Source organism: Diceros bicornis, chromosome 28 (genome assembly GCF_020826845.1).
Source record: "Diceros bicornis minor isolate mBicDic1 chromosome 28, mDicBic1.mat.cur, whole genome shotgun sequence".
NCBI classification, from domain to species: domain Eukaryota; kingdom Metazoa; phylum Chordata; class Mammalia; order Perissodactyla; family Rhinocerotidae; genus Diceros; species Diceros bicornis.
The window spans coordinates 42,575,493-42,644,850 of record NC_080767.1 but is presented as its reverse complement, the minus strand read 5'-3'; the positions used below and the strand labels follow the sequence as shown (position 1 = coordinate 42,644,850).

Here is a 69,358-nt window from a genome sequence, read left to right as displayed (position 1 = left end):
AGCGGGCCTGGGCTGGGTTTAAAGTCCCAGATGATTTTGTGAATCGCTTTCGTGACAATGTGGCCCCGGATGAACCTCCCGGGGTCAGAGGCTCGTCTCTCCCTTGTGGTCCGAGAGGGCGCCGGCCACCTTCCAGGGCCGGGGTGTCCTTGGTCCCGACCTCCAACGTTGACTCAGAGTGGGCTGGCAGGAATACTGCTTTCCTCGCTGGTTCTAGAAGTTGCCACGCCGGAGTTTGGCATCCGTAGTCTAGCCTTTTCTGTTCTAAAGAAATGAGGGCCATCTCAAATCCTAGCTTAACGGCAGGTTGACTTGAGGGAAGGCTCACTCCATGTGTGGCCCATGCCAGCTCTCTCGGGAGGTCGTGTCTTCACAGATTAGGAGCAGGGGCTCAGAGAGCCACCAGCGGAGGCCGTGGGATGGTGGAGGCCGGCCCCAGCCCGTTGGGCCAACCTCGATGCCTCTGCCAGCCCCAGACGGCCCACTAGTGGCAGAGGTCACCCGGAAGGTCACATTCAGCAGGATCCTAAGGCCACCCCACAGCGCAGGGCCTGGATATTGCTACAAGGGGCTCACCTGCACAGACCCTGTCCGCCCACAACCCTGCCCCTGAGAAGGACAAGAATGGCTTTGTTCTTTATTACTACAGAGACTTCTAGAAATAGACCAAGAGCCAAAATGTCCATTGTTGGTGAAGGATCTGAAGGGAACAGCCGCACGTCTGGGAGCAAGTCAGTGCAGAGGGCCTCGCTCCCGGTTATGGGAAGGCAGCTGGCGGGGGTGGGCAGCGGTGAGCCTGGCCCCGGCGCCTTCTTCTCAGCCACTTGCTTTGGACAAACAGTGACCTCGAGCAGAGCCGGGAGCACCAAGCTTTTCATCAAGAAAGATTTAATTTATTGGGAGTGCGGAGTCACAAATCACAGGCCTGGAGATTTATCGCCTCCAGGAGTGGAATTGACCACAGAGAAGGCAGCATTCTCAAGCTCGACTCCCTCCTTTAATAAAGTTGAAAATGTAAAGTGTGCCCGTCCCGCTCTGGGCCCCGTGGCCAAGCAATGAGTTTATGGGGGGACGTATGATCGCTTGTCATCTCATTCCTGAGAAAGATGCGGGGGGACCTCCCGGGCAACGTTGGTGTTTATGATTTAGGTGGTAAAGCCTGTGCTCGGGGGGGAGGGGAGCAGTCCTGATGGGGCCAGGGGAGGCGCAGGGCACGGGGCCAGGGTTCCCCAGGCCTCACCCAAACTCTGCCCTCACCACAGGCTGCCTCTGCTCTGTCCCCGAAAGTAACCTGCCCCGGTCCTCAGCGAAGAGCCCCAGCCCTGGAGGTCCTCCTCGGGCCTGTCCCCTTCCTTGGCTCTCCCGTCTGGGGAAGACAACACCCCTTAGAAGAAGAGCTAATCCCTCCCTCGTCCGGCCTTAATCCCCAGGAGATGCCGGTTCCCCAACACCAGGTCTCCCGGAGAGCCTGCATGTTCCAGCTGGTTCCCAGGGCCAGCCACGGCCGCTCAGCTGTGTTTCTGGCAGGGACTGTGCAGGATCAGACCAGGGTCATGACCTGACTCCTCGGGGAGGGCTCTGGAATCAAAGACTGGGGCCTGGAACCGAGGACTCTCAAACTGTCAGGCGAGGAACCTCTCCAGGTACAGCTGGGGAAACCGAGGCCCAGGGGGAAAGGGATTCACTCAGCAACAGGGGAAGGTGGGAGCCTGCAGGCGACCCCAGCTGTGTCCAACAGACACACAGCCCCTTGGAGAGGACTTGCCGGCTGGGATGGGCCAAGTGTCACCCAGAGACACGCTGAGGCCCTGGCCCTGGCCTCCTGGTCCCCCCCCACACACAGGGCCTGCCCCTGCCTGGCCTTCAGGCTGCCGAGGGAGGGCGTCTGGCCCGTCTGCTGTCCAGGCGGCACCTTTGCTTCTTGCCGTGGTGTCAGACCCGATGGTGAGGCTCTGGCCCTGGCCTGAGCCCAACTCCACCAAACAGTGTCCCCGCCACCGGCCCCCAGTCCCCCAGCAGTGCCTTCTTGCGAGTTTATCTGAACGACAATGTTTAGGGAGTCCCCTTGACCTCCACCCTGCCCAGGACACGTGGTCTTTGAGCCCCTCTAGGATGGGACACTCGGGGCCAAGAACTTTCTTCAGCAGGGAAATAGAAGTGGCTTTGAAGTCGGATGTCAAAGAAAGGCTATCGAGGAGCAGGCATGTGCACGTGTGTGTGCAATGTGTGCGCATGTGGGTCTATTCACGTGTGCACATGTATACAGTGTGTGCATGAGTGGGTACAATGTGGCCGTGTGCACGTTTGCCTGCACGGGGGCGGGCAGCACCGCGTGCAAGTGAGTGTGTGTGTACACACTCTCCCAGCCTCGCCTGGGGTGTGCGTGGATACTGTGGGAAGCTCTCCTTCTTGGGACGTTCCTTCCTCTGTCAGGCCTGACGCCCTGGGATTGGGTCCTGAGACCCTGGATGGAGATAACTCGGACCCCCACGCTGGCTCGCCAGCCAGACTCTGGCCCAAACTAATCCTCTCAAGCCTGCTGTCTCTCTCAGATGCCCAGCTGTCCAGGCCCTGGCAGAGCCGTGCCCTAGTCCCCCCAGACCGCCGGGCGCCCTCTCTCCTGTGCCTTCCCACCCCTCACCAGAGGCTTCTCTCCCTCAGCTCTGGGACCACCCACTTGTCCAGCCTCGGCCTCCCCCACCCCAAGCACTCTACTTAATGTCTTTCTCATAAGGAGTTTTAAATTATAAGCCTAAATGAGGTCTATAAATTTGACTTCATAAAATTCCACGCACATCATTTTCCAGCAGAAAAGGCTCTCTAAGAAATATTTTCCTGGAGACCCCCTGCGTCCCCCTCGCTCTGCAATAGAACATTTATTCTAATATTAAAATGGCAGGTGTTCTATAAATCGTGAGTCATTAGCGCTCTTCATTGATTTTCCCGCAGCCTCCAGCCCGGGGTAGAAGCCATGTGCGAATATCAGTCTATTCGATGGAGATTCATACCCTATTTGGGGGTCAAAGAGCGAGGCCCCGTGAGCTTGAACTTCTATCAGCCTAAAGCTGATCAATATTTGGAGATATATTGGGGGCCGGCCGCTCGCACAGATTAAGTGGTCATAAATATGAGGTGCGGGGGCGGCCGGCAGAGGGGGAGGCAGGAGACGGGAGCGGGGCTGCCTGGCCAGGCAGGGTCTGGGGCTCCCCCGGGGGCCCTGACGGCAGGGAGGGCAGCAGAGGTGCTGGCCCATGTCCGGGGGACACTGGGGGGCGGGGCCAAGATGCGGATGGGGAGGCTGCTTCACTCAGCCAGATGAGAGGCCGCCTGGCCCACCTTGACCCCTCGGGGGTGGGAGGCCCAGGGAACGGCCACCAGGGCCTGGGGAGCCTAGAAAAGAGCTCGAGACCATGGTCCTGGCCCAGAGACGCCATCCGCAGAGCCAGAGGGGCCCAGCGAGCTCCCCCTCGAGGACCCTGCAGTCGAGAAGGACTCGCGGCGGGGTGTGCATACCCTTCTTTCTAATCCTAACAAAAGATGCCAATTCTGGTTGCAGCTCTTTGGGCTGGTTTTGGGGCCCCCAGGCTGTCCTGCGGTCTGCCCGGCTGCTTCCTCCCTGCACTCTGGCCGCCGCCCGTCCTCCCCAGGCTGCTCCGGCCTGGAGTCAGCCTCCTCCCGCTGACCCTTCTCAGGCCATCTGCAGCCCCCTGCCCTGCACTCCCGTGGGATGCCAGCCACCGGGGGCCTCTCCCCAGCCTGCCTGGGATTCCAGTTCATTCTGTCTGAACTCCAGTGCTCTCGAGGCAGGCCCAGGGTCTCCCCTCCTCCCTGCACCCCTACATGGCCCCTGAGCTGGGCAACATCATGCACCCCCAACGTTTCTAAGCACCTACTTTGTCCCAGGCTGGGAAAATCACTCAAGTCCGCAAAGCCAGCCCCTGACCTCACGTAGGGCGGAGGGGCAAGGAGCCCTGGGGAGCAGCCATCTCTGGGTCCCGCCCGTCATGAAGGGCGCATGGGGTCCGAGCTTACCGGGGAGGGTCAGGCTGACCCCGCCTCCCCCTGGGGGTGGGGGGATCCCGGCTCTGCGGACACTTCTAGGGCTCGTCCTTGCGGTGCCCTTGTGGCGGGGTCACCACCATAATGATCCCAGGCCTCCCCTGCCTCCTCACAGGCACCGCCCGCCCCCAGGGGCCGTTCCACATAATGCATGCGGTCTGTTAAGTTATTAGGGGGATAAATAATTTGAACTCCGGCCTTTTACCTTTTCCCCCGGCGGGCGGCCGCCCCCACAGCCCCCCGGCCCGCCTGGAGGAGTAATTTCATTAGGAGCCTCCTGGCAGCTGGCAGAGGCCACCCTGTGAGGCCGGCGAATAGAATTTCTTTATGGACATGAGAAATAGGAATATGAAAATTTAAGCCAGAGCGGATGTAATTTAACTTTGCATTATTTATCAGGGGCACAAATCCTCTCTAATATTGGCAGATTTGGGAGAGCTGGGGCAGGGTCGCTGGGGCCTTCGGGGAGAAAAGGGCTGCCCAGGTGCTTGCCCCCACTCCCTCAGCCTATAAAAAGCCGATGGAGAGTCAGGGCACCTTGGGGCAGTGGGCTGAAGCTGCAGTGGCCCACACGGGCTGTGTGGCCAAGGGGACAGCCCGGGGTGAGAAGGACAGGCCCGGCTGGTGTGGACAGGAAGGTGGGCATCGCAGCTTCGGCCAGGAGGGGAAGGAAGCACCAGGCCCCTGGAGGACGCAGGAACCCTGCAGGTGCCCCGGGCCCACCCTGCCCCAGCTGACTCGCTCATGACCCACAGGGCCCTGCTCACCCTGTGGTGAGCAGGGTCCCGGCAGAAAGCAGGGACCGCCCTGAACCGGGGTCCTGGGAGGACCCACTGGGGCCCAGTCAGCTCTGGTCCCAGCCTGGGTGGAACGCCCCTCAGGAGGTGTGTTCGTGCCCAGGGCCTGGGACAAAGTTCCAACACTGGGCGGCTGACACAACAGACACGTCCTCTCCCCCAGTTCTGGAGGCCACAGGTGGAAATCGAGGTGTGGGCAGGGCTGGTTCCACCCGGAGCTCTGAGGGAGAATCGGGTGGTGCCTGTCCCTTCACTCCTAGAAGCATCACCCGATCTCTGCCTCTGTCATCACATGGCCGTCTTCCCGTGTGTCTCCAAGTCCAAACTTCCCTCTTCTCAGGACACCAGCCCTGGATGAGGGCCCACCCGATCCTGTATGTCCTCATCTCAACTCCATCACGTCTGCAAAGACCCTATTTCCAAATAAGGTTCTGTTCACAGGTACCGGGGGTTAGGACTTGAATAGGACTTGAACGTCTCTTTTTGGGGAACACAATTCAACCCACGGCAGAAGGAGGTGGGGGATCTGTCACCTCACACCCAGAGAACAGACCACAGCCCGCCTGAGTGTGAAGCGGGGCCACAAAAATTCAATTTGTTAGGTATCAATATTCTGTGCTCTTGAATGTTCTTTGCTTGTTTTGTATAGAAAAGATTATTCAGTGTAATTACTTCAGTTTTTCGAATATTCAATTAACTCAAAACTCTAGTTGTTGGCTAGGTTTTTAAGTTTAGTTTTCAAATATGATTCTATACGAAGCTTAGCAAATTCTAAAAACGATGTTAACGAACTTTTACAACTCAATTAAATTCCCTTAAACATTTAAACTCCATTTACAACCTTGATATTTTGTGTCCTTGTTGGTCACTTCAGCTGTTGGAGATGACAAACTCCCACACGTGTAAGTCATTGTCTGTCTACATGGCACAGTAACTCACAGACACAGAGACTTCAGTCCTCTCATATTTCCCACATGGTTTACAAAGTTAACAAGAAATTGGCCTAAAAGTTTTTTTTTTATTTTATTTAATTAATTAATTTATTTATTTATTTTGTGAGGAAGACTAGCCCTGAGCGAACATCCGTTGCCAGTTCTCCTCTCTTTCCTGAGGAAGATTGGCCCTGGGCTAACATCCGTGCCCATCTTCCTCTACTTTATATGTGGGACACCGCCACAGTATGGCTTGATAAGTGGTGCATATGTCCGCACCCGGGATCCGAACCTGCGAACCCCAGGCCGCCGAAGCAGAACGCATGCACTTAATCGCTATGCCACCAGGCTGGCTCCTAAAAGTTTAAATAGGTTGTTTAATTAAACATTTTAGTTGGAGTCATAAGCTGGCCAATTACTAACAGGCCAAGTTGTTTTAACTAGGACAAAACCAGAAAACCGCAAATATGCAGATTCCTTAAACCCCAAACACGGAAACACTCCCAGACCGAATTCTACATTTTCCTGAGTCAAACTCTGCCTTCTCCCCAGGAAACAAACAGGTGTGGTCTGGGGGTTACTTTCCAGAACATCACGGGCAAGGGGGCTTCTCAAAGGGCCATGAGCAGCCAGCCGTGTCCTCACTCAGGCCACTGCCCGGTGTCACCATGCCCCCTGCTCCTTCCCCAGGCCCCTCCTTGCGCTGGGTGGCCCTTGGACAGGTGGACAGGTGCAGGCATGAAGAGGGGGCTCGGACAGTCCAAATTTTACCACGACCTCGCTGGGCACAGGAGGAAGTGGGCAGCAGGGCCTCTCTGGGCACGCAGCTCCCCATCCCCCACAGCTGTCCCCCTCGACCCCGGGTCCATTAACCCCTCTTGTCACCCCGTGACTAGGGGAAGTCAGAGGAGACAGTTCCATTGAAATACTCCTCGGAGGGTTTGTTAAAGATGGTGACAGGAGGCGGGCCGGCCAGCCTCTGGGGGGGTGGGGCTTGGGCCCTCCTAGACCCTTGGGAGCGCCTCCCCACCCGCCTGCCCGCCCGCCCGCCTGCCTCCCATGCACAAAGGGCCAGATGGACGAGATGGATGGCCAGATGCAGGGGTGGGGGATGCGGGCCACCGGGATGCGTGTGTGGTTGGACAGGCGTCTTCCCAGGGGCCCACCCTCCAGAGTCAGTCCCCCAGACCCACTGGGTGCCCTCCAACTCATGGGCACAGTGGGGCGGCCACACACCTGCATCCCTGCGCCAGAGGAGTGGCGAGCAGCCAGTGATGGAGAGCGCCGTCCAGGGGCTACGAGATAAGGATGGTGTGGAGGTGGGGGACCCCGCCCCCACCACCCAGGGCCCCCAAAGCCTGGAGGTGAGATGGGCCAGCAGAGGCAAGGTGGGCGCCATCTCTGAGTGAGGGCGACAATGACGATGACACCATTACAGGAACGGATAAGAATGAGAAACAGCGACTGCTGTTCCTGTGGGAGGCACCGTAGGCCCAGCCTGTACGAGGTTCTTCTCTGGGCCGCTGGGACGTGCCTCAAGGTTTTCCTCCACCTCCCCACGCGCCCTCCTCCTGCGCTCCCCCCCACCAGCTGCTCCCCAGGTGCCTTCTTCTCCAGCCTTGGTCGTCACCGTCATCGTCATCGCCCCGTGCTCCGCAGATGCCGGGCTGAAGAGTACCCAAAGCCAACATCTAACCCAGACACGAACCCTCCTCTGATGGGCCGATGTGCCTCCATATCAGCTGCCCCCCAGAGACCCCTCGCGCTCTCTCAGCTGCCCCCCAAGTCCTCCCTAAGCCCACAACCACACTCACCCACCCTGAGGCCCGAGCCACCCCCCGGCACAACACGCCACGTCAGAGACTTGCTCAGAGCACCCAGGAGCTCGGAGAGCAGCGGCCCTTCTGCTGAAGTTTGAGAAATTCCGCATTACCAAACCAGGGACCCGGGGGGAGGAGGAGAGGGCTGGGGGTGGGGTGGGAGCCATGGAGGCGACCATGGGCTCCTCAAAACTGTGCTCAGAGCCCCATCAGAGACAAGGAGGATTAGGGACGGGGGACAGGGAGTGGCCTTGGCATGGGAACATTCTAGAAAGGAAGTGGAAGTCTGTATAGGGTTGTTCCCTTTGGTCAGATGCCCATGGAGAGGGAAGATGCTGATGCTTCCTGGGTGGAAACCCTCCGGACTCTAGGGCATGGAGGAGGGGCAGGTGTGCCCATGTGGCCCCCACAGCCCGGCGAGCTGCCCTCTCCCGCCCAGGCTGGGCTTGGTCCACGCTGCCAGGAGCTGACGTCCCAGGAGCCCCGTGGACACGATGGGAGGGGCCAGGACAGCTGCCAGAACTCAGATAAGGACACCAGCAGAAAGCATCTTGGGAGGGACATCTGACGGCCCAGGAAAAGGTCGTGGTGTGACACTAAAGTGAGGAAGCATGTCACAAAGCAGTTGGGTATAAACACAACCGTGCAAGACACACCTGCGCGCAGCATATAAAAGTCTGGAATGAGCAACACCAAAATGGTGTCTGGTTAGAGGAATTAAGTGCACTGGGGGGAAGAGGTTGTTTTTTTACTTTTTCCAAATTTTCCCCAATGAGCATGTAGTACTTCCGTTTATAAACACTGAGAGTGGCCTCCCCACTCTGGTGGGGGTGACCAGGCCAGCCCCAGAGCCTGGGAGATGGGACAGAAGGGGAGAGACCTCCAGGGAGGGCCCAGGGCAGGAGGACCCAGTGGCCCCAGAAAGGATGGATGCATCACCCGCCAGCCGCAGGCCCACCTTTCAAATACACGATGGGTCCGGGCTCGGTGGTCCCCACCAGTTACATCATCCCTCTGGGCCGCGGCGTGTCCCACGCCTGCGTATTTCACCCCGACAGCCTCACTACCAGCCGGCCCAGCTCCTGCCCCAGGTTCTGCCGCCCATGTCACCTGAAGGAGAGAATTCCGCCCACCTGAGTGACGACCCACCTTGCAGCAGCCAAGGCCGCCGTAAAATTCCTGCCTCGTGATCCGTCTCTGCCCCATCAGCCGTCTAGCCAATCCCGCCCCACCTGCCTTCATTTTAACTAATAGGACACTTAGTTTAATGAGGAGAGTCTGCATAAGAGGAACTTGCTAATTAAATTTTAAACCTTGTCATTCTGAAGATTAGCTGGAGCTGCGAACAAAGCATTAGTCAGGGAGAGGGACCGCCAGCCTCACCCCGAGGAAAGGCTGTTGGGGGTCTTGGGTGCGAACTACGCAGAGGCCTCTGGCTGACGAGCTCAAAAGGAATCTTCTGGAAGGCGTGGGAGACTCGTGGCCCCAGGACGAGCCTGGCTATTCGGCCGTTGCCCTGAGGAATGGTAAGGGGAGGTCTCACACACCGCACCCCTGGATGCCCGGGGCCTGGGGGGAGGTGGCAGCCCCCTTCTCAGGAGCCCGACCACACAGGTCGCAGGTTTTCTGGAGGAATAAGTGCCACGTGAGGTGCTGGCGGATGGTGGGGGCCGAGGGGTCCGTCTCCCTGTCATCCTTTTCTTTGCCCCGCCTGCCATTGCCTGGGGGCAGGCCCCTCGCTCAGAGCTGGTGGCTGCTGGCTGGCCAGCGCCTCCCTGTCCTCCAGGGAGGCCACTGCAAGCCCCTGCGGAGTGTGGACGCCACAGCAGCCACCCCCAGTGCTGGCCGCCTGTCCTGTGTGCTGCCAGCATTGTTCCCTAAGCAAAGAAAGAAATGGAAGGGACACGTGAACCTCCAGCTGTGTCAGCCTGGAACATCACAGGTCTCGACCTCCGACCTTTCTGGAGGTCAAACGAGGCTGGTGGTCAGGGCAGGCCGGCCCAGCGACGACAGCGACAATGGCCAGGGGCCTCTTGTAGAGCTTTTAACGGGGGTCGGGGGGGGGAGGGAGGAGGTGGGACGACGGACACGGGACCACGACAGGACAGAGCCACTTTACAAATGATCACCAGGCCACAGGGGCCAGCGGGTCATGGGGACTGGATACACACTTCCTGCTGTGCCCGGGGGCCTCCGCCCCCACAGGTGGGGGTCTCCAGGTAGAACCTTCCTGTCCAGACACTAGCCCTTTCCGGGGAGGGGGCAGGTTGTTCACGTCCATTACTGTCACTCCCCAGCAGCTGACGACACCAGGCCGGCTGGACTCTGCTGCCCGCCCGCCCGCATTGCAGGTCAAGACCACGGACGCTGAGCACAGGAACACTCATGTACATGTGCCAGCGGCGCCTCAGGCCTCCGTGTGCTGGGGGGGGGGGGTGGATTGGAGGCGGGGGTCTCCCAGGAGGGGTGGCATTTGGAGTGGGTGGGACGGTGACGCTGACTCCGTGACCTGATGGTGGGGGTCCTCCCACGGGCGGGCCCCAGGCTGCTGTCGTTAATCACGGGATCCCCTGTTTGCCAGGAGCAGGGCCTGCCGCGGAGGGGTGCGTGGTACCCTCTTTTATTTTTATTTGTTTATTTATTTTTAGGAAGATGGGCCCTGAGCTAACATCCGTTGCCAATCTTCCTCTTTTTTTTTCCTTTTTTCTCCCCAAAGCCCCAGTACATAGTTGTGTATCCTAGTTGTAGGTCCTTCTAGTTGCTCTATACGGGACACTGCCTCAGCATGGCTTGATGAGCGGTGAGTAGGTCAGTGCCCAGGATCTGAACCAGCCAAACCCTGGGCCACTTAAGCGGAGCACCCGAACAAGGCCGGCACCGCCCCCTTTTTAAAATTGAGGTGAGGGCCGGCCTTGTGGCGCAGCGGTTAAGTGCGAGCGCTCCACTGCGGCGGCCCGGGGTTCGAAGGTTCAGACCCCGGACGTGCACTGACGCACCGCTTGGCAGGCCATGCTATGGTGGCGTCCCATATAAAGTAGAGGAAGATGGGCATGGATATTAGCTCAGGGCCAGTCTTCCTCAGCAAAAAATAAATAAATAAACAAAAAATAAAATAAAATTGAGGTGTGTGACCACCACCTCAGTCTAGTCCCCAAACGTTTCCATCCCCCAGAAAGAAACCCCGGCCCCATCAGTAGTCCCTCCCTCTCCCCGCCCGTGACCACTGATCTACTCATCATCTCTGTGGATTCACTTGTCCTGTACGTTCTATATAAACTGAATTATACACTGTGTGGCCTTTCGTGCCTGGCTTCTTTCACTGAGTGTGATGTTTTCAAGGTTCGTCCATGATGTAGCGTGTCAGGACTTACTTCTTTTCGTGGCTGAATGATATCCCACTGTATGGATGGAACCCATGTTTCAATTCTGTGGTTTTACTATTATTGTGGCCCCGCTGTGGGTGTGAAGTGGTATCTTTCTGTGGCTCCATTTCCCTGGTGATCTCCTGTGCTTGGTGACCAGGATCATCCCTTTTACAGATGAGGAAATCCAGGCTCACAGAGGTGCTGAGCTACTGACCGCCCGGTCCCACGGCTGGCAGGCCGTGGGGGTAAGGGGTAGGACGACAGTTTCCCTCCTGGCCCTCAGGTTCTGAGGTGGGGCCTGCTGGGACAATGTGTCTTGAGCCCTCAACCTCCTCCCACCATTCCGCACCTTCCCTCTGCCTGCCCGCCAGTGGACCAGACAGGGGCGGGAGCCGGGCAGACGGACATGAACCAGCTCCCATCTGCCTGGGTTCTCCACCCTGGCGCCCAGATTTGGAAATGCTCCATTCAGAAGCACCAAGAACACCAGCGCCCCCAGGACCTCAGGGCAGAGGCCGTGCTTCACTCACAGTGACTGGAGACCTACCTGTTAGGAAGGAAGTCATGGGGTCAGTCAGTCCATCCCCTGCCTCGGGGCAAGTCTGGTCTGGCCTGACCCGGGGCAGGAGGCCAAGGGGCATTTTGGCCTCTGTTACAATGGACAGGAGGTCCCCCTGACAAGGACACTCCAGCCACCACAGTTCACGTATCCTTGTCCTCTGAGAGTCTGGGTGGGGTGTGTGAGTGAGTGTGAGCTGCATGTGCATGTGTAACTGCATAGAGGTGGGTGACACGTGTGACAGTGCGTGTGTGTGCACACGTGCTGGCACAAAGCACTGGGTTCCGAGTCTTGAGGATGCGTGGGATCCTTGGGTCAGCGGGATTTGCCCTCAGAACCTGAGGATGGAGGCTTAGGCACTGCCCCCAGGTTTGCCAAGCACTTCATTTGTGCCTGTTCCCAGCTTCGCCTCAGTGAGTGTCACAGAAACCCTGGAAAACAGGTGTGTTTGCTGCTCTTTGCAGGCTCAGAGAGGTTGAGCCTCGCACCCAAGGTCACACAGCTGCAGTGAGCGAGTAGCATGGGTGGTAGGGTACCCGGGTCAATTCGCCCTGAGCCTGTGCTCGGGTCCCTGGCTCTACCAGGTTCTTAATGACAGACTAGAGGGACTCTTCAGGGAGCCCAGGCCAGCCCCACGCCGTGTTTCTCCGGCTCCCGGGACCTAGCTCAGCTCCAGCTCTGCAGATGTCGGGTTGACCCCCGACACGTCACATCCAAAGACCTGGCTGAGACCACACCCCTGGGCATCTCTTGGAAACACGTGGAACTGAGGGTCTGGGGGCTGCAGCCACCCCTCCAGGGATGACTCCACACCGGTGCGCTGCAACACGATCACACACATTCACGCACACTCGTGCACACCATCACACGTGTGCATCGCTGAGTCTGGGCTCTGCAGAATCTGTAGTCTTCTCCCAGGGCCTACCTTGGACCCCATCCCAGCGACGCCCCGGTGACAGCTGCTTCTTAGCCTCATATCTATTTTTGAACGCCAGGAGGGGGCTCCGCTGGTCAGGAGGGAATATTTTTATGGTAAAAAATGAGGCTTGTTGCATCAGCTTCAGGAGGGGTGGGAACCGTCACCTCGGGTCGCCCGGGCAGACTGATGAAAATTCTGCTTATGAAGTCGCTGCTCCCCCATTAATTAGGGGGGGAGGGGGGCGCTCGCAGCACCGTGCACCGCGCCCACGGCCAAAAGCTTGTCAACATTTTCCACGAAGAATGAAAATGTAAATAACTTTCAGATTATTCAATGTCACCAAGGTATGGAAAAAGGTCGCAACGCTGGGTGTCATTTATCTCGTTGCGGATTTAAAGAGCTTTTTTCTATTAAATTTCTTAAAATTAATGTTTTATGTTCCTCAGAGTAATTTGAACAATTATGGGCTTAAAGAATTGATCATTACAGCCGCTGGGATTCAGCGCTCCAGACAGACTTCTTTGAAAACCCACTGATTTATCACCGTGCTGCTCAACCAGGCCAGCCCTGGGGTTGGCACCCCAGCCCCTCCCATCCACATCTGAGGGGCCAGCACCCACGTTAAACCCCAGAGTTCTGCCATCAGATGGGGAGGAGGGAAATGAGGAGAGGAGTAGGTGGGTCCCTGATGCGGGAGGGTCCTTTGCACCATCGTGCAAATTTTATATTTAAAAGGAAAGAGGTCCTTTTATGTATTGGTCGAAACTATTTGTGTTATTTAGGTATTTGCCTTTGATAATGTAATACAATCGCTGAGTTCAAAAGTTAACAAGCTCAAGCGGGTCCGGCAAGCCCGCCAGGGGGCCCCAACCGGAGCCCGGGCGCCCCTCCGGCTCGCCCATTTGTGCCCCAGTTCGGGTCGGGGTCCTGCGCAGGGCGCGGTGCCGCCCCTCCTGCCGGCCTCCCGTCCAAACAGCGGAAGGCACGACCCCCGCCCCAGCGCTCCGCGCCCACTGGCTTCGCAGCGCCCTTCCCCACTGGGTCCCCAACCAGCCGCGCCTCCACGGGCGGACAGGACGCGCCCGCTCGGGCGTTGCGCGAGATCCACAGAGACCACCCTCCCCCACTGTGCCCGGTCTGAGGCCCCCAGATCCCAGGCCGTGGGCCAGATCTCAGACTTGGAGCTGGGCGCCCCCCGGCCGGTTCCGTGGGGAGAGGGGACGCCCCGAACCCCGCACCCTGGGCTGACACCCACGCGCGCCTGACGCTCTGCCCGGGGTTCATCGTGGAAAGTAAGTCGTCGTCTCCGGGTGACTCCTGCAGACGGCCCGGAATGATGGGGCGGAGGCCTCCTTCCCTTCACCTGCAGACGCCCGCAGCCCGAGGTCCTCCCGGCCTGAGGTCTGCCCGCCTACCACCTGCCGGCGGCGGGCTCGGAGGTCCCTGGTCCACGTGCGCCGGCTGAGCGGGCGGGACCCCAGAGGCGGAGCCGGGTCACCCCGCCCCCCTATCAGGATAATGTGAGAGCGGGCGGCTCCGCCCAGATGGGGAAACTGAGGCCAGCGGTCAGGGTAACGGCGGGTCTGACTCAGCTGAGCCCCACCACCAGGCCCAGCGGGTCACGCTGCTCCCCACGCGGGGGCCGGGCCTGGGGCCGGGCCTGGGGCCGCAGGGGGCTCGGACACCGTCCGCTCCTCCCGCCTCTCCTCTCTCCAAGTGGGCGATCGGCGATCGACGCGCGGGCAGCTGGAGCAAGCGCCGGGGGCTGCTTCCAGGCGGAGGGTCCCGCGGGGACATTTAGCACTTTATTAACCTGTCAGCGCCTAAAAGGTCCCGGGCGGCCTGGGGGAGGGGCTGGAGGCTGGGGGGCCGTGACTGGAGGATTTATACCCCCCTCCTCAGGGCTGCCAGCCCAGACAGCGCCTGCCTCACTGGGGCCACCACTTTCCCTGCCCCCACCGGGGACTCTTTGAGCTCAGAGAGGGTCCCAAATTGTCCCCTCCAGCACCCCACCCCACCTGCCACTGCCCATCCCTGACCTGAGAGCATCGTCCCCCAGGCCTGCCCAGGACACTGCTGCACACCTTTGCTCACAACAGTCATGGTCCCCAGTGCTCCACCCCCACGTCCACTCTGCTCCAGCGCACGCTCTTCCCGGGTGGCCCCAGCCGGGTAGACGGAGTGGCCCTTCTCCCACCCCTGCATCTTGTCCCAGGTGCCTCCTCTTTCCAGTCCCTGGCATCCACATCCCGAGGCCTGCCCCGAGTACCCCTGACCGTGAGACACCACGGGGACACTCGAGGACACTCGGGTCTGTGGCTGCTGGCAACATTCCTCTAGGGTGGGCCACGTGCTCCGCATCCTGGGGTGCGGCTGGCGGTGGGGCCCTGGCTATCCCTGCCCGGCAGGTGATGGTGGGGGCGACTTGACCAAGTCCCGTGGGCTGCTTAGCTGAGGGGATGTCTGGGGAGTGCCCCCTCCTCCTCCCCCACCTGGGGGACCCTCAGCCTAGCCCCCATGGGTTTCCTACCCACCTCAGTGCTCCACTGTCCAGTGGGGGGCATAACAACAGCCAGGCCATTGCTCTCTAGAGAGCACTCACTGCCGGGTTAGGGGGCCCCCATATGCATTGACCCCTCTTCAGTTTCCCTTCCAGAGGGCTGTCACCACTGGCTCCACTTCACAGGCTGACAGTGGGGCTCAGAGGGGCTAGTCATTTGCCCAGGGTCACACGAGTTAGCAGATGGCTGGGGTTGGAATCCAAGTTGGAGGGACCCCGTGACCCTGTGCCATGAATCTCCTGACCAGCTGACCCCAGTGCCCCCTCCCCCTGCTGGTGCCAGCTCCAAGTGGTGAGCAGTTGTGGTCACGTTCCCTGGCCACCCCGGCCCCTCCCCTCCATCACAATGGACGGTCTGTTCTCCCATGTCTCCTTCCAGTGCTCAGAAGTTTGGCCAAGATCCAGGGACAAAGCAGCCCCAATTCACAGGTGTCATCCCTGGCAAGGAGCCAGCAGCTACTCCAAAGGCCCCCAGCTTTCAAAGAACCATCCACCACCCCCAACTCCCTCCTCCGCCCGTGCCCCCCAGACTCACTAAAGACGGGGACCTTCCAATGACTGTAACTGACAAATTTATTGAAACTTTGGAAAGAGCCGATGGTCAGAGAATAAATAAAAGACACGGGACGTTCACAGAACCAACAGGTAGCTCGGGTGCAGGTTTGCGGAGATCACCTGGACTCACGGGGGCCAGCCTGTGTCTGGGGCAGGCGGCAGGAGAGTGTCCGGGGCAGGAGGCAGGGCAGGCTCCGAGGGGCCCAGAGCCAGCCCCCTCCAGCGGGCGTACAATCCTCGGGCAGTCAGAGCCGGCTTGGAGAGGGAGGGCCCAAGGTTGTTTGGCAACTGAAATCGGTGGGCTGGGTGTGGGCTGGGTGTAGCCTGGACGCTGAGGGCCTGGGGGTGGCTGTGAGTGGGGGGAGGGACTGAAAAGTTAGCCTAGGCTGGGAGGGAGCTCCTTATGGGCTTAGAGAGTTGATCAGGGAGAAGAAGGGCCCCCAGGTAGTGAGTCCAGAGGAACAAAAAGATCTAGAACCAGCTGCCCGAGGGAACAGGGGTGAGAAGGCTCCTGGGAAAGGTGAGAGTGGTGGCAGGGAGGCCCCCAGAGGGACCAGGAAGGACGTGGCTCCCCCACCGCCACCTCCCTCCTGGACAGATGAGGCCCATCTCTGACCCAGAGTTGGGGGTGAAGGGGCTACACCATTCAGACACAGAGCCTGGGAAAGGAACGCACGGTTAGTGTTATTTTTTAATTTTAGAAATGAAAGCATCTTCCAGCCTGAGGGCTGTGCTGGTCCGGGCTAGGGACAGGCCCCAGAGCAGAGGTCTGGCCTAGGCGGGGCGACATTTCATGTCTAGAAAGAGCAGCAAGCACTCACTTAACTCGTCGAGAAAGGGAGAAATCTGCTTACAAAACGAGGCTTGCTGGGGGGACACCAGCCGCCAGCCCTGTGTCCCAGGAGGAGCGGGCACAGACAGGAGCCAAATGAGCCCGTGGGCCCCAGGGAGGCGGCTGCGTGGCTGGGCGCTCCGCAGAAACCAGCCCTCCCTTGATGTCCTCGTCCTGTCCCCCGCCGGTGGCACCTGCTTCCCGCTGAGGTCCTGGGCTTCAGGAAAGGAAGAGAGCACAGCTCCAGGCGGCCCAGCCAGGGGCAGCGCCGCTGCCCACACCCCTCATGTCCGCTGTGGTGAAGCGGGGGGGCCTCCGTCAGAACTGAGCGTGGTCCACCTCGTCCAGCCAGGAGGCGGGGCTGGCAGGGAAGTCAGGGTAGCCCCCGCTGCTCCCGGTGGACAGATCAGAGCTGGGTCCGTTCCCTGCCAGCACCCTCATGGGCGGGGGCCCACCTGGGGCCCCCGCGGGCATGAGGCCCAAGCCGGCATCTGGGTACACCAAGCTGGAGAGGAGGGGCTGGGGGCCAGGAAGGCTCTGCAGGGCAGCTGGGGAGGGGGGGACGCCGTAGGGGCTGCTGGCGCGCAGCTCTCGGTACTGCTCCGGGCCGGCCAGGCCTCCAGGCTCCAGCGAGAAGCTGCCTGGGGCTCCCGTGGGCCGGCCCAAGGCCGGGGTGGGCTCCCCCAGGCTGCCGTAGAGGCCGTTGGCAGGGCCCATTTCGGCCATGGACGGCTCTTCTGCAACGGAAGCGGAGGGCACTGCTCAGAGCCCGCCCTCCTCCACCTCGCCCCTCAGGACCCCTCCTGCAGGGACGACCTGCCCCACGTCACACAACAGGCCAGCCCAAGTCCCTTCTGCTCTTAGAATAGACAGCTGCCTTCTGCCCCCACCCTCCCACCTCGGTGTCCAGCTCAGTCCCACACGGTGTCTAAAGAATGATGGCTGTAGTCCAGTCAAAACCCAGGGTTCCATGACCATCCCCAAGTTAAAGAGGCCCAGAGAGGCTGGGTGAGCAGCCTAAGGTCACAACGCAGCCCAAAAGAGTCTCTTGCACAAACTCTCTGAGGACGGGAATTAAGGGGTGCGATTGAAGTCTCCCTGGTATGGAGAATGAGGTCATCGGATCCCACAGAGGAGGGTGGACCCTCAACTCCAAACAGCCAGAAATTTTTAATCATTTACCCCAAAATCGTGCTGCCCGCTTTTCTAAAAATCATTGCAAGGGCGGGGAGCCAGAAAGATGGTCGCGACGCCCCCCCATGAGAAAGCCTGCTGAGGGCCGGGCCGGGTCATAGGGGTTCTGGCCCCCACCAGGGGAAGAGCAGTGGTCCTGAGAGGCCAGCCCACAGTGTTTGGGGATGGGGGACCAGGGTCCATAAATGAATTTTTTTTAAGTAAGGCTAAAGAGGCCACTGACTAGGAAATTTAGATTTCCCTGCAACCAGTCAACCCAACGTTCTTCCCGGCGCGGGGCTGCGCGCTTCCGAGGCCGCCCGCACCGGTGAAGGAGACTTCGGCGTCGCTGTCCTGCCCCTCCTCCTGGACGCTGTCCTTGTCGGACTTGGAGCCGCCGCGGGCGCGCTTCATGCTGCGGAAATACTGGCCCCAGCGCTGCCGGCCCGCATCCTTCTTGAGCCTCTTTTCCTTGGCCCGGCGGTTCTGGAACCACACCTGCGGGCGGGGGCGGGTGAGTGGCCGCAGGGCGCGCGGGGGCGGGCAGGGTGGCGGCGGGCGCGGGGCGCTGACCTGCACGACGCGCATGTCGAGGCCGGTCTCGGACGAGAGCTGCTCGCGCACGTGGCGCGCCGGCTTGGGCGACGTGTTGTAAGCGCTCTTGAGCGTCTCCAGCTGCTTGGCCGTGATGGTCGTGCGCGGCCGCTTGGCTGTGGCCTCGGCCTCTGCACCGCGGGCGGGGGGTGGTGAGGCGGAGCCTGCTCCTCCGGCACCCCAGCGCTCCACACCACACCCTCCTGGGCGCGGGGACCTCGGGGCCCCTAATACCGCCCCCCCCAGCGACCGACCGCCGTGGCCGCGGGGTCAGGGGGCTTCGCGGGCCGCGGGGCACTGGGAGCAATGGAGAAAACCCGGGTGGGGGCGTTGGGCCTGGGCGGAGGGGCGGCTCGGCTGCGGCCTTCACTGGGGACTCGCGCGGCCGGTGATCGCGGCGCTGCCACCTCCTGCCTCGGCCCCCCACTGGCAAGCGCCCCGCGCCCCCGCAGTTCCTCTTTGTTCCAAGGGTGTGGGTAATGCCAGATCTCCACCGTAAGGATTTAGGGTGATAATTCAGACCAGGGTGAGAATCCACATAATTCGACCAACTTCCCTGTGCTCCAGAGTCAGGCGGCCGCTGCGACCCCAGACCCCGGCTTCCCCAGAGCCGGGCTGTTAATTGTCCCCACCCGGCTCTGGCCCCGGCTCCGGCCTGGGGGTGGCGGTGCCCCCACCGCCCCGGCCTGTAGGGAAGGCGGGTAAATTCGCGTCCCTCAGGGAGCGCTCCGAGGCGGTCGCTGGAGGTGAGGATCCCTCCGCGCCCCGACCCCGACTGGCCTCAGTCCCACTTAGCAGGAGAGGAAGAGGGGCCCTACCCAGACCGTTGCCCGCTCCCGCTGACCTCGCTGCTTGGCAGTCTCGTAGTCCGCCTTGCACACGAGTCGGCTGTCCTCCATGAGGTAGAATTCGTCGCCCGTGGCAAGCTGCCGCTTGCACACGACGCAGGCGAAGCACTGCAGGTGGTACACGAAGTCCTGGGCGCGGCGCACCACCTGCGTGGGCGGGATGCCCAGCTGGCACGCGGCGCACTTGGTCCCGAACCGCCTGCGGGACGCACAGGGCGCGGCTCAGCACGGGGCGTGTGGCTCCTTCGCCCCGAGCGGGTCGGAGAGTGGCGAGCGCTGCGCCGCGCAGGGCGGCTCTGGGAGGAAGGCTCGCCCGGGCCCTGCCCCTGGTCACCCGCCCGCAGCGCCGGCACAGCCGCACAGACTACGGAGAGGGGGACCCGGAGGACCTGGGGAGCAGAACCGCGCGTGGTGCTCGGTCGGGAAGGTGAATGTTTTAGACCCCGGAGGCCTGTGTTCGGAAGGCGCCGGGCCCCGGCATTAAGGACAAAAACAGGACCAAAATTAAGAGGAAGTAAGTCCAATAGAGTTCCACAAACTTGGGGTTATCTTTTTTAACGATTGCTTCGATGATTCACAAAATTAATTACTCTAAAAAAAATTTGCTGATGTGCCAACCAGGCTGGGCCACCCAGGGAGAGGCCCCAGGGGCCTCAGCCGCCCTCCCCCAGAGGACCCAGGGGGCTCTGCCGTGACAGGAGGGGGCCTGGAGGTGGAGGCTTCCCGGGCTCTGGACGTGATTATTGTGAGGGGTCAGGGGAGTCCCTCCAGGGCCCACTCCGGCCTCCTTTCCCCCCGGGGCAGACAGTGCCGCTCGTCCCCCTCCAGCAGCCCTGGGCTCACTTGAAGAAGTCTTCCTTGCAGTAGACGCTCTCCCCGCGGCTGAAGCAGCGCTCGGCCAGCGGCGTGTGACAGTCGCTGCATTTGAGGCACTTGCTGTGCCAGTGGCGGTCCAGAGCCTTGAGGATGAAGCGGTCCAGGATGTGCTGGTCGCAGCCGGCACACAGCGGGATCTCTGGAGGCCGAGGAGTCGCTGCGGTCATGGGCACGGCACAGAGTGGGCGGCATCAAAGTCACTTCCCACCCCAGCCCCCAGGACCCAGGGCTGCCGAGGGAGACCCCCTTCCCTGTGCACCCTCGTCCCCAGGCGGTTTGAGCGGCTGCCTGGCACCCCGGAGCTGGCAGTGCATGGCACCAAAGTCCACAGCCTGGCTCACAGCTAAAATTCAGGTAAACTGAAAATGGATTTAGAAATGTGCCAGTGAGCAGGAAGGTGCCCAGGCGATTCCATTGGGCCAGATACCGTCAACCACAAAATGTTCCCCGCATGCATGAAGGGCGCACACTGAGTTCAAGTTAAAACTCCTCCCCAGGGGCTCTCTCAGAGGCCAGGCTGGAAAATGGGCCCTTACCATCGCCCAGAGGCTGGGCATATGTGGTCCTGGGGCACCCACCACCCAGTCATCCTCACTACTTTGCACAATTAAGCATCATAGCGGCTAGAGGCTCCTTGTGCGTGTGGCTGCCCAGCCCCGTGGCCCTGTCTGCGGGCCACCAAGGTAAAAACCGACGCCCTCTCCATCTTTGGGTGGCTTCGGGGTACTTGTGAGTGGACTGGACAAATGGATCTGCTGTCCTCACGCTCCAGGTGGGTGCCTGAGCACACAGAAGGTGGTTTGCCCTCCCCACATGGTCATAGTTACTCCAACACACGGGTTCTGGCGCGTTCTGCTCCCCCAGGACTGCAGGTCTTTGGGGGACCAGGTTGGGGAAATGCAAGGGTGGCCTGTGGGGTCCACGGGGCTTTTCGGGGTGCTTATGGGTGAGGACTCCTTGTCAATTTAGAAAAGGTCTCCCGGGGGAGGAGAGAGCCGGGAGCAGGAGGTGGAACCTACGCAAATATTGCTCCCACTTCTCCGCACTCATCTCGCTGCCCCCGGACCCATCTGGGTCCAGGCCGGCCCCACAGTGGGTGGGAAGACCAGAGAAGGACCTCCTTTGGCCCCAGACCCGGGGAACCGGATCCACCTCCCTCCTGAAGCGGCAGGAAACCTGCGAAGGACGCGACCCCGCGTCGGGCAAAACCTCAGCCCCGGGTGCTGAGCGTGGGGATCCGAGCCCTCCGGGCCCCCATCTCGGGCGCGACGGCAGGTTGGCGAGGACACCGGGCATAGAGTTGGTAGCTGCACAGGCCCGCACCGCGCGGATTCAGCACCGAGGCCCGGACAGCGCCCCGGCCTTGCCGCCCCTGGAGCCCGCGTCTGGCAAAAGCCGCTCCCGCCGCGCCCCTCGCGCTCCCCGCAGCCCCGGCGACGCGGGCCTTACGCTGCATGACGACTCCGGCCTCGGCGGGTCTCCTGCCCTCGGCGCCGGCGGGGCCCGCAGAGCCTCGCGCCCGCCCGTCCCGGCCAGCTCTCCTCAGCCGTGGCTCTCCGAGCCCGCCTCCCCTCCCTCCCTCTCCCTCAGCCCTCCCACCCTTTCCTCCCAGCCTCTGCGGCCAACCCCTCCCAGGAACCGTTGGAAAATAAATAAATAAATAGGGGACGGGTGAGACCCCACAGCCTGGAGGTAACCTCTTTCCCACCTGCTCCCTCCCTGCCGCTCCCCACTCCGCCAGGGTCGCCTGTCTCCATCCAGTGGTCCCGCCAGCCCGGAAGCCCCCCGAGAAGGGTCCCGGTTCTCCGGGAGCCAAAGCGCTGGGGGCGAGACTGGTGCCACCAGGAAGTTGGGGGTTTTCCTGTAGAAGGGTTCTGAGGACCAGCCGGGAGCAGGCCAACAAAGCAGGTGTGTGTGGGTGCAGATGCCAGACCCCAGCTGGGGGCGATCTGCGGATGGGCTTCGGCTCCACCCCGGCCCCTGCATCTGACTCTCTTCCTCTGGAAAGTGCGGCGGGTCTGGGTGGGGGCGGCCCTCTTGAGGATCCTCCTGCTCAGTGGTCACTGAACCCCACTTGCTCCCTGCACACTCTCCCGATCAGGGAGAGGACTTCCTCAACCGGTCCTGGGGCCCCGAGGGCTCCCCGGCCTGAGCGGCGCAGCTTCGGGACCACACAGCCGACAGCACAGCTGCAGGGGCCCCGACGCAAACTCGCCGCTGGGGCGCCCAGGAGGGGACGTGCTGGGACCCTCGCATACAGTCCTGCCGGGTCCCCTGGCTCCCGCCACCTCCGTGGCCAGGCCCGGAAAGGAGAGAGGACCTCCGGGTCTCGCCGGGGTCCGCCCTCCCCGGTGCAGGCCCCTTGGCGCGGGCACCCACCTCGGCGCAGGTCCTCCCTCCGCGCCAGCAGCGCCAGCAGCAGGTCGCCGCCCGCCGACTCCCGGCCCGGGCCCAGCTCCCCGCGCGCCTCCATGGGTCCCGTGGCCCGGCGACGCCGCTCTCCGACCCCGAACTTTCCCGGGGCTCGGCGAGGCCACGGCCGCAGTGGCCCCGGGCCGGCGTCTGAGCGATTCCCGCCGTTGCTGGGCGCTGCGCCCACGGGCCGCCCTGGGGCCCGGAGCCTCCGGCCGCGCGGAGGGCGGAGCGGCCGGGGGGCGGGGCCGCGGGGCGGGGCGGGGCCGGGGGCCGCTGAGGCGCGCCGGGGGCGTCCGGCGGTACTGCGCTTCTAAGCGCGGGGACCCGCGATGCCCAGACGCCAGCCGAGTGCGGGCCTGAGGGTGGGGACAGGCAGGGGAGGAGCCGGACCAGGGCTGCCCGTGGGCGCTGGCCCGGGCGCCGCAGCTTCTTGCCCCCGCGCCGGCCGCAGGCTGAGGCCTGGGCTCGGGCGTGCAGGCGCGGAGAGGCTGACGGTCCTGGGAGGAGGGTCAGGGAGGGAGCTGCGTCCTGCCGCCGCTGAGGCTCCGACTTGGGAGAGCAGAGAGCCGAGCTGGGAGGCTTGGTGACAACGTCAGGTTGGCACGAACGCGACTCAGAGACCCAGAGAGGGTGAGTGTGGCGCCCAAGGGCTCACAGTGAAGCCACCAGGCGCCGGACGGGACCTCGGACCTGCCAGCTCCGGCCAGCTTTTGGGCACCACTCTTGGAACTGCAGCCCAGAGTGGGAGCAGGAAAGAAGGGCGCTTCTTGGGAGGGAAACCCAGTGTCCTGGGCCTGGACACGCAGCCAAGACTCCAGGTCAGGAGGGACACCGGGGCTGGGAAAGCCGGGCATCCGTCTGCACATCCCTCCACTCCCAGCACCCCAGCTTGCACAGAACGCAGCCCCTGTGGCTCCTTTTCCAACATCCTGCCCCCAATCCAAGCAGGTGAGCCCGCAGGAACCCACCCATCCTTGTCTGTAGAGATGCACCCACACGAGGGTGGCTGCTGCTGCCCAGAGGGCACACAGCATCTGGACACAGGCCAGCGCCATCTCCCCCTCCCCCCGCTGTCACCCACAATCAGGACCGCAGTGTGGGCCTCTTGCAGGGAGGGGTATGACTAGGGCAGGGGCCCCAGCAAGTGTTGGGGGACTAGCAAGTTGATGCCATTCTCCAGGTCTCTCCACCTCAGAGCCCACAGCAGCGTCCCCATCCACCCTGCCTTCTCCTGGCCTCCAGCTGCCTGGTCTGTGTGCTGTAACACGGGGACCGGCCTGGAAGGACCCAGGCAGGAAGAGCACAGCCGCCTCCCAGATCCCAGCAGACCTGAGGCCTCACAGGTTTGAGCAAAGGCCCATCGGCCTCCACACCCCTTTACTTGGCCCCACACGTGTTACCCAGCAGCACAGGGAGGGGTGCACAAGCCAGGGGCCGAGTGGTGCTGGGTGCGCTGGGGTGTCGGCCGTTGAGTGTCAGCTGTTGCAGAGGCGTGCCCCAGAGGGGCCATGTGTGGTTGGACTGGGGAAGGGGTGGGCGGGCGGGCAGCCAGTCCAGGAGGTGGCGGCCCCACGCGCTCGGCATCTGGCAGGTCCGCCAACAATGCCTCCGTTATTTCCCAGCGCCTGTGGCGATCAAATGGCCCTTGAGGAGGGCGGTTCAGGCGGGAGACTCGGCCCAGGTCTCCGGGTGCTGCGCTGCTGGACCGTTGGGAGAGGTCTGGGCCGGGCTGTGGTGGGAGCTGAGGGGCGTGAGGTCTCTGGAGGAACTTGGTGCCACTTGCTCTGCCCCGTCCCTTCCCCTCAGCAGTGTCTAGGAGACCCCTTCTGTTCTCGGGCGCTCCAACAACTCGAGTCAGGGCCTCCCGAACCATCCAGGGAGCTCCAGGCCCTCCACCCACCACGGGATCTGCCAGACTCGCCTCCCCTCGCCCCACTCTGTCTCCCATGTCCTGCCCACGTTCTCTCTGGACTCTTCCTCTCTGCCGTCCGTGAACCGTGCCCCTTCCTTCCCACCTCTGCCGCCCTGGCCGTTCCTCCCCTTGGGGCCCTCCTGCCCGGGCTGGAGGCAACAGGGTGCCAGGGCTCTTACCCCGAGTCCCGCCGAAGGTGCAGATGGCAGCGGCCGCCGGGGCCCCAGGCCCATCTCGGTCACGCTGGAGCTCTGTTTTCAGCAGCATCGTGGTGCCAGGCCGGGGCTGGGGCTGAGTTTTTCCGGGCGCTCCTCCCTCTTCCTCTTGGACCCCTGGCAGGGCTTGGAGCTCCCCGAGGCCCGTCGCACCGCCCGCGTCCCTGTGCGCACCGCCTCGCCAGACTCGGGAGCCTCTGGGCTTGGTGCTGTCCACGGTGCTGAAGGCAGCACGCAGCTCCCCACCTCCCCCGACCTTAACCACCGCCCTCTGTTCCCCCAGCCCGCCACCCCCTCCCCCCTCCCCAGGTCCCCTGTCCCTCCGCCCGCCTCCTCACCTCCCCCCCACCCCCCGCTGGCTCACCAGGCGCAGCTCCACCCTGAGCTCCAGGCCGTTGGAAGGCGTGGGGATTCGCTGCAAGCGGGTGCTCCACCTTGCCATTCCTGCTCACAGCCTTCTGGAGGGGAGAGTCCAGGCCACGGGCCCAGGGTGGCCCCTCCAGCCCCATTGGCCTCCAGCCCAGGTCCCCACTGAGGCCTTGGCTCCAGGTGCAGTTCAGAGGCGTTCAACTGTTGCTGCTGGGCTGAGGAACTTTCTGGACTCACAACCTCTCCAACACTCAACCTCCCCCAGATTTCAGGCCACAGCCCCACCCCCACCCCAGGGCAGCCAGGAGGAAGGGCACCTGGGGCGTCCCCAACAGAAACTACTCAGGACTCAAGGGCCACGAGCTCCAAGACTCGGCTGTAACCTGTTACCGGATGGTGGGTCTACACCAACACCAGTACCACACAGACCCGGGCTGGCGGGCAGGGTACCTACTGGTCACTCAGTGCCCTGACAGGGTGCCAGATCAGGGGCTGCCCTGAGGGAGGGACCTGGGCAAAGCCAGGGACGGCGTAACCGTCCAGCCTGGCTGGGAAGGTGGATCCACAGGAACCACAGCCAGCAGGTCTCCCCTGAAGTCCGTACGTGGCTACTGGAGACCTTCCCACCACAGGACAAAACTGGGGACAGAAGAAATCAAATCGTTCAGAGGCTGAGGCCGCAAACAGGTGTCCGGGCAAAGCCTGCCAGCGATGCTGGGGCACTCAGGCCCGGGCAGCAGGGGGCCAGTGAGAGCCGCAGTCTGGAACTGGGTGGGTGGGCGCTCCCTTCACCAGGCGCCTCTGGGGCAGTTCCTGCCACCTGTCACCACTCCCACTCCCTCCACCGTGTGAGATGAAGGGCACTCAGTCCAGACCAGCCCCAAGAAAATAATCGACCACTGATTTCCCATCTCTCACTCCACCCGACCCCTGGGCCATCTCCAAAAAGCCTCAGTTCAATACAAGAAATTCTAGAATTTCAGGTGTCCAGTCCATGAACTCTAGAGGGGAAAGAAGGCTCCATCTGCACAGCCACCCGACACCCGGACCACCACTGGTGAGCCAGTTCACGTGTCAGAAGCATGACAATTTTTTCAAATGTCAGATTTATTTATTTTTAAAACATGTACATTATAGTTGACTTAAATACAAAACTTTCCTGGCAGGTAAGAAATTTCACTGACATCACCAAGTCAATTAGCTTCTTTTTAATCAAAGTCCTTCCATTAAAAATAAATACACATTTAAATTACCGAACTATTTATTCATTAGTCTCAATACTTACAACTTTAGAAAACAGACCTTAAACCTAGCCTAAAAGTGGGTCCACTCCTGAGCGGGCCCCGGGAGATGTGCAAGGCTGTGTTCACACCCGCACAGAGATACACTCCCTGCAGCCACCTGGGCACACCCCTCTCCCTGACCACTCTGTGTGCTGAGAACCTTGCCCCTCGGAAGTCGTAAACTGGTCCTCAAACAGTGGTGACCTCCAACGGCAGGGTCAGTGTGAACCGGGGAGCCGACCCTGTGCTTCCAAGGGGCCTGGCACAGGTCACCACACACGATGGCGCACTGCAACATCGTCCGGGTCACTCCAGCGACAGAAACTCACTGAAGGGGAGAAAAGATGTTCCACACAAACCAGAAGGCAGTTTAGTTAATGGTTCTAAGTATTTCCCTTTGGATTCCGTGTGTAAATCTGCCTGGTTTTCAAGTTGAAAAGAAACAACACGGTGTCTTCAATAACCCAGGCACACAGCGAGCTATGAGGACCAGCTCATGGGTTTTAAAACACAGAGGCTTCTGGGGGTTAAAAAAGTGTCAGACAAGAAGGAACCTCCTCTCTCGGGGCAGAGTGGGGAAGCAGTGGCTTGGAGTGGCTTCCTGGCCAGAGGCCTCCAGACCACGCCCGCAGGGCTCCGCTGCCCTCCTCCGCCGCTCCTTCCCTGAAGGCGCTAACGCCAGTTGTCCGGGGGACCAGCTATCCATTTCCCCAAACTGCAACAGTACTACAGTGGTCTTATAAACACCCCACGCCAGCCACCGTGATTAGTCAACACATGAGTATAAGATGGGCAAAGCAGAAAAAACGACTTACAACCATCACAGTGACACACACATACACGCACACACCCGCACCTGCGAGATAAACCAATGGCCGTGACGGATCTCATGGAAAGGTTCCCAGGCACTGTTAGTTTTGTTTACATCTTCAGAGGCAAATTTACCTCTGAATGTTTTGGGTTTACAAATACTGTGTTGAAATCATTAAATGGTAAAAAAATTAATCACCAAAGTCTGGAGGTCCAGGGCCCTGTGCCAGAACCCACCATAAAACAGCTCTAGGCAAACGAAGTTTGGCCTTAAAGGCACCAGCGAGACCACCCGGCTACCCCGTTCTTAACTCTGTTTAGTTCAACAGCGGGCCTTGCAGGTGCTGGACGAAGGGCTCCTTCAGAGATCCCCCTGGAGACTCCGGCCTGAAAGAGGAGACCACCCCTCACACCCCTCCCAGGACGCAGCTCTGCTTTCAGGCCTCCGAGGATAGACAGACCAGGGCGGCCCTCATTCACTTCTCTCTCTTGTCGCCAGACTTACAAACAAAGGGTGCCTATGAAGAATCAAATGGGCCACTGCCCTGTCCACTCCACAAGGCCTCTGGAGTTATTTTTGAAATGCAGCCAAGCCACAAACCTGTCAGCGCCTCCCTCCCCGTGCCCCTCCCGCTCCGCGTCTGCAGTGAAAGCTGCGGCAGGGCACGGAGACACCTGACGGGTCCCCTCCAGCTCGGAGCTGCCTCAGCACCACTGAGGTGATCTCTTGCTTCAGCAGCAACAACCAAGCAGCTGAAAAGCACAGACGCACCGCTGGGGACCAGACCAGCGTCACGGAGCAGCCCGCAGGGAGCGTCTGGAGAGGCCCTGCTCCGGGTCTGCGGCTACATTCAATCGCCCAGCAGCCTCCTGGAGGGAAGGGCTTGGTTTTTCTCCGAATCCCAAAACAAGGCCTAGTGGAACAAGACACGTGGTCCAGTAAACTCCAGATGCAAGTGGCTGGGAAGTTCTGTTCACTGGCCCGGACTGCCCACCCCACTGCTAGACCTAAAAGAATGAAAATATAGAATTCTTTCTGCCATAGGATCTGTAAAAGGCGCCCACTGCGTATGCCAGCAATGAGCAGTCCCACCACACACGCCGGCCTGCCCCTTGCAGGGAGAGCGTCTGTAAAACGAGGACTCGCCGAAGGTGCCATCTGATGTGAAACCAGGCCCAAGGTGTTTATAAAATCCCTGATGTTGAACAGTAAAGCTGCAGGCGGCCTGGGGGGCTGTTTTCCCAGAGGCGCTTCCACGGTCTTGCTAAGTTCTACACGGACGGGTGATGATGCCTGACTTTCCACCGCTTGGACCGCACTCGGAAGAAAAAGTACATCACCATGAGAAACAGGGAGGAGGCCACATAGAGCACGACGCAGAGGCTCATGTCCAGGCTGGAGAAGCCCAGCCCGAGAAAGGGCATGGCTGCCCCCGCCTCCCTGCGGCCCGCGGCCCCGTTCAGACTCTCGAGTTTCAGGTCCAGTCCTTGGTGCAACCCCTCTGACCGGCGAGGTCGGGGAGGCAGCGCGCTGGGCGGATGGAGACTCTTGGCCTGGTCTCCATGCGGCTTCTCTGAGGAAGGGTGGCCCCTCTCCCCATCCTGGCCCTCGGCCGGGGGACCTCCTTCGCTAGCATCTCCCAGGTCCGCGGAATACGTGTCTACGAGGTTGTCGCTGCCGTAGTGCCGCTTCAAGAACAGGAGCACCTGACCTTCGTTCCAGCTGTCCAGGCCCTTAATTTCCTCGTGGCAGGGTGGACAGAGGTCCGGAGTGGGCCAAGGAACCTTTGGAAACTGGGGGTCCTCACTCAGATGGCCTGGGAGGAAGAGGAGGAGGGAGAGCAACATGGAGAGGCCTTTCAGTGACAAGACAAGACAAGACAGTGGACGCACCGTGGCCCCCCGCGGCTGCTCCCAGTACTCCAGCCCGCCTACCACCTGTCCCCTCCACTCACCCCCACGGCAACCTCCCAGGGGCTCTAGACAACGCCCTGCTCCCTCTCCCCTCACTCCCACCTTTCCTGCACAGCTGCCAGCCCTTTTCCCTAAAGCACCCCACATAAATGTTGTGTCTTCCCTTCCACCTCTGGCGGGTTCCTGTGCCCCCAGCAGAGGAAGTGTCTGTACTCAGACACTGCCACTCTCCTGGCCAAACCCTGCTCCAATCCACCCAGCTACTTTGCTTCCAAAATGGGCCATGCCAGGTTCTTACCACTGTACCTTTCACCCTGAGGCCCCTGCTCAATGTGCACCCCATCCTCCTTCCCTAAAGGTGCACCTGAGGCCCACGGCCCACCAAAGCCCCCAGGGGCACCTGCCCCTGGACACTCGCCATCCAGCTGTTTCCACAGCACTTCGGGTACACAATGCCTGTGCTGGCCCCTTCCAGACCCTAAACACCCTTTAAGGGTCTCTAAGAAATATTCCGGGAGTGAGACTTGTCCACTTTAGGAAAAGCTAAGAACTACTGAGGTGCAGGACAAGCAGCCGGCTCCCCATGCTGTCCCGGAGGTCGCAGCGCTGAGCTGGGTCCGTCCCAGCCTGTCCTGCACGTGCAGACGTGTGCTCGTCTCTGTACAAAATGGAACCATACCACACGCACAGGCGTAACTGGATTTGCCCTTCCACCAGCAGTAACAGATCTGCCTCAGTATTCCTGACAACCGTACGGCACCCAACACTGGTTACCACGGTCTATCCAGTCAGTCCCCTGTGGACGGGCAGGTACACAGTTGTGCAATGGACGTCAGCTTTGCATACTGCCTGATAACTTCTAAAAGTGGAATTTGATTCAAAAAGTATCCACATTTTCAAGGCTTTTGATACTTACCGCTCACTGACTCTTTACAAAGGCAGTTCACTTCACTCCCCTCGGCCACACACAAGAGACCATAATTTACCCCTTTCCTATCCCCTCGCCCCTGTTCAATCACTCTCTCCTCTGATCCATACGTACTGATGGAGCGCTGCCCCAGGGAGCACCTGGTGCAATCGGCACCCGTCTGCGTGCAGGCCTGGGGGGCGGGCGGGGCCATACAGCCAGCCTGCACCCAAGCTTGCAGCCCTCACTTCCTGCCTTTCCCCAGTGAGCAGTGACCACCCAGCGCAGGGCCTCTGCCGAGGACACAAGGAGCACACAGGCCCGCCGCACAGGAAGTGCAGCACAGGGCCCGTCTCAGCCCCCAGATCTTCCCGACCTGACCTGGGGACATCTGGCCCTCTCAAAGTGCTTCTCAAAGAAAGCAAAAATGAAGTCACTTTGTCGGTGGGCCTCCGAGGTGCCTGAAACCAGTGGAGACGGTCTACTCCGGCCCATTCACAAGCGAGCGTCTCTCCTCTCTGCTTACTACAGGCCCGGCACTGCGCACGAAGCCGGGAGGGCGACGCGGACCAGCACTGCCCCAGCACTGCCCTCCGCTGGCATCCAGCGGGGGGTTTGGATCCTCTCACACGGAGACGAAGGAAGAGCATGGAGTCAGGAGCTGACACTGGACAGGGAGGCCCAGGTCAGGTCTCGGGGCCTCTGAGGAGTCTGGGCCTCCATCCAGAGGCTGGGGATGGGCTGGAGAACGTATGGACTCTAAGGACTGACACAATTCCATGGGCTGCAGCATAGCGACGCAGGGCCCACGCAGGCCAGGGGCAGGGGCACACAGGGCTCCAGAAAGGGGCAGGCCTGGCTGGAGTCTCATCCGGCTGCCTCCGAGCTGAGTGCGGCTGGGACAGCCAGGTAGACCTCTGTGAGGAGCGAGGGAGGTGGGGGACAGGAGGAGGGAGAAGTCTCTGGACGGGTCACAGCGAAGCATCTTAACCAAGCCGACCGAGATGGACAAGTCCCGGCAGACAGGAAAGGTGCCACTGTCACATGACCCAAGCCCCGGCAGTGGGCTCTCATGCAAAGAAAAACCAATTTCCTTTAGTGCTTCAGTGGTAATATGTTTTTATAATACAGTGGATTAAATAAAAACCAATAGTTTAGTGGCATTTTCTATTCATCTCTACTAAGATTTATTTCTCAGTGGAATTATTTTTAAGCCTAATTTTAATCTGCCACTGATTTAGGAACAGTTTGAATTACTTAACTCTGAGAAAATATATGCACCTTATTTAGTTTTTTTAAATAAAACCACTTTGAGGGGTTTGGTTTATAGTCTGAGAGCAGATTGTAATGACACTAAAATTCCTGACTGAAAATTAATTGTATTTCTAGTTTTCCAGCGTCAAATTTACTCAGGGGCCTAGTGGGCAACCTGAGGGTGTGAGGGGAGAAGGATGCACATCAATTCCCACGCAGCCCAGGAGCCCTGAAGAGACAGAACAATCTGGAAACCCAGGGACACTGCAGCTGGGAATGGCTGCTGTCTATGGCAGCCCTCCGCCAAGGTCGCCATGGTACTAAAGTCTGACCAGGGCAGAGGTCTGGCCGTGAGCCGGGTGTGTGCAAGAAGCCTGGGCACAGTGGGCAGGCAGCATGGCGGCAAAGCTCAGACACCATCGCCTAGCCCATGCCATCCCCACTGCCCGCAGGACACGGTGACGGGGCCGCCCGCCCACATGGCCTCAATCACTGTGCTGGCCCCTCAGCACCCAGGCTCCCGCCACCCAGTGTGGCTTCTGCTCACCTGCCAGGCGGTTGTTTACCAGGTTATGTTTCTTCCACAGCCAGAGAATTGCTTGGTCTGGGGTTTTCACAGAATCCATGGATTCTTTAGCCATTTCCTCAAAATGCTCACCACATTCCTTACAGCCAAAGAAGGTGTGAATGTACCTCCTGATGGTCTGCAGCACTGCCTGGGGGTCGTCTTCAAAACCTGCAGAGGGAACAAACACCTTTGCGTGAGACTGTCTCCATTAGAACCACAGGGCTTGGGTCAGCCTTGGGAGCCAGGAACGCGGTGAGTGCCTGACCTGGGACACGGGACAGCCCTGCCTGTCTGCACAGGGACATGGGAAGGAACCAACACCTCCCCAGACGCCTACTGCAACCAGAAGGTGCCCGCTCACTCTCACAATACTGTGCCAAACACGCACACCTCGAAGAGTAGGCACGTCACCTGTGTCCAGCGTAGGACGTGCCCCAGAACACGCGCTGACAGCCAGGACAAAGAGCAGTGGGCTCCAAGATGCCACAACCCCAAGGAGCCCTCAGAGGGAGGAACTGCACCTTCGCCCAGCCCTCCACCGTCTCAGCCCTCGGCCGCACAACCTAGGAAGCAGGGGCTGTGCCTGGGGGGCCGCCTCCTGGACGCAGTTTCTGGGGCCCAAGCCACCCCCACAGGCTGGTGCCGGGGCAGCAGCGGTGGCTACTCATTCTGAATTTGTAGATGTTTGGTTTTGAAATCCTTGCAAAACACAAGCCCAAGTGTGAACATGCCTTAGGAAGTGCCTCGGGCTTGCTGCCAGCCCCCCTGCTGTGGATGATCTTTCATGAGAGGGGGCAGCGTCGGGGCAGCAAGAGTCACGACCAGTCAGCTGCCAGGTGAGGGCCCGCACTCTTTTTTAAAAGGCTAAACCTCTCCATGTGGGGAGATCTCCAGCACCTACCAGCACACAGACAGTCTCCACTCCCGTACACAGACGCAGTGCTAACGGGACATGGGTGCCTGAGAAGACGCTGCGAATGAGCCCCACACCGAATTTCAAGGAGGCCATCCCCCGACAGCAGAAGGCAGCAGCCAGCGTCACACTGACACGAGGACCCCAGCGCCCCGTTCAGACAACTAATACGAGGGATTGACCGTACAGACAAGAGACCAAGAGATTAAAACAGATTAAATGTTGGCATTAAAAGAAATGCAGCAAGATAATTGGAAAAAAGAAGACGTGCTTTTGAGACTGAATCCGTCTTAATCAGCAGCAGGCCTCCCCAGTGATCTCTCTTCACACAGCATGGCCCGAGGCTTCTCGGGGTTTTCCTCCCGAGGGCAATGCTCCCTCCATAGGCCCTGGAGCCAGAGCCCTGGGCGAACTTTCCGCATCCGTCATTAACCTTGGTGGCCCTCGTTCATTTCCTCACGGAAGGCCCAGACTGAGGACCGCCAGCTTCTCCTCGGCCCTGAGTGTGTTCAAGGGCAGCCGGGCGGCGCCCAGGGTGGGAGCCAGCACACACAGCCTAAGCACACGCTGCTGGCTGGGCCCCTGGCCCCTCAACACGGCTCGTCTGCCCCCTCTCGCCAGCCGGCAGATCTTGGGCCGACATCTGCCACGCATCACTGGGTAATCCTCCTTTTCTGGTTCCCCAGCAAACCGAGGCACACTCGGGGCCACCCTAATCTTTAAAGTGGACAAGAAGCATAAACGTCTACCTGTGGGGATTAGAGGACGCGGCAGGCTTTTTAGCCGATGGGGTTTAAACACGCCGTAAGGAGAGGAAAACCTTCCAAGACATAATCCGGCGGCCTCGGCCTGACCCAATTCTTTTGGCAGGAGACGTACTCCTCGGATATTGCTTCAATTTACGCCGATAAAGGGAAAGAATGCTGAAGATCTTTGTGTGTGCTTTATCATCCTGCTGCCTTTACGACCTCAGGAGACTGGCGTCAGTTCTGTCACATCTTCATAGAACACCCTGGTCACCACCTCCTTCCCTGGCTGCCACCGTAATGCCCTTGAAGTGCTCGTCCTTCCCTCAGCAGAACCCCCCGGGAAACACCAGGTTTCCGTAACTAGGGCTCATGTTTGAGAAGTGGGTTCTGATGGCCTGGTTTGCGTTAAATCAGGCAGTGTCAATGTTCTGGTTTCACTGTCTGTTTGGGAGCTCTGACGTTTCTCCTGAAAAACACGCTGCTGTTTTTTCTGCATGATTCTTAAAGTAACTTGTGGGTCAAAGCCCCCCTCCCCCAACAGGACCCCTGGGAAGCAGAAAGCCAAGGTCCCCTTAAGGAGAGCCGGGTGGGGAGGAGTCCCAAGGACAGCCACACGCCTCTTTTGAAATGTGGCTTTGCCGCTTTGGACAGGTGGACTCTATTTCTCCACCGTGAATCTGGGCTGGACGAGACCTACATGACCAACAGGACACAGTGGGAGTGATGCCATGTGCCCCTCGCCCCAGCTGGGGCCTCGAGAGGTCCTTCCTGACTGTGGTGTTGCCCCCGGGGGGTAGGGGAGAAGAGGGCGGCCTGCAGAGTCTGACCTGGGAGTCTAGACCAATTGGCTGTGGCCACACGAGCGAGCCTCCTGGGGCAGACAGAAGAGCCGCCCAGCTGAGCCCCAGAACCGTGAGCATGTCCGGTGGCGGCTGTTCTGAGCCACAGCATTTTGGAGTAGTTTGTTACACCGTAAAAGAGAACTGTGAGAGAATTTTACAATTTTACTAGAAAGAATATTGGTGTGTGTGAGTCAAAACACTCCACTTTCGACTTAATACAAACATTAGTGACCCTGAATGAGCTAAAAACAAGTACAAGATAAGCCGTTCTTCCCGAGGCTGCAGGGGCCTGCTTCAACTGTGCACAGCCCAAGTGGATACAAACCCAACACTTTCTTAGTGTCTCGTGCAGGAAATAAAACATGACAATGCTGATTGCGCTATGTCCTGATAACTGAAATGATGAAACCCAGCTCACAGTTCTGTAGTTCTAACCTCTTGCAGCAGGCAGCCTGAGACGGCCCCGTGGTCCCCCTCCCTCTGTGAGCAGTCTGGGCTCACTGCCAACGCCAGGCCTCACACCCAGAAGGACGCCCCTCACTCGCTTGCTCCAGTGGAGCGGGCTGCTGTGGTGCGAGCCTCCCACGGCGAGGCCACAGGGTGAGGCACTGAGGCTGGCCTCTGGCCAACAGCCAACAAGGGCTGGGATCCAGCCGCCACCTTGAGAGTGAGCACGGGGGGGCGCTCTTTCCAGTCCAGCCTTCAGATGAGGCCCAGCCCTGGCCAACTCCTTGCCTGAGGCTCGCCAGAGCCCTGAAGCAGAGGACCCTGTTAAGCCACATCTGAGCTCCCAACCCACAGGCACTGTGAGACATCCATGTGCGTTGTTGTAAGCTCCTAAGTTTTAGAGTGATTTGTTACCCAACAATAGATACTAATACACCTCTCCAAATATGTTTCACTTATTCTCATGTTTTTAAAGCAAAATAAAGAAGCGCATACACTGCAGAGGAACTCTTGGCCAGTGTCCTCATTCCTCCCTATGATTTATTTCCTGCAGCTCAGCCGTGCACACTTCTCACTCAGGGAGATGGGCACTCACGCTCCAGCATCCAGCGCCCGTGCAGGGCCCACAGACTCCTGAAGAGATGCTCACTCTATGCTCCTCAGCTCCCCAGGGGCACCCTCACGACATGCTGCCTCACACACAGCAGAACAAGCCTGCACGTGTGCTTCTGACGGCACCTGGAGGCTCCCGTGTAAGCGTGTCCGGTGGACTAACGGCGCCCCACCACGCAGGATGGGTTACCTGTGTCGTCCAGCGCCTCTGGGTGGGCCCCAGCCTCCACAGTCAGAGTATGGAACAACTTCCAGAGCGAACACGTGTAACCCCTCAACTCTGGTCGGCTCCCCTGACATCCAACCCACTTTATGTGACTAGGAAGGAACAGTCCAGAAATCTAAAAAAAAAAAAAAGGGAAAAGTAAGAGACAATTGAACTGTTAAAATTAAAAACAGTTGGTGAAGGTCCTCTATCTTCACTGGGTGGTGGTGACACAGGGCGTTTATCAAATTTGCAGCTGGACAATTGATCAGTAAATTTAAACTCAGTAGCAAACAAACGAGCAGAGAACGTCTATTTTACTACCGGCGCTCTCAGAATGCGGGAGCGCAGCCTGTTCTTTCCAGTGTCTGGGGAGAAGGCAAGAGTTCGTCTGTATCTTGAGAAATTAGCACTAGGAAACACAAGAACACCCACCTTTTCTCTTAGATTAGGATCAGTTATGATGAAATTCATAGGAGAAGACCAATGAAATAGAAATAAAACTTTAAAACTTCCAACTGCAAACGCTTCTCAGCCAGAATGAGTGATGGCCTTCATTTGACAAGCAGCAAGTCAGGGCCGCACACAGTGCTCACAGCTCAGGAGACCAAGGCCCTGAGCGCTCGGGGTCACGGACACCTCGATGAGCCGTCCCGGCCGCTCTGGGATGCCCCGGCGGGCTGACCATCGAAGGGCTACCCGCAGTTGGGTCTGACGTGCTCTATCCTGGCACCCCCCCCCCCCCCCCCCCGCTCTGAGCCCAGTCCACGTGCTCCCACGTGGGCCCTGCCTGTGCTGGAGGACGCTGCGACGACCTCAAGCTCGGACTGGCGGTGGAGAAGACCAAGGCAAGAAGCCCCCACCACTCGTTTCTCCGAGGCAGACAGCAACGAGGCCGCGAGAGCACAGCACAACAGCCCGCCATGCCCCTGCGAGACGGCGAGCGCTGACCGTGCCGACGTCTCGACAAGCGTGACGCCGGTTTACTTCTGGTGAGTAAACTCGCCGGGTGGCCACAGGTGCCACCGAGCCGGCCGGAGGAAGGAGCTCCGAGGCCCTCCCCTGCCAGCACCCAGCCTGTGGCAGCCCCAGCAGGGCTCCCACACTTCTTATTGAACACATTATTAGCTTTTTAGGTGTAAAATTTAGCTGAGTTTACTAAAAAAAAATTTTTTTTTTTTTTAAAGAGCGAACTGTAGACTTTATTTTTTTATTTATTTATTTTTTAAATTTATTTTTTGTGAGGAAGATCAGCCCTGAGCTAACATCCGTTGCCAACCCTCCTCTTCTTGTTGAGGAAGACCGGCCCAGGGCTAACATCCGCGCCCATCTTCCTCTACTTTATATGGGACGCCGCCACAGCACGGCTTGACAAGTGGTGCCTTGGTCCACGACCGGGATCCGAACCTGCGAACCCAGGGCCTCCGAATGAGAACTTAACCACCACGCCCCCAGGCTGGCCCCTAAAAATTTAAATAATAAAAAAAAAGCCCTACAGTGCTAGAATGCTTGAGAAAACCACCTATTCTCTCTGTAGGACGGTTGTCACAGCTCGTTTCTGCTCAACTGTGCTGAAACTGAGGGCTTCCGTATGATGGTGACAGCACTACAGAGGAGGGACCGGATGTGAAGTCGTCATGGAAATGGGGACGCTGAAAATTGCTGGGCCATCACGTGGAGGGTAACGAGGGCCTGTGAGGCTGCGGGCATGAAGGTGTCTGCCACGCTGTTGGGCCAGGAGGCAGGTCCACACGCACTCACAGCTTCCTCTCCCCACGTGCTGCGTCGGGGCCCAGCAGGTCAGTTACAGAGAACAATGAGAGCAGGAGGGGCTGGGCTCACCCGCATTTTGTTGTTGACCAGGTCGACGACGGCATTGTAGGGGATCCTGTCCAGGGGGAGGTTGGCCAGCCACTCCTGCAGCGTCTCCAACAGCTTCCTCACTGGCGGCCGGCCGGGGAACAGCTGAGCGAGGAAGGACCACATCAGAGACCATTCAGGCCAAGTGCCACTCACGGCGCAGCCGTCCCCGGGACAGAGACCAGGCCCCGCCCTGACACTGACCACCAGGGCTGGTGGGAGGAAATGTCTCCCATTTCCCCCCATTTTCGGGGGGAGGGGGCTGTCTCTGGAGGAACTGGAATTTCTCCAGAAGACAGAGGGGTACTTGAGGTGCTGGCTGCAGGGTGGGCTTCTGGCCAACCCTTCCAGGAACTTGAGCCAGAGCCCCTTCCTCCAGCCTCTTTCTTCGGCATCTCGCCCACCCGCTCAGCACAGCGCCGATGGCTGCCTGTCCCCACGCCAGGTAGCCACTTCACAGTGACAGAGGACACGCCACACTGTGCCTTATTTATCACGCTGTCAAGGGCATTGTGGTCCTTTCTGAAATCACTGCCTACTTACTTATTCCGTATTCCTCATGGTAATTTATGCTAATCTGCCTGCTGCATACACTCTCGCCCTCCGCCTCCTGCCCGTCTCTGGCTGTGTAACTACTTGGAAAAGGTGTGCACACTACTGAGGATTTTATGCAGAAAGGGGCGACCTGCTGGCTCACTGACTGTGCACACTCGTGCTGTGCTAGCTATGCAGCTGGCCGCGCAGCAGCAGCCCGGACAAGCATCGAGCTCAGTGATCCCGAGGTACCGTGGCCCTTCTGGGAGGAACTTCAATTAGGTGTTGCCTATTAAGTGTGCAAAATGAAGGCTGCCGAAAAAGCTTCCAAAAACCTGAGCCAAAGCCTCACTAATCACGATACTAAAATAAACAGAGCAGAACCATCACGTTTTCAATCCTATAACGTCTTTTCTTCCCTACACAGATTACAAATTACCACTAAACCTACCAGCATTTATTTTTACCAGCATTTGATTTAAAGTTTAAGTAAACTTTAGACAAATTATGAAGTCATCCGGACTCACAGAGCTTTTGCAGCACGTGTGTACAACTGCATTGTTACCCTAACCGAAATGAGGGTAAAGGAGAGAGAGAGCTCCTCCGCGGAGGGCAGCTCTCATCTACTCTCAGCTGGAGACTCGAGTGCAGCCCGGGGGATCACACGAGGGACAGATTAGCAGGCACTTTCTTTCTTTTTTGTTTTTTGTGAGGAGAACAGTCCTGTGCTAATATCTGCCAATCCTCCTGTTTTTGCTGAGGAAGACTGGCCCCGGGCTAACATCCGTGCCCACCTTCCTCCACTTTATATGGGACACGGCCACAGCATGGTTTGCCAAGCAGTGCGTCAGTGCGCGCCCGGGATCCGAACCAGCGAACCCCGGGCCACCGCAGCGGAGCGCGCGCACTTAACCACTTGTGCCACCCGGCCGGCCCCTAGCAGGCACTTTCTTAAAGGAATGAGGACAGCTGGAGATTTCTGAACTCTGACAGCATGAGGGGGTAAAAACCCGTCTAGACGATTTTCATCTCTTCATTTGAAATATATCACGAGACTCATTCCTTTAAACATTAATTCTATCTCCTTCATTTTCTTAAAAAATCCTACTATATAAGTAAACTCTGACTATCCACAGTGCTGAAAGTGAATTATTGTATGAGGGACCTTTCATCTGGCAAGAGAAATCTTTCTTTTTTTTCTGAGGAAGATTGGCCCTGAGCTAACATCTGTGCTCGTCTTCCTCTATTTTGTATATGGGACGCTGCCACAGCGTGGCTTGATGAGCAGTGCGTAGGTCTGCACCCAGGATCCAAACATGCAAACGCTGGGCCGCCGGAACAGAGTGCGTGAACTTAACCACTACACTACCGGGCTGGCCCAAGAGAAATCTTTTAATTAAGCCTCCTCATCTCTTAGATAACAAGTAATTCAGGTCTCGGCGTTATAACCGAGGCCACTAAAGCAAATATTTCTCCTGTGGCCAGCAGCAGGAGCAAAGGGCCCGGTTCCCAGGCCACTGTGACTGACAGGGTGGGGGCAGGACTGGGGGCTGGGCTATCCCAGAGGTCAGAAAGCAGAAGGGCCACGGCTGGGTCCAGACAGGCCTGCTAGGGCCAACAAGACAAGGGGTCAGGTCCATCCCCAGGGAAGCTTCCTGCTGCTCTGCCCAAGATAAGAATCCTGGGCCAAGAAAAAGACAATACGCCATGGAATATTAGCCCCGGAGCCAAGAGTTCTTGGGGGGAATGTGACCCTGACAGCCTCTCATCTCTAAACTTTAGTTAACACTCGAGCCATCCACCTGCTCCCTCTACTGCTCAGGGTGGAAGTGCCAGCCCGGCCCACCCACGAGCTCCTGTCTAACATGACAGATTCCAGTGGACAACGATGGCCATCACCCTCCCTAACACCCCCTGCACCCTCCCTGAGGGAGCTGTCTGTCCAGCATCTCTCCTCCAACCCCTCGCCCAGACGCGCCTCTCCTCCTCCACTCACAGTCACCCACGACCATTGGCACGTGCCCCCGTCACACCACGCCAAGTCAAGCTCCTTCCAACCCCGTGCCGCCCCTGGACAGTCCCTGCCCCTCACCTGAGGACAGCAGCGCCTCAGGCCTTCCCAATAGGTGCCCAGATCTCAGCCTTCTGCTCAACACCCTGCCCTCCCCACCACGCAGGGCTCAGAACAGGGTCAGGCACCCAGCAGGCATCTGTAACTGTGGCCAAATGAATCCCAGCGCAGGCCTCCAGAGCTGAGAAAGCACACCCACTAACTGAGGTCGGCGAATTCCCCACACACTGGGGGAGCAAACCTCCCGAGCATCTGCTCTGTGGAGCCGAGCCCCCAGCCCGGCCCAGAGCCCGCGCACCTTGGCAGCGACAGTCACAAAGTCCTTGAGGGTTTTCAGCTCGGCCCCGGCCAGGGACTTGTGGGCAGCCAGCTCCACTCGCAGGAGGTAGTGCAGCCCCGACTCGAGGTCTGCCGTGTACAGTTTCGACCTAAGATGAAACACTACAAAGTCAGGTGAAAATCCACCTTTCTCTTTACGTAAATACCCCTCCTCTCACTCCTACCCCAGAGGGACCCCACTCCCCACAGGGAGACAACGGCGATAATTCCTGAATGGCCAACAGTTCGGCGGTGGGTTCTGAATGAATCGACCCTGCCAACGAGCCCGGCCTGCAGCCCTCCACATCCCGCCCCATGGACGCCACACACGGTGGCTCCCCAGGGGCAGTGTGAGCCCAGGAGGAGTACTTGCCTGTCAAATTCTCTCCAAACCACAACTGCAGAACTGTCTTCGTGTGGTTTTTCAGGCAATGCAAGTGATTTTTTCCTCACATCCGGCAACGACTTCAAGTAAGAGGAAAAGAACGATCGGAGAGGCTTCCCACTGTGAGAAAGGGGAGGGCAAGGCGGGCTCAGAGCCGCTCCAGGGCCCAGGCCATCTCTGCAGGGGTCACCCCGTCACCCACGTCACCAGGCTGAGAACAGCCCCCCTCCACAATTTAGGGGAGTTACTCAGACCTCCCCCTCATTCATTCTTTGGCATTTATGACAGGTAATGTGAGCAGGGGGGCGGGGTGGCGGCAAAGCCCGGGTCTCAGGGAGCTGGCCCTCTACCTGAGAAGGTGAGACAAACCCACAAATAACACCTGAGTTACAGCTGTGGTAAGTACTATGATTCATTTTCGTCCATGGGACACTAAGATGGTTTGTAAAGCTGATCTGAGCATCCGCCAGTATCAGTTTTATTCAAACTGTGGGTTTGAACATGCCTCAGAGCCATCACCCAGCCAGCTCTGAGTGGGACATCTGGAAGTCGGGGCCGGGGGAGGAGATGGGGGCATCCTGATGGCCCCTCAACTGGATCGGGGGGCGCAGCCTGAGGGTGTGTGAGGGCCGTTACAGCGCACTCCCAGTGTAGCTCGGGGTCATCAAAAGCATCCAGAGCTCATGTTCATTCCCAAAGAGAGGACACAGCAGTGTTGTTGGTAAAGACATCAACATCGTTTTATAAGAAGTTGTACAGATGACACTTTTAACATAAAACAAGCATTTTTCTTCGAAACAAAATCGCAGTGTGTTCCGGGAAGCCCCGTTGAGTGCCATGGCCGCCTCGGCTACAGGCCTGGGGGCCCCGGTATGCTGGCCAGGTGCTTCAAGCGCCCTAACGAACTTCACCGCAGAGCGTGACACCAGGGGGCCCAGCTCCAGAAACCTCCTTGCTAACCCTGAAGTCGATTTGTTTCTTCCTTTTTTTGTGAGGAAGATCAGCCCTGAGCTAACATCCATGCCAATCCTCCTCTTTTTGCTGAGGAAGACTGGCCCTGGGCTAACATCCATGCCCATCTTCCTCTACTTTATATGTGACGCCTCCACAGCATGGCTTGACAAGCGGCGCATCAGTGCGTGCCCAGGATCCAAACCAGCGAACCCAGGGCCACCAAAGCAGAGCGCGCGTACTTAACCACTGTGCCAACCGCTGTGCCACTGGGCTGGCCCCTCAATCTGTTTGTTTTTTTTTTGGGGGGGGGGGCAGGTCAGCCCTGAGCTAACATCCAATGCCAATCCTCCTCTTTTTGCCGAGGAAGACTGGCCCTGGGCTAACATCTGTGCCCATCTTCCTCTACTTTATATGTGACGCCTCCACAATATGGCTTGACAAGCAGTGCATCGGTGCGCGCCTGGGATCTGAACCTGGGAACCCCAGGCCACCAAAGTGGAGCGCGAGCACTTAACTGCTGCCCCGCCGGGCCAGCCCCTCAATCTGTTTTTTAAGAACAGCAATATACCTAAGGAACGGGGCGTGTTTGAGGCTTCAGGGTAGGGCATCCTCAGTGCCCAGTTAAACTTTCCAGAAGCTGAAACAGAAGCCTGGGGTGGGAGGAAACTCGTCCTGTCTTCTCACTGCTGTGTCCCCAGCACACGGTGACTCCCCAGAACTGCTGAGTAAACACATGCTGTGTTGGCATGAGGCCTCCAGGCCAGTGGGCTACATGGGGACCACCTGGGCAGGGCAGGCCTTCTCCACTGTAAAGAGATGGGACCAGGGCAGACACCACAGGCTTCAGGACATCGCCTAACCTCCTCATCTGTTACGCTTCCCCCAACCTTAATCCAAGCTGTCTACTTTTTAGTCTGCGCCCCATGCAGAGGCAAATGGCATCCGGACGGTTTCTGTTGGCCTTAGCAAGGAGAGCAGAACGTGAGGGGCCTGGAGCCAGAGCCCATCCGCCCCACCTCTCATTCTGGAGCAAGGGAGGGAGCACACTGGGCTGCCCCGACACACAGACTGGACCAATATCCAGCCCGGGGGCGCCCCACACCTGGAGAGGTTTCCCAGATCCCACCAGGTGTCACAAACACTCCTTGAGCCCAACCACACTTACATGTTAATTAATCCGTGTGACCCATTTGGGTAAATCAAGTAACATGAAGGAACAGAGGTAACACCAAGTTTCTCCAGAAAGGCTTTCTCCACACTCAGTGCTCTCTTCACCACGACGTTCTCATATGGAATCAGGTCCAAAATCACCTGGACAACGAGAAATAACGTCACCTGCTCGGTGGACAGCAGTGTTCTCAGCAACTAGTGTGGTGACAAAGGAGCACGCTTACAGAAACGAGAAATACCATCATTCGGAACAAATCTACATTTGTCTTCTCTATAATCCAGGCCATCATTTATAGCTTAATTTTTATTGCACTTTAAGGCAAATGAATGAGACACAGGCCATGGGCAGAAACTACAATCTCATGTAGTAGTCGTACAGACTAGCCAAGAAAACGAGTGTCAATGAATTTGATGGTGCTTTTAAGTCAGCACATCCTCCACAAAACCGACAGTCATTAGGCAAGTGCGTTCACTGCCACGTGTCCACGTGGGGCCTCGCCCCAGCCCTGAGCTTCCCCTTGATGCATGTGTCCTGCACCAGGCGGTATGTGCCCTGAACCTGGGAGGCTAACAGCACCCTAGACAGCAGCAGGGCCCTGGTCAGCCGGCTGAAGTGCCAGCAGGCTCCAGGCTGGCCGTTCCTTCCCTCAGGACCTGCCCGTCTGGTCCTGTTTAGGCTGAAGGTGCAGTGACGGGGTCTCTGTGGCAGAGGACCCACAGGAGTGGCATCTCAGGAGCTAGACCAGAGTGAAAGACGACCCGCAAACCCCACGTGCGCCACCAAGATAATCAGGCGCAGAACCTGCTTCTCTTGACTTCTCTTAGAAGCAACGGAACCAGCCGTGTCCTGAACAGGGGTGTCTGCTGAAAGTGTGGACCAGGCACCCGGGCACAGCAGCCACTGGGACTCTTGTAAACTTAGAGCCAAGCACGCTCAAGCCCGGCTGCAGAGCAGCCTCCTGGGGCCTGTGCGCGTGAGGGCAGCACCCGAGAGCGCAAGGGAGAGAGGCAGCCTTGGGAGAGTGGGAGGGTCATGCGAGAACTCTGCGTCCCGATGCTGGTGGCTCCTCTGGCCTCCAATGAGAATCCTGGTCAGCCAGAGAAGGCGGCACGATGTCACCACCAAGCCCAGAGGGTGTGGGGCGACGCAGCGAGATGGTCAGATGGCTGACATCCACGGCCTCCTGCTCATGCACGCATCAACAAAAGGGCCCACGGGAGCACAGTGCCGCCTGCCTGCGCTCCCAGGCTCACGGGTGACGGGGCGAAAGCGGCAGCCAGTGCTGAGGACGCAGTTCCCCGAGGAGCCATCTCCTCTCGACTCGCAGACGACCGGGGAGTCAGGGAACTCCTCTCATCCGTCCCCATATCTGGTACCGGATTCTACTGAGACTCTGCCAAAGGCAAAGGCTTCAGACCCACACGTGAAATGATAGCAGGACAAAGTTTCATGATAGAAACAACATCATACAGAAGCTTGGATTCAGCAAAAAGTTGCGAGTTCAGAACAGAGCAGAGGAAAAACATTGCTAGGAATGCAGAATAGAAAGCAGCCTCGCGGAGAGCCTCCTGTGTGCTCCCTCTCGGCCCCACGCGGAGGACGAGGGCGCACTCACAGGCCCGTTTCTGCTTTACGCTTGCAGGCGCACCCCCACTCTCAGTCTCCTCTGTACACCAGTGAATTCGCTGAATAGCACAAACTACAATTCCAAGAATTAACGAGAACTAACAAAACACGTGAACACAAGTCAGGTGGAAGCAGCTGCTGCTGCCCAGGAACCTAACTGCAGACCCGACAGGGACCCCATCACGTGGTCAGCTGGGAGAAGATGCAGACACAGTACCTCACGTCCAACGTAGGAGCTGTTGCCTTCAAATAAAACCGCCACGTAACGGCCATCACGGTTGTCAAGGAGGGAAAGAACGTCACTGGGCCTTTTAAGAGGAAAAAAAGCTTTTAGTGCTTTTAAGAACGTGAGCTGGCCATCGCAGACCAGAATCCACAGCAGTTCAGGCAAATCTATATTTTACAAAACTAAATTCACCTTGTAATGTGCCACTTTTTTCGAGAACTACGCACCGAATAGGGTCCAAAGATGGGCAGGCAGGAGGCCTGTTTCTGTCAGTGTGGTTCTGCAGGAAATCGATCATCGTTCGTCTCACCGTTTGCAGCTCTCGGTCGGGCCCTGCGGGGAAGCACGCCACGATCACAGCCACATCTGCCGTGCTGAGCACCCACGCCCCGAGGGCCCCAGAGGGCCCAGCACGGGCACACGGCCCCACTCAGGGAACCCCAGCAGGGTGCGCCAACGTCGTCAACAGTGCGCGGTACAGACAGTGGTGGGTTCACACAACAGGAGACGACACGGCCAGGAGGGTGGGAACGCATGGGATTCAGGGACACACGGCAATGGGGATGAATGTCACACCCGGCGTGGAGACAAAGGGGCCAGACAAGCTTCGAGTCCATCTACACTAAGTTCAGGAACAGGCAAACGACCTCTGATGCATGAAGAACAGTTGTCACCCGCAGGCTGACGTCTGTGTACTGGCCACCGGTGGGCTCGTTCCTAAAAATTCACCGGGTGTGCCCGTGTGATGTGGGCACTTCTCCAAACGTTTTTTTCAATAAAAAACTTTACTTAAAAAAAGAAAATTCACCACTGTATTTGCCAAAGAAGGCAAAGCACAGAATAAAAAGTTCTCGGTGAAACTATGAATGCTTGAATTCTTAAAGGAAGGACAGGTAGGACGGTGCTGATGCAAACATGCTGAAGTTGGGGGTGGGGACAGACCACATTGAGTGAGTTTTCTAGTCTCCTGAAACCATTTTTACTGTAACAGGTTTATGAGGTGAATCTAAGAGCATAGAATATAATGCTTATGTCCTTACCTTTAAAATTTTCTCCAGTTGTAAAGTCCTTTGTAAATGCTTTAAAATACTAAGAGGAAAAACACAACAAATAAGAAACAGCCTTGCCTGGTGTCTGTGTAAATGTTTAATCTTTAAGCAACAAAATGACCATCATCTTAAAAACAAAGCGTCAGTCCATTTCCTCCAGAAAGGTTAGAGTAACTGATGACGAGCCACGTTTCTATGTGTGTCTGTGATATTCATGTTTCCCACCAGATTCACGAGTGGGTGGTTAGTACCAATCAGAATTCCGTAATTTACATTTTCTAACTCAACAGGGCTAGAACCACAAGGACGGTGCCCTCCCTGTGCTGGTGCTAAATGCGTCCTGATGGTCAGCTCTCACAACAGGGAGGGATTCCAGGGAGGACGACAGACCCTCTCAAGGATCTCTGAGCACAACAGGAGGATTGATGTTGAAATTAAAAACTTTCTTCATGGGGCTGGCCCCGTGGCTTAGGGGTTAGGTGTGCACGCTCTGCTGCTGGCGGCCCGGGTTCGGATCCTGGGGCGCACCGACGCACCGCTTCTCTGGCCATGCTGAGGCCGCGTCCCGCATACAGCAACTAGAAGGCTGTGCAACTATGACATACAACTATCTACTGGGACTTTGGGGGAAAAAAATAAATAAATAAAAATTAAAAAAAAAAAATCATTAAAAAATAAAAAAAAATAAAAACTTTCTTCATGAAAAGACACATTAAAGACAGTTACAAACTGGGTGAAGACTTTCCCAATACTCACGACTGAAATAAAGGTGAGAGTTGAGAACATGCAAAGGGTTCTGTAAACTATAAGAAAACACAAACAGCCCAAGAGGAAAACAGGCAAACACAAAGAGACATTTCACAGATGGGGTGACACACAGGACACAGACACAGAAGATGTGGTCACTATCACAGTCAGCAGGGATGGTTCGTGTGCCCTGCGGCCCAGCGGCTGCAGTCCAGGCCCTGCCCACGGGGAACTCCTGCCACGGACACAGGAGACACGTGTGAAAGTGCTCACGCCGCCGAAGCCTGGGGCAGCCCAGGTGCCCAGCAGGGAGAGGGGACAGGAACTCGAGCTACCGTGACACAAGGGGAGATCACTAGGCAACTAAAACCAACAAGCCACAGCCACACCCAACGGTGCTGGTGGTTCTGTGAGAGAGACGGCCCAGGCTTACACACAGCACAGCACCCTGTGCCTACAGTCAAAACAAAGTAGAACAGGAATACATTCGATGCGATAAAACTCTTGGACAAGTGACACAGGACTCAAGGGGAGGGTCCCTCTGGTGGGGCTGGGCCACCAGGCAGGTCAGAGTGCGTGGTCTGTGTAGGCGACAGATGCACAGCTGCCTTTGCGACAGTCACGGCCCAGCTCAACAGAGAGTGGGGAGCATGGATGCTGCACCACACGGAGCACAGGATTCCAGGGCTGATGGGGGGACGGGTCGCAGAGCTTCCTAAGGGATGCCTTCCAGAGGCACTGCGTTCTTTCTGAGATGGAAATGTCATCGTGAGGCGCTCGTGTGAAGGCATGTGACCCACACGTGCACAGACAGACATTCATGTGGTTCTTCCCGACCATCCACGGATCCCTGTTTACCCTCTGCCCCCTGGTGGAAGAAACGGGTACAAACCTTTCTTAGGGGCAGACCCAGCAAGCAGGCCGGTGTCACACCAGCACCGGACGGATCACCCCACGTGTGGAGCACCGAGGGGGGCCAGTCTCACACAGGCCACACGCGTGGGAGACACAGGGGCATTGAGGCCTTAGACCAGGGCCCCAACAGCACCTCCCGATCGTTCCCACACCCACTGGGTATGCAGGCTGTCACCTTGCTGGCTGTAAGTGGGGCTGTGTGCGTGCGTGTACAGTCCCACGGCGACTTACACACCCAACAGGGTGGAATGAAGAAAGTGACCCTTTGCAAACAGAAATTCCTACTAACTTTCAAGAAGCACGCCCAAAATGCTAAAAATGTAGGAATTACATATGTGGTGAATTTCAACTTAAAAGCAGCCCCTCGAGAAGAAAGGTGGGCACAGATGACAAGGCGGTCAGGGGAAGGAGCCTGCCCAGAGAGGGCAGGATGGCACTCACCCGGAAGGTGGGGTAGAAGTGGATGTCGTAGGCTCGGCACACCTCGTGGTTCTTTTCCTCCGCACAGTCCAGGGCGGCGACTCGGACGGCAGCAGCCCAGTCTGAAACGCAGGAGCACGGCCTTCAGCGTGGCAGGCGCTGGGCTGGCCCCCTGCAGCCCCACGCCCCACAGGCCCCAGCCCAGGCCCGAATCCACGTGGGCCACCAGTCCACACCCCCCTTCAGGTCATCAATTAAGCCCCTCCATGCACAGGACACCCCTGTGTCAAGGCGGAGAAGAGAACGGAACTTCAGCCAACGAGACGGATGTGTCTCCAGCGCTGATGATAACACGGGGAACTGATTTCTGCTGAACTTGCAAATCGCTCCACAGCCTCCGAGGCTGCGGTCTCCTAATGAAGCGACCTGCTGACAGATGACAGCGCTGGAACAGCAGGGCTGTCAGCGCCTGCGGCCAGCCCTCGGCAGGGACACCAGGGGAGCACGTGCAGATGAATCGGATGCAGTCTGGCTGCGCAGCCGGAACATCCCCACGCACTCATTCAAGTGAGTCCGCACTGGCAGCATCCGACCACTGGTCTCTCAAGTCAAAGACGCTGGTGTGTAACAACACGAGGAAGTGGCTTCTAACACTTTCCCAAGACGCCACCCACAAACCCTCGAACGCTGCTGCCATTCTTGCAAACAGAAAAGGAGCCATTTTAAATATCTGTTTTTTCCCATCTTGAAAGTTTTTACTTATGGAAAATTTCCAACATACAAAAAAAATAGAGATAATAATATAACACCCCCAGGTGTCCCTCATCTCAGTACCAAGAGTGCCCGGCTCACGGTGAACTGGTCTCCCCCAATCACCCCCGAAAAACTGTCCAAGCAGACCTCAGACCACGGTCACTTCTTACTCGCCAGCCTGCGCCTCCAAAGGCGCATTGCTTCTTTCCCAGCACAAGCACACCGCCACTGTCACACCAACATGCTCGCCAAGAGCAACAGATGGCCGGTCAGGACTCGAATCTCCCTAACTGTCTCATTTTCACTTAAACAGTTAGTCTGAATTGGTCCAAATAAGGCCGGCTCGTTGCGACGGGCAGACACGTCGGCATTCACTTGTCAAAGAACTCGGGTCCCTTGTCCTGTGGGCTCCGGCTGTCTGGATTTTCTGTAAACTTCTGTACCTAGATCTAGACTTGCGTCTGACTCTTTTGGGAAGATTACTTCCCAGGTGGCGTGGTGTGCTTCCGTCAGGAGGTGGGCGACCTCTGGCTGCCTCCCTCCTTACTGACCGCCCACCTCTGCATTAATTCCTGAAGACAGCAGCCAGACGGTGGCGGCTCATCTCATCCCCGCTTCACTAACGGGCTGGGACGCTTCTGCACAGGGGAACCTTTGCTCACAGTGACCCTGAGGCGCAGTTCATACAGGAAAGGTAAGTGCTAGGCTCATCCCTTTAGTCACCGCCAATTTTAAAGGAAGCGTTTCCCCAACATCCTCCAAGGGTGACTAGCGAGGTTTTCTCTTTTCCTGGCTCCTCGCTCGCAGGAGACGGCCTAAGGAAGCAGGATAGACAGCAGTGTGGTGGCCTTGGAGAGACATGAGCAGCAGAGCACACAGCAGGAGCCAGCAGGCAGGGGAAGGGGGCCACTCCCGGGACCAGGCGAGTGCCGCTCACCTTCTTCTGCAGCTAAGTGACTTCTGGGTGGGAGCTCACAACCGTCTGTCACTGAGACATTGAGGAGGCTCTTCACTGCCCTGCGTTCCGACACACCACTGGTCTAAACCAGTAATGGGGCTACAAATCATGTAGAAAGAGTTTTCTCTGAGTACTAGCTATGATCTAAAATTTCAGAGGTTATATTAAAAACATGTCTGGGGGGGGCTGGCCCCGTGGCTTAGCGGTTGGGTGCGCACGCTCCGCTGCTGGCGGCCCGGGTTCGGATCCCGGGCACACGCTGACGCACCGCTTTTCCGGCCGTGCTGGGGCAGCATCCCACATGCAGCAGCTGGAAGGATGTGCAACTGTGACATGCAGCTGTCTACTGGGGCTTTGGGGAGAAAGAGGAAAAAAAATAGGAGGAGGATTGACAATAGATGTTGGCTCAGGGCCCGTCTTCCTTGGCAAAAAGAGGAGGATTGGCATGGATGATAGCTCAGGGGTGATCTTCCTCACACACAAAAACAAACATGTCTGGAAGGAGAGAGAAAATATTGACCATCACTAGATACTGTACAAATATGAAGGGGTGTGTGTGCGTGTGTGTGTGTGTGTATACACACCACTTTTGCTTTAAAATGCATGCCTTTCTCCTCTGTAATTATAAAAAATATTTACCAATATTAATATAATGCAAAGGATCAAGTGAAAAAACCCCAAAGCTGTCTTTCACAATCAACGACCACATACTGTTCCACTTACATGGCCTCAGTGAAACCAATTCGTGTCCCGAGGCCACTGTAAAGGGTGGAAAACACGGCCACAGAGCGCTCCTGCCTCGCAGGTCACATCCCTCTGGAGTCCCAGGTGACAGAGAACTGAGGAAGGACAGTTAATGCTCCATCCAGGTGTGCAGCAGATGGCACAGGCGCCAAGTGCTGCGCTTCACAGAGGCACCTTCCACTCGACCGCTCCGGCCGCTCTGCTGGTGGCCTTTCCGAGCCTGTCATCCTAGCTTCTCATCCCATTCATCTTGCCAAAGCGGCTCATTGGTGCCACCCCTTCCCTGGCTCATTAACACATGGCTTCATCGTTTACTGGGACTTTCCAAGACACACTTTCATTTCAGGCTTAAAAAAAACACCCCACTGCCCAGAAAGAGTATGTAAGAAAACGAGAAACCGCCCCAAGAGCTGACACTGTGCGTGCACCACGGTCACAGGGAAGTAACCACGCCGGCCCAGAGGCAGAAGAGAACAGAGACGCTCTCTACAGTTGGTTGTCAGAGGGGAACTCAGTCCTACTTTTTTGTTTCTCAGATTTCTCTTAATAAGTATGTGTTATTTATAAAAATAAATGTAAAGACAGTCTAATCTCCAGGGTACTTGTGGAGACCGTGTACGGTGCACCGTTCACCGCAGGCCGTGTGTTCTGTTTCTGTTTCCACCTTCCTGGAGGTCCGAGTGCGAGGAGGCCCGGCACAGCACCCGGCCACACAGACACTGGTGTTCACGACGCTGCAGGTGAAGTGATGCTGGACAAAATCTGACCCCAGCCAGGGCAACCTCTTTTTAATAACCCTCTTGAGTCTAACACAGCACTAGAGAAAGCGTGGACGCATTGGTCCCAAAGGTGGCTGGCAGGAATGGCTGTCAGCCCTGTGTTACTGGCTTCGTAACCCCGGATGCAGCACTCCAGGCACTGTTAGCCCGTTCCAGGAGAACTGCAGGCTCCAGCGGCTCTCCTGCACCTCCACCCCAGGCTTGGCCCGCAGGTCTAGATCAGAGCACGGCCTCGACACTGCCCCCTGTTCCCGGGCCCCAGTTCAGCCACCCCGCCACCATGACTGTCACCCTCAACAGTCACTTTGATGACACGGTCCCTCACACACGGGCCCAGCTCTCAGCACACAGGATGACGTGCGTGTTTCCCTGGGCGGCAGCCAGCAGCTGGGACTTGCAAACCTCCACCAAACTCACCTCATCACTGACTCTTCGAGCTGCTCTGTCTTTCCTGCTAGACTTCAAATTCCCCGAGGGCCACATATCTGCCAGTTGTTCCCACCTACTGTTCTTCCATGATAAGAAAGGACACATTCAAGTCAAGATTTAACTATGTGATTCTTAAAATCCTATTGGAGGGTGTCCAGCCCTCCACGAGGCTTGCACATCTGGAGGTGTGTCCTCGGGACCTGTCATCAGCTGCAGCGCTCCCCGACTTGCACTCTCCTCTCTCTCTCTCCCTCACCCCTGAGCCAGGTCCGCGTGCACTCCTACCCCGAGACCTTTGCACCTGTTCTTCCTTGGGCGGAGCACTCCTTCCTCTCACCTGTACTTGGCTGCTTTTTCTAAACACTTTCAACACAAATGTCACCTCCTTGGAGGGCCTTCCCTGACTCCCTACCAGGCACAGTTACAACAGCAAGAAAACCTCCCCACCAGTCTTACTTCCAAAACAGAGTAAGTTTACCAAGTTTTCTTACCAAGTAACCCACCGCAGGAGTCTGCCTGGTGATGGAGGTGGGACATCACGGATGAGGAGCTGAGGAACGTGCCCCAGGCTCAGAGTCCGCTGGAGGTTCCAGAGCCTGTCGCCCGCCGTCACAGCCACGCAGAGCAGACGCCAGTAACAGTGTGGTCCAGGGAGGCGTGCACTTTCATCAAAGTGTTGTGAGTGTCTAATCAGAATATTCTCCTCCCTTCGTCCACTACCTCCAAGTGCAGACACTCCCCCTTCCGATGCAGTCCACTCCACCACTGCAGCGCAAACATCCCTCCTCTACACTCTTCGATGGTCACAGATGGAGGAAACCAACCGGTTACTTCATCAAAAGACTTCTTTAAAAAGCCTCTGCATGACACTTTTCCTTCTTAAATATGTGGAAAATCAATTCTTTGGGAAAACAAATTATCCTTGTATTCCCACGGTATTTTGTACCTTCTCTCCTCTAGACCGTGGGCCCTGCCTGCCCCAGGCGCAGGAACCGTAACAATCCACACGGTAGCCCCCACCAAGGGCAGGAGGCGGCCAGTGTTCACCGGACGGAACACAATGCAACAGCAGGAGAGCAGTCGCTTCCCACTCACAGCATCATTTCTGACCCAGCCCTGACCGACACGACACCGTCTGCTCTGCGAGGACTGTCATCATCACCTGCCTGCATCTTGCTCAGGACTCAATGTTGTAAAAGCACTCTGACCACCGTTATCCCACTTAAGCTTTACATCCAAGCCTGGGATGTGACTGTCACTGTTCCTACTTTACAGCTGAGGAAACTGGGCCCCAGGTCCCCACAGGACAAGTGAGGAGGGACTCAGCGTTCTGCCTCCCTAGCCCTGCCCGCCCCGCTCCCCAGCCACAACGAGCCATCCACCCTTGAGCAGTGCCATCCCTTGACTCCCAGACAGCAACCAGGGAGGCAGAAGAAACGGCCAGGTGGGCAGCCTTCCTCTCCCCCGACGCCCTCTGTTCCTCATTCACTCATGATCCACTAACCTAAGCAATGCTTTCCTCACTGACCTCCGCGCAGGGCGGCCCACACATAACTGGCAGATCACACTTTCCCAGCTCAGTGTTGACAACACACCAGCCTAGTGGAATGGTGGGAAATTCTTTTCAGCCTGACAAAGGAGACGCTTGGGTGGGGAAAGAGGAGAAGGAGCCGAGCCAGGCCAAGACGGGCTTTGCTGGGGTGGGCACCAGCTCACACCAGCACCCTGGGAGCCCTCCTGGGAGGGAGCTGGTGTGCACCCGCCACTCCTTCTTGTGGACAGGCAGCAGCAAGCTGGAACTGGGCCACCGCCCTGAACGGACCTGGATGGCTCCCTGCGGTCTCAGAAGCAAGGCCAGTCTCAACCAGCTACACAGTCTGGATGAGCCCCCGGCCCCTTCTGGTCCTCCAGCCTCACTACGCCCCACCCCTACCCTGCCCCCGACAGCCACACTGCACATCCTTCCAGTTTCTTATTAGGTCACATCCTGGCATCTCTTGGCTTCTGCCTGGACCCCACCCCTGCCCCCTTTACTGAGCTCACTCCCATTTGCCCTCCAGGGTCTCTGTCTAAACACCACTTCCTCCGGGAGTCTTTCCCGACTGGTCTAGCTCAGTGCCCACGGAGTGGCCCGGGCCGGCCTAGCACCAGCAGGCCCATCCTTGCAGCAGACAGACGGCAGGCAGTGCCCGAAGACGCAAGGACACAGGTCTGCAGGCAGAGGGTCCAGCCACTTCAAGGTTTTGAGAATCCGGGCAACCAGTCAGTCTTTTTGTGCCTCGGTTGCCCACCTGTCAAACGGAGATGCCAGATAACATCTTCCTCCTCAGGGCACTGTGAGGAGCAAGCAGGCTTGCGGCAAGCAGGTAAGTGTCTGCTGCTAGAACATGTCCTGAGCGCCATCACAGCCAGCTCTGGCTGGCAGAGCAGCGGGAACACGCTCACACAGACCGATGGCAAACCCACGGTGACCCCGGGAACTGCTGTCCTATTGGACAGCGATCACTGACCAGAGCCCAGAGGAAGGAAAGAGGAGGGAAGACAACTCCAGGCAGAGCCCAGCAAGGCGGGAGGGAGGGTGGCCGCTCCAGCACCTCCCGAGTTAGGGGCTGGGCCAGTCCCTGCGAGGCTGCAGACCTCGGGAGGGATTCTGTTCTTTGTCCCAAGAGCCACAGCAGCCACAGAGAACTCAGAAACCTCCGTGCGGCGGTGACTCCTGCAGAGTGGCTGCCACCCTCCTCAGTGCCAATGACACGCAGGCAGCCTCCCACGGGGCTCTGGCAGCTACAGAGAGCGAGGGCGAGACGGTTCCTCTCCACGTCAGTCCCCTGCCCAACAAGCAGATCCTGGGCAGAGAGAAAGGCCCTCACCCCACCCGCACCCCACAGTCCTTCCCTGATACTAACGTCTCAACCACTACTCTCTGGCCATGGAGATTTTGGAGGAACCAGGCACAGATCACCAGTAGAACAGGAACCTTCTGCCTCATCTGAAGACCCTGGGGTTCAGGGCAGGGTGGAGGATGGCTGACCCATTGCCTGTCAACCCCTTGACCTCTCCCCACGCTCCAGCCCAGAGTGGAGCATCACCCGGCTACATGCATCTCTATTCGGCTGTCCCAGGCATCCCTCTCGAAACTCAACAGAAAGAGGACTCTTGATCCTCCACCTCCTGCCCTGCACCCACCCCCGCCCCCCAGAAGCGGGGAGCCAGCTCTCCTCCCTGAGGCGCCAGCCCAGAGGGACTGGCTGCCTTCCCAGATGGAAGGGGAAGAGGGGCGGCCTGGCTCCGAGGAAATGGATGGTTTTGGCTCAGATGCCTCTATGCAGAGGAAGCGAAGACGGTGCAAACTGTAGGACCCAACTCTGGTTTTTCAGCCTCTGAAGCGCCTTGAACCTTCCCAGGTGTCCAGCAGGTGGACCTTGCCCTTTGAAATAGGGCACAACTGCTGGCAGCTTAAAAATGAAAAAGAAAAACCTCGGTTTTCCCCAGGTTTTAACCAATTGCCTATTCCCATCACGCGGTGAAAAGAGCCACAGTTGCAGTGTGACCCAAAAAGCAGCAGGCCTGGGCAAGGCCGCCTGCGGGGTGTCGCAGGGAAACCCACACCAGGCTCGTCTGCACTGATGCCTCTGATCAAGAAAACACTGGCAAATGTATCGCTGTGAGGGTTCCACACTGAGGCCATCCTAAGCCAGCGTCAGGGCATGATTTGCAAAAAGCTCATGTCACAACTCGGACAAACACAGACGGCACAGGAGTCACTGAACTGCTCACAAAAGGACCCGTCAGGGGTGCGAGGGGATTGTGGGAGATCAAGATTTGGCCACCCTGAAATATATCTCTTTACCTTGATTGTTTTCTCTGACGGACATTTGACCTCCCCCACTACCTGCCTAAAGAATTTGACATAGTAACTCCTTCCTGGAACAGATCTTCCATCTGATGGCTGTAATATAATGTAAAATAGATGTTACAATAGAAAAGGCACCAACAAGCCCATCTTATCGGAAGTTCTGTCTCTCTGGCCACATTCTCTGGATGGCCCTGCCAGGAGTTGCCAGACAAACATTTACATTTATAAGGGAAATCTCCATTTGTAAAGGTATCTCCCTCTCTGTATTGGGAAGAGGGGGGATGATCTCCTTTCTAGAAACTTATCAATGTGGAAAGTGAGGCCTTAAATCTGCATAATAACCTTACTCTTGTTTACTGTGCTTTAGTGGTAATCTCCTGTAACTAACTCCCCCCCACCCCCAACATCCTCCTTTGTGTTTGGCTGAACATGGTATTTAAGACGAGAATTTCTGCTATTGTGTCGAGAAAGACAGTGTCCCTGGTTTCTCCCATATATACATGTTATTAAACTTGGTGTTATTTTCTCCTGCTAACCTGTCTTGTTAATTATTTGGCCAGCCATAAGAACCTTAAGGGAAGGGGCAGAGGGGGATTCTCCCTCTTCCCCCACAGGATTGAGCACGTGGCCCGCCGGAAACGGCCCGGCCAGGAGACAAGCTGGCCAGGGCCCCCCAGGGCAAGAAAACCCTCACCTTTGGGGCTCCCTGTTCTCCTGGACAGAAGTTGTTTGTATCTCCACCAGATAAGGTCTGTGAGCTAACGTGCAGCCTCAGAGTCTGAGCCCTTAGTTAATATTATTAAGTAAAATCAAACATAGGTAACTGCCCCAGAAAATCAGCCCTCTGGGAGCCTGTGAAACGACGCCCCAATATGACACTGAGATGACATGCGACCCACCTTTTTTGTCCTATTTCCCAGTTTTAAATAATGTTTCCTGGACCGGCCCCGTGGCTTAGCGGTTTAAGTGCGCGCACTCCACTACTGGCGGCCCGGGTTCAGATCCCGGGCGCACACCAACGCACTGCTTCTTCGGCCATGCTGAGGCCGCATCCCACACACAGCAACTAGAAGGCTGTGCAACTATGACATACAACTATCTACCGGGGCTTTGGGGGGAAAAAAAAAGGAGGATTGGCAATAGATGTTAGCTCAGAGCCAGTCTTCCTCAGCAAAAAGAGGAGGATTAGCATGATGTTAGCTCAGGGCTGATCTTCCTCACAATAAATAAATAAATAAATAAATAAATAAATAAATAAATAAATAAAACTTTAATAAATAAATAAATAATGTTTCCTACAGCAGGACGTAGACAAAAACCAGCAGGCACTGGGAAGTGACTGGCCAAGGGCAAGGTCATCAGCTGTGCCCTGGAAACACACGTGACTGCGACACTACAGACCTCACATTCAGCTCCAGGAGAGACACTTCTGCGGGAGGTGACACTTCGCCCGGCAAACTCTGGCCAAAAACAATCCATCCAAAGACAATTCTACCTGGAAGGCAGTCTTTCCTTCTGTTCACAAACTTGAAGGTCAACCCCAAACCCCTGAACTTGCTCTAGGAAGACAACCTCCTCGATTCTCTCCTTCCTCCACCCAGCTGCCATCCCCCCACCCCCGCCTGAAGTCCACCAGCTGCCTCACAGGGCCAGCTGCAGCAGTGGGAGCCACCTCACCTCTCCCTCAGCGTCCCCGTCACGGCCCCTGCTGGTTTCTGGCCCTCAGTTCTCCAGGGAGCACCACAGATTTTTTACACAGAAACCAGATGACAGGACTCCCTGATTAAAACCGCGCTTCTTTCCTGCTGTTCAGGAAGAGCATGGTTTACCCAGCCTGTAGGCCTGGGGCTGCCCACTTCCGCACGCTGCCCGACCCAGCAGAACCTCCCCAATTCGCCACCCTGGAGCCAGTCCCCTGGACTCCGCACAGTCCTGTCTGTCTTGGGGCTTTGCACTAGCTGTCCCCTCCATGTGGCATGCCCCTCCCTCAGCTGCCCGGCCTCATCTTCTGAGTCTCAAACGCTGCCCTCCGAGGCCTTCCTCCATTGCCCTGTGCCAGTCCAGTCATCCTGTCTATTTTCCTAGGACGGATCACTTGCAATTCACCTATCCATTTGGTCTCCTTTTCTGCTCACTGTCTGTTCTTCCCCCTGAAGTCCAGGCTCCACTCAGACAGGCACCTACCAGGGCGCTTGGGCAGGGAAGCACGCCGGACATGTTCCAAAACATGCAGGAATTAGCGCAGAGCAGACACCAAATTCCACTTTTGCAGGGAGCACCCTAACCGGAGGGGACAGTGCTGTGTGCCAGGATGCAGAGGCCGCAACCTGCCCTGGCTTCTCAGGATTCCTGAGAAGCAGCAAGTCGGTCTGCAGAGCTCCACTCCAGCCACAAGGCGGCCCACTCGCACCCAGCCTGGCCGTCCTGGTCGAGGGGCACGCCGAACTTCAGGAGGCCTGGTCTGTCTCTGGAAGACGGCCTCCCTGTGCAAGGAAGGGAGGCTCATGAGGGAAGCAGATGAAGGAGAATTTCGGTTAGAGGCGCCAGAAGTCACTGTAAGTATCCGGCAGATGGACAGCATTCACAGCCACACAATAGAGAGACAGTCTATTTTATCAAATAAAATGCAGACCGTTTCAAAGGTTTAGCTTCAGGGTATCTGCCTCATTCAACTTGTCCCCTCCCCTCCGCCTGCCTTGCCCACCTGTCTGGATCCCACCAGACAAAGGAGAGAAACGCTCAAAACCGAATGCAGACAGCCTGCCTCCCGACATCAGGCCACTCCCAACCACACCCGGGGAAAGAGCACCAGCTGGGAGGCACGTGAGGCCCACCTGCCAGGGGCACCCACAGGAAGAAGGCAAGCCACACGCTCACGAGCCTGCCTATTTTTAGTACCACAGGCTTAAAAAATACTTGTGAAATAATTAAGCTTTTATATGCAGTAGAATAAAAATTATTTCAAGTTTACTTAAGTAACTATATTACTTAACCTAACAAGATTAAACCTTATACCATTACTTGTCAAGTTCCAATAAAAAAGTCTATAAAAGTCTGATTTATGGTCAAGCATCAATTAGTTCTAGAAAATGATCACAGTACAGATTAATTAATCTCCTAGGTTTTAAAGAATGCAGCTGGAGTGTGGTTTGTAAGGCAGAGAGCTCCATCGTGGCTTCCTCACCCTTGTGAGAAGTCAGGGCCACGCTGGAGTTTCCAATCCCACATTCTCTCCCCTGATGTAGGCCCCTTCCTGGCTGAGCAGAGGTCTTTTTAGATAAGCTCCAAGTTCAAGCCACAAGCTTGGGATATATAGGCCTGGGTAGAAATTCAGCCCACATACTAACAAGTGGAGGCTGCTGCCACCAGTTATCCAGTCACCCGGAGTTGGCTTGAGAGTCCAGTTGCTCTATCTCAGCTACACCTTGGAGTTGAGGGCGGGGATGGGGTCTCAGTGGTCCTTTCATCCTCGGTCTTCGGCCCCGTGTGGTCAAAGTAACACTGTACACAGGCTGGCAGGCATTCTAGAGCGCTAAGGGTAAACGGCAACTCCGGGGATGCTCATCATCTCTCACTGGGTTCAATACCGAAGCATCACAGCAGTGTGGCATGAGAAAGGAAAACCTTTCGAGAACCTAAGTCCCCCAACTCATCTTCAGAGCCGAGGCGGGGCCGGCAGCATTTACGACCTGCGTTCCTCCCCTCAGTGTCACCGAGCTCCATGTGCAGTGGTGCTCCTCTGGACGCGGTCCTAATGAAGCCTGGGTCTCACAGGTGTGTCTCAGTGGGCCAACCACAGCTACCCGGGAGGGGGCACGACAGGCTTTTCTGGCCCATAGCGGGAGGATGCCACGCTGCCTGCCTCTCAGCTTCCCTTTCTGCCCTCTCCGAGCCCCCTCCAGAGCCCAGGTGAGCCCCAAGCAGCCCTCCTGGGGCTCTCTGCTTCGCCACACCCCTGCAGGCCTGCTCAGCCATCACTTCCATTGCCATCAGCAGCCTCCCCCCTCAGTCCCCTCTTCCTTCTTCCCGTAGGGAACACCAAGTGGTCTAGTTCATCTCCAAGAAACCTGTGGCCTGGCCAAGTAGACAGGAGACTGACCAGGTGGTGAATAGAGAGCTCAGTGAAAGGCAAGACTGCCGACACCATGCAGCGGAAGAACTAAGCGGCCATCTTTGCCCATAAGCTGGGCCCCCGACAGTCTTCGGCAGACACAGGGGGTGAGCCGTCGGGGTTCTGGAGTCACCCAGCCTGTCACTCAGCTGTGTGACCGTAAGTGGATGACTCAGTCTGACTCGGCCTCAGGTGTCACCATCTGTGACCTGAGTGCACCAACTCCCCCCTTGCAGGACTACAGGACTGCAGGGCGGGGGAGAGAAGACGCGTGTTGTGTGTGACTGCCACCAAGTCTCGAGTTCCCCTTCACGTCTCTCATCTAGAATTCTGAGGCCAATTACACAACATCTGCTCCTGCTTCCCCTGGCGCTCTGCTTCCCTCAGACGGAGCGAATGAGAGCCGAGAGAGGACAGATACCAAGGACCTGGCAATGCTGACAGGGACAGCGTTGAGGAAAGTCCCGGCAGAGACATCTAGGTGGTGGAGCGCTGCCCGGGGCCAGAGGCGCCTCAACTCCCACCCAGAAGGAGGTGGCACCACAAACCAAGCTGACACCGCAGCTCCAGGCCAGGATTCCAGGAACACAGCAGGCTTTGTTTTGTGAAGGACTCAGAAGTGACAGGCCTAAACCAGGTCTACATAAGCACTGGAATGACATCTGGCTATACCCAACAGTAGACCTTTTGTTTGTTAAGCCACCTTCCTATGAGGAAAAACACTTATTTTCAAAATCTTGAAAATGTCAGTGAAGAGCTAGAGTTCCATCCAAATCTTTTAGGAAACGAAGGTCTCCCTAAGCCATGAACAGAGAGGCCTTGCCAAGCTGCGGACGTGGAGCCCCACCGTCTGTAGACCACCCCCTCCGGCTTTCTGCTCATTCTGAGCAAATGGAAGAGACCAGTTAGGAGGCAATGGCGGGGGAACAGCAACGAAGCAGATGCTCAGCTAGCTCAGTGTTCCCCTCACCCTGAGGCAGTCTCAAGTGAGGGAGCAGAGCTTATACCATAACCACCCACCTTCCAGAAGCCACACTGGTGTAGATACTGGGAGGGGGCGGCAGATGGGGAAAGCTGGCGGGACGCTCTCCATTTCGAGAGGGGTAGGGAGAGGCACCTGAGGGGTCCTAGTCCAAGGTCTGCATGCCCCGGGTGACTCACTGGACAGCCCAATTCACAGGTGACCGACTGGGACCAGAGTGGTGCCAATGGGAGTTTTGAGTGCACTGAGACTAGACCACGTGGGCGATGGGCACCCGCTCCCCTGTGGGATGGCCCACAGTGGGGAGCACGGCGCTGAGCAGAGTGGGCTGCCGCTGACATCCAGGGTGAGGGTGAGGGTGGTTCTTCCCAACACATTCTACGGGGAGTTCACTGAAATGAGGCATAGAAGGGTGCTGTGGTCAACACGTGGGAGGCAAATGGTTAAGTGAGGAGCCCCCGCGTGTGGTGGACAACCACGAGGGGGTCACACGCCACACTTCCCTTTCTTGCAGGTGTCTTGTGGGCTTACTGTCCCTGAACAGTGATCCTCCAACTTCGGGGCTTGTGCTGACAGGATGCTGAGCCTCACGCCCAGTTTCTGACCCACCAGGCTGGGCTGGGGCCGATGACACATATTTCTAACAAGTCCTCAGGTGACCTCACTTTGGGGACCCCGAGTGGGACACTCCCCAGTGCCAAGGGCTCTGCCTCCAGGTGGAGCTGGCGCTCAGGCAGTGCTGCTGGCAATTTGGCTCTGGGGGCCCTCTGCCTGGGCATGGGCAGCCCCTCCTCCCTCTCCCCTGCTCCTGGCCCCCCTGTCTTTCGGGCCTCACCTGTCTTTCACTTTCAGCCATATCTCCCTCGTCTCAGGCCTGTTCTTCCTGCCTTGACTTGGACAACATCCAACCCTTTTAAGATAGCCTTATTTAGCTAATAGTTAAGTTAATTACACCATTAGGAATGGATTTCACTATCTTCCCTTTCAGAAATAACCTCCTTCCAAGTTCCAGGGACAATTGCCAAGGCTGGCTCAACTACGGAACAGTTTGCAATATTTGAATCTGGTTTGTGATTTTTATATTTCAGATACTAAACTGGAAAAAATCAAAATATGCACAAAATAGGTGACAAATGTCTTGCCAGAGCTACTTGCATTTTAATTTACATATCTGTGTTTCTGCCACCAAGTAACAAACGAGAACCGAAACGTTCTCTGTATTATTAAAGTGGTTGTTTGTTCTCAAAGCAAAGGCTTAAAAAAAAACCTACTAAGCCGTGGTCTGTCTAGTCCTTAGTCTCAATAGGTGACAAATGTCTTGCCAGAGCTACTTGCATTTTAATTTACATATCTGTGTTTCTGCCACCAAGTAACAAACGAGAACCGAAACGTTCTCTGTATTATTAAAGTGGTTGTTTGTTCTCAAAGCAAAGGCTTAAAAAAAAACCTACTAAGCCGTGGTCTGTCTACTTCTTAGTCTCTGATCTCAGTTCTGACCAGGGCCGAACACTAGGGACTTAAGGAAACATTAGATCAAAGAACAAACCGTTTAGAATCAAAAGGCCCAACACCTCGAGGTAAGACAAGAAGGCATCTGAAAGACAATCATTTACAACTACCCACCAAACTCTATTTGGACTTGTAAAAAGTGTCTTTCTGAACCTGTTTAGATATGAGACAAGTATAACAGGGTTGGATATAAGACTTAAAGACAAAGGTGCAGGAAGAAAGCTCAGCAATTTGTTACCCTCCTGCCCACTGAAACATACAATTAGAGGTTTGCTCAACATCGGCAGGAGTCCTGCCAAACCCTGCTCTTGCTGGGGACCAGCTCCTACTTCAGAACAATTTACCTTCCATTTTAAAGCAGGGCCAGCTTGCAGGAAGGATGCTGCAAATGCTCCCTTCCGCTCCAACTCTGCCTTTAGAGCAGGTGCATAACTTGGTGACTGATGAGCAGTCTGCAGCATGACTGAAGTGCCAAACAACAACGAAGCGTGGGAACACGCCCAGTGGTGTGGTGGATGACACATTTATCAAAGGCTGCGCATCTACAAACGAGGAACCTCCCAGCGAAATGCTCTGAAGGTCGTTTTTTGCTTCTATAGAGAAGTCCGCAGAGTGTTTGCAAGTCTAAGTTAGGGGCTCACTTGGAGTACCCACCATATGGTCAACCACGCACAACACAAGAGGATGAAAAAGAAGGACTTAAAGGGAAAGGGGCTTGGGATAGGAATGGGGATCCTCAAAGAATGGGGACTCCCGGCACTGAAACGGAATACTCAGGATGGGCTGTGCACAGGAAACAGCTAGGATAAAGTCCCCAGGGGGTTAATAAAGCTCTTGGGGGCTGGAAACTAGGTGTCTGGAAAGCTGGGCAATCCTGGGAGGGTTCCCCTGTCCCCCACTGTGGAGTGAGGGCCGGGGAAGAAGAGTTCTTGTCATTCCGACTTGAGACACATTCCCAGGATCTCACGGGGTTCACACGGGGGACATCCGGAGCGCAGGCCAGCGGTGGCCGAAGCGGGGTGGCTCTGTAGGGCAGGGGGAAAAGGGCCCGGGAGGCGCAGCGAGCAGGAGGGCGAGTCCCGCGGGCCGCAGGGTCAGGCCCCGCCGGCCGGGGTCGGAGTCCCGCGCGGGGGCGCGCCTCACCTCGCACATCCCCGGCCAGGGCCCGCCAGGTGGGCGCGTAGCCGATGCAGTGGCCGCACCACGAGGAATAGAACTGCACGAGCCACGCGGCCGAGCTGTTGGCCGTGGCCCCGCGCACGCTGCCGCTGTCCAGCACCCACACGGCGTCCTCGCCCGCGCGGTACAGCCGCGCCGCCCCGCCCGCGCCCGGCCCCGCCGCCGCCGCCAGCAGCACGAGCAGCGGGGGCAGCCGCGCGGGCCGCGCCGGGGGCGGGTGCCGGGCTCGGGCCGCCGTCCCCGCCGGGGCCCCCGGGCTGCGCGCCGGCACCTCCGCCGCCTCCCCGGCCGCCGCCATGTTGGGAGTGCCGCGGCGCGCCTGACCTTTCACCCTGGCAACCGCCGTCACGTGCGCCGCGCGCGCCTGGCCCCGCCCCGAGCGCCGGCGCAAGCCTCCGACCTCGCCCACAGGCGCCCTCCAGGCCCCGCCCCTGAACCCCGGCCCCGCCCCTCCAGGCCCCGGCCCCACCCCTTCGCCACCTCCGACGACCCCCATCGGAATCTGGGGCAGGGTCGCCCGGTTAACCATATGAAAATACAGGACGCCCACTTAAATGTGAATTTCAGGGGCCGGCGGGGTGGCCTAGTGGTTAAGTTCGTGCTCTCCGCTTGGGCGGCCTCCGGGTTCCCAGGTTCGGATCTCCGGCACGGATGTACACACTGCTTGTCAAGCCATGCTGTGGCAGGCGTCCCACATATAAAGTAGAGGAAGATGGGTACAGATGTTAGCCCAGGGCCAATCTTCCTCAGCAAAAAGAGGAGGCTTGGCAATGGATGTCAGCTCAGGGCTAATCTTCCCCACCAAAAAAAAAAGTGAATTTCAGATAAGCATCAAATTGTCATTAAGTTTAAGTATGTCCCGGTATGTCCCGTATCTGAAATGCAAATTTAACGGGATATACTTAGACTTAAAAATGATTCGCTGCTTATCTGAAATTCACATTTAACTGGCGTCCTGTGTTTTATTTGGCAACCCCACCTGGAGCTTCAGAGGATCTGCCACCTGACCTTTACTTCTTAATAGATTGTAACTCTTGGAAAATGTAGCAAAACGTGCATGCAAACTCAGATGTGTTAGGTGCTGAATTTTAGGACTTTCGAGTCGACCACAGCTGATTTCTCTGCAAACCTAGGAAATAAAGGTTCATTGGACTTATTTGCTTAAGTCAACAGGAGACCTGGTTTTCTAATTGCTCTTCCTAATTGTTATGCATATCGAGATTTTCTCTGAACTGTGTGACCAAAACAAGAAAGGAAGGAAGTGGATCATAGAGCGATATGAGTCAGCAAGGGTCGTCCATTGTCCTGGAAATTCACATTCTTACATTCCAGGCCGCCTCGCTCCTGTGGGTGATTAACTCAATAAGTAGACGATATGATTTAAACTTAAACTACATTTACAGTCGTCCCCCCATAATCGCAGGGGATACGTTCCAAGACCCCATGTGGATGCCTGAAATGCTGGGTAGTACCAAACCCTCTGTATACTGTGTTTTTTCCTATACATACATATCTATGATAAAAGTTTAACTTATAAACTAGGCACAGTAAGAGATTAACAACAGTAACTAATAGTAAAATAGAACAATTATAACAATACACTGTCATAAAAGTCATATGAATGTGGTCTCTCTCTCTCTCTCAAAATGTCTTATTGTACCGTACTCACCTTTCTTCTTGTGATGATGTGAGATGATACAATGCCCACGTGATGAGATGAAAGGGGAATGACAGCGTTATTTTCAGACTGCAGTTGAACGCGGGTAACTGAACCAGCGGAAAGCGAAACCACAGATAAGGGGGACTACTGTATACCAGTGCAATCATCTCGCTGCTCACATTCCAGGGGGCTGCGTAAGATTGTTTGAGAAGAGGGTTTTGTTGTTGACAAAGGTCAGAACACCCTGGAGAAGATGATCCAAACCAAAGGGCCCCTGGCCAAGACCCTGGTGCCCTCCCCGTGTCCCACCTCTCCCGGTTCACTGTTCCCCCCTTCCTTTTTTTTTTTTTTTGTGAGGAAGATCAGCCCTGAGCTAACATCCATGCTAATCCTCCTCTTTTTGCTGAGCAAGACCGACTCTGAGCTAACATCTATTGACAATCCTCCTCCTTTTTTTTTTTTTCCCCAAAGCCCCAGTAGATAGTTGTATGTCATAGTTGCACATCCTTCTAGTTGCTGTATGTGGGACTTGGCCTCAGCATGGCCGGAGAAGCGGTGCGTCGGTGGGCGCGCCTGGGATCCGAACCTGGGCCGCCAGTAGCGGAGCACGTGCACTTAACCGCTAAGCCACGGGGCCGGCCCCTGCCTTCCTTCACTAACATTCACTGGGCTTCTGCTCCAAACCAAGCCCTGGAGACCAAGCAGGAACAAAACCAAGCCCTGGTGCCACTGGGTCTGCCTTCCAGGAGAGACACCCCAAACAAGTAAATAAGTAAGATGGAGATAAATGCTATAAAAAGCAGTAAAGCAGGGCAGGGGGAGGGGGCTGTTCTACCCAGGGGGGCCGGGGAGGCCTCTCTGAGAAGGTGACCATGGATGGAGAAGGAGGTGTGAAAAAAGGCAAGCAGACCAGGCAGAGGAACTGCATGTGTAAAGGCTCCGAGGTAGAAGGGGTCGAGCACGTTGGAAGAACAGCAAGGAGGCCAGCGGGGCTGGAGCAGGGTGAGCCAGGGCAAGAGAGCGGAGCAGAGAAGCAGCCAAGAGCGAGCCCGCGTGGGGCCTCACCAGCCAGGCTGCAGACTAGTGCCCTGCCTCTGAATGTGGTGGTGGCCACGGGAGGGTGTTGAGTGGGGATGTGGTTCTGCCCTGCTGGCTGCTGTGTGGAAGGGGCAGGGTGGAAGCAGGAGACCCTCAAAGAGATGGTGGCACTCAGGTAAGGGGTGGGTGGCAGTGCAGGTGAGAAGAGTCAGACTCGGGGTACGTGTTGAAGGTAGGACGGGGGATCAAATCCAGGGTGTGAGACAAGGAGGGATCACATCTGCCGGCAGGGTTTTGGCCAGAGCCACCGGAAGGCTGAAGTTGCCCTGGGCTGAGGTAGAGGACTGCAGGGAGGGGCGGGAGAGCAATTTTCGGGGTGAGAGGGGAAATGAAGAGCCTGCTTTGGACCTGATGAAGTCCAGAGGTCTTTTCAACATCTGAGGGAGGTGTCAGGACACCGGTTGGCTGTGTGAGTCTGCAGCTCAGAGGGCACCTTGGGGCTGGTCGGGGTCCCCACGGGGCACAGCGAGGACAGGAGAGGGCCGGCCACACGCTGAGCCCCGGGCCTGCAGCCGCAGGGCTGAGGCCGATGAGGGAACCAGAAGGAGCAACGGTGAGCAGGCGGGGAACAGAGAGTGTGGAGGCAGGAATCCAGGAAGAATGTGCAAGACCAGACCGAAAATCAAGAATGAGAACCAACTGACCTCTGGATCTGGGGAGGGGACTCACTGGTGGCGGGACAACAGCGGTCTGCGTGGATGGGGGGACGAAGTGTGACTGAAGTGTTTTCAGAAAGAATGGAGGAGAAGAAGAAGAGGCAGTGGGGACCCGGGAGTCTTCCCAGGAGTTCTGCTGAAAAGGAGAGCAAAGAGACCAGGTGGGGGCTGCAGGCCGGGGGCGTGGCGGGATGGAGGACTTCCAGGGTGGGGTCGGGGATGCGAGGAGTAGGAGGGAAGAGGAAATCCAGCTTGCCGGCAGGACCTGAGGCTGGAAGGGACAAGGGACAGAGAGAGGCCCCTGTGCCCCCACGCTTGCCCAGCCCAGCCCCCCTCCTTCTCTCTCCTAGGGAGCCCCCTCTCCAGCCCGCCCTTCTGAACTCACCAGCATGGTGCTCCTGCTGCCCTTGGGGTGGAGCCCAGGCTCATCTCAGCCTCACATGGCCCCTGCCCCCCAAGCCACTGACCACAGGTAGAGTGTTGGCCTCAGCCTGGAGGGGCATGGCCACAAAGTCACGTGACAACTGTTGAGCAAACAGACCAGAATCTGGTCATCCAGTCAAGGCTGGGCTGCTGGGAAGGTTCCTGCAGACCACGCACGCACACCTGCTTCACTCTTGCTAATGGTCAGAGTGTGGTCTCAGTCTGCCCAGGCTGCCACAGCGAAACACCACAGACCCGGCGGCTTAAACAGCACACGTTTGCTTCTCACAGTTCTGGAGGCCGGACAGCCGAGATTGGGGTGCCGGCATGGTCACTTTCTGGCGAGGGCCCTCTTCCTGGCTTGCAGATGGCCGCCGCCTTCTGGCTGTGTGCTCCCATGGCCTTCCCTCTGTGCAAGCTCACGGCGAGAGGGACGGGGAGCTCTCTGGTGTCTCTTCTCTTAAGAGCACTAATCTCATCATGGGGCCCCACCTCAGGACCTCACCAGACCCTAAGAACCTCCCAAAGGTATCTCTTAACACCATCACGTTGGGGGCTAGGGCTGCTACATATGAATTTTGGGGGGACACACTTCAGCCCATAGCAGACACCCAAAGCCACTTGCAGGGACCATGCCCCTCCCCCACTCCAGGTTCAAGTCCCACTGTCACTCCAGCTCATCCAGGCGCTAGGGGGTTGGAGGGGAGGTCTCTGGGACCCTGCTCTTGGGGCAGCCGGTGGGTGTGTGTGCTGGCCCCACTGAACGCCATTAGGGTTCTCCTGGCCCCTCCTCAGCCCTCAGGTGGCCGGTCACCTGCTCTACTGGCAACGGTCCCAGGGCTGAGTCCCTCCTTTCCTGTTGTGCAAATTCCCTCCCCTCACCCGGTCTCCTCAGGGGCTAGATGGGATTGCAAATAGCAGCACGGTATCTCTCCTAGTCTCGAGGACCTGCCCCCACCACATGGGGGAAGGAAGCCCCACTTGGGGGAGCACATTCAGCATGGCAGGGTAACACCCCACCCCAAACCTGCTCCGTGAAATTGAACCACCAATGGAACCAAGCTTAGCCCAGCATGGAGAGGCGGCACCCCAAAAACACCACCGCAGTTTCTCAAATCCAAATGCCACTGGCCCCACCACACACAATCGATTTAATAAAAAGTTCTTAGGAAAAGCGCCGATTGTAAAATGCAGCCCAATTCAGAAGCATTGAAATGGGAGGAGGGGAGGTGTGTCTATCTTAGAATCCGAGAAACAAGACGATGCAAGATTCTTGCTTCCACTGATCAGCCAGGCCCGGCTGGAAGCCCTGTGCCCCACCCGGTGACCTCCTTAGATCTCCTCCTCCACCTGCCAGGGAGGTGCCTGCACTGCATGGGCGCCTAGACCCGGGGGATTGCGAGAAAAACCTTCGTGTACGTGCTACTGAGGAAGAAAACACGTTGCCAGAGACAGTTTTTTTTCCGCCACAGCATGGCTTACCAAGCAGTGCGTCGGTGCGCGCCCGGGATCCGAACCAGCGAACCCCGGGCCGCCGCAGCGGAGCGCACGCACTTAACCGCTTGCGCCACCGGGCCGGCCCCTTGCCAGAGACAGTTTTAAGAGGCCTCAGAGAGAAAGATGCACTCTGATTTCAAAGGGGTCAGAATGTGGGGAAGACCTGCATCTTAGAGCTGGTGAAATGAGGCACTGGTTTCCTGTTGGGGAAACTGAGGGCATCGGGCCAGTACCATGCTTACGGGCACATGGCATGTATGTGACAGAGGGGTCTCAAACCTGGGTACCCCCAACACCCAGGGGGCCTGTTCTGAAGCCTGTGTCCGGGACAAGGCAGAACCCCCTTCCCAGCCCTGGGCTCCTGCCTTTTGGCATGTGGTCATCCCCGGTCATGCCAGCTTGTGCCAGCTGGATGGACATGAGCCCTGGAGGCCAAGGCTGGCTGTCCCTTCTCTGACACCCCCCAGATGGGACAGGTTCTGCTCAGGGAGAAGGAAGATGGGGGCAGACAAACTCCAGCTGCAGCCCTGGCTCCAGAGCGGGCACTACCCTCCGTGTCACACCCTTCGGTTGGCGTACCGAATTCGGGCTCAGCTGCTTAGGAACGCCACCCGTTCTCTGGAAAGCTTACAAGAAGGGTTATTCCTGAGTACTCGCCATGTGCCAGAGACGGAGCCTGGTGGGGACAATCCTCTGTGTCCTCACAATGACACTATGAGGAGGGCAGTGATTCTGGGCATGAGGCATGGGGACGGCGGCCCTGCCATAAGGAAGAGGTGGAGCAGGACTTAGGATGCGGGCTCTTAGCATCACTAAATGCCTGTGCTGTCATGTCACAACCTGGATGGACACGGCCTGAGGGAAAAGGGCCCCTACAGGTGAGCAGGAGGCAGCGGGAGGGCCGCAGGGAGCCCCTAGGGCAGGGCCAGCTGTGTGTGTGTGTCTGTGTGTGTGTGCGTCTGTGTGGGATCCTGTCCTGTCCCCCGAGCCTGCAGTCAAGTTTTGCAAATACCACCACCTGCTCCCAGCTGTGCTCATGGGGCATTAGGGAGGGGCCTCTGCTGGGGGCAAAGGAGACGCTGGGTGGGGCACAAACACCAAGAATGGCGTTTTGGTGTGTGACGGCTGGCATAGGGTGGGCGGA

At 57.4% G+C, this 69,358-nt stretch overlaps 2 protein-coding genes across 3 annotated transcripts; both read right to left on the bottom strand.

Moving 5' to 3' along the window:
• Window positions 1–16,716: 16,716 nt before the first annotated feature.
• Window positions 16,717–24,483, bottom strand: LHX3 (LIM homeobox 3). 2 transcript variants are annotated; one of them, XM_058524799.1, is made up of 6 exons: window positions 24,396–24,483; window positions 19,857–20,028; window positions 19,010–19,212; window positions 18,145–18,296; window positions 17,898–18,069; window positions 16,717–17,135 (listed from the first exon to the last, which is right to left on the bottom strand). In XM_058524799.1, exons 1-6 carry the CDS (start codon window positions 24,481–24,483, stop codon window positions 16,717–16,719), a joined length of 1,206 nt encoding a protein of 401 aa, XP_058380782.1. The 2 variants fall into 2 exon arrangements, with proteins under 2 accessions (XP_058380782.1, XP_058380781.1); XM_058524798.1 differs by lacking the exon at window positions 24,396–24,483 and adding an exon at window positions 22,269–22,362.
• A 3,239-nt stretch (window positions 24,484–27,722) lies between these two features.
• On the bottom strand, window positions 27,723–63,178 carry QSOX2 (quiescin sulfhydryl oxidase 2). Its single transcript, XM_058524500.1, has 12 exons — window positions 62,845–63,178; window positions 47,602–47,702; window positions 45,490–45,538; window positions 44,677–44,782; window positions 44,441–44,531; window positions 42,592–42,737; window positions 40,461–40,592; window positions 40,068–40,197; window positions 37,147–37,269; window positions 35,290–35,440; window positions 31,516–31,704; window positions 27,723–28,710 (listed from the first exon to the last, which is right to left on the bottom strand). Exons 1-12 carry the CDS (start codon window positions 63,176–63,178, stop codon window positions 28,166–28,168), a joined length of 2,097 nt encoding a protein of 698 aa, XP_058380483.1. The 3' UTR covers window positions 27,723–28,165.
• Between the last annotated feature and the right edge of the window lie 6,180 nt (window positions 63,179–69,358).

Excerpts from the sequence above, each read along its gene's own strand:
- LHX3 (XM_058524798.1), bottom strand. The coding sequence starts at position 22,362 with ATGGAGGCGCGCGGGGAGCTGGGCCCGGGCCGGGAGTCGGCGGGCGGC. Across the intron at positions 20,029-22,268 it reads GAGGGAGGACCTGCGCCGAG|AGATCCCGCTGTGTGCCGGC; the intron begins GTGGGTGCCCGC and ends CTCGGCCTCCAG. Across the intron at positions 17,136-17,897 it reads CGCCGAAGTCTCCTTCACCG|AAGAGCCGTCCATGGCCGAA; the intron begins GTGCGGGCGGCC and ends CTTCCGTTGCAG.
- QSOX2 (XM_058524500.1), bottom strand. The coding sequence starts at position 63,178 with ATGGCGGCGGCCGGGGAGGCGGCGGAGGTGCCGGCGCGCAGCCCGGGG. Across the intron at positions 44,783-45,489 it reads AACTGGAGAAAATTTTAAAG|GGCCCGACCGAGAGCTGCAA; the intron begins GTAAGGACATAA and ends GCTTCCCCGCAG. Across the intron at positions 28,711-31,515 it reads GGTAAACAACCGCCTGGCAG|GCCATCTGAGTGAGGACCCC; the intron begins GTGAGCAGAAGC and ends TCTTCCTCCCAG.